The sequence below is a fragment of the Epinephelus lanceolatus genome, chromosome 15, assembly GCF_041903045.1.
Source record: "Epinephelus lanceolatus isolate andai-2023 chromosome 15, ASM4190304v1, whole genome shotgun sequence".
Taxonomy (NCBI): Eukaryota; Metazoa; Chordata; class Actinopteri; order Perciformes; family Serranidae; genus Epinephelus; species Epinephelus lanceolatus.
This window is the reverse complement of record NC_135748.1, coordinates 5,363,464-5,435,552: the sequence shown is the minus strand read 5'-3', so window position 1 is coordinate 5,435,552 and position 72,089 is coordinate 5,363,464. Positions and strand designations below refer to the sequence as shown.

The 72,089-nt window shown below is 41.0% G+C and overlaps 1 protein-coding gene, 1 long non-coding RNA gene and 1 pseudogene across 3 annotated transcripts; 2 read left to right on the top strand and 1 right to left on the bottom strand.

Moving 5' to 3' along the window:
• Positions 1-32,090: 32,090 nt before the first annotated feature.
• LOC144467092 (uncharacterized) lies at positions 32,091-34,423 on the top strand. Its single transcript, XR_013493455.1, has 3 exons — positions 32,091-32,201; positions 32,296-32,337; positions 33,957-34,423. It is a non-coding gene; the product is annotated as an uncharacterized LOC144467092 (long non-coding RNA).
• A 360-nt stretch (positions 34,424-34,783) lies between these two features.
• LOC117266929 (uncharacterized) lies at positions 34,784-38,406 on the top strand (annotated as a pseudogene). Its single transcript, XR_013493321.1, has 9 exons — positions 34,784-35,089; positions 35,195-35,276; positions 35,383-35,477; positions 35,609-35,981; positions 36,191-36,444; positions 36,565-36,693; positions 37,061-37,201; positions 37,339-37,450; positions 37,567-38,406. The product of XR_013493321.1 is annotated as an uncharacterized LOC117266929 (transcript).
• A 2-nt stretch (positions 38,407-38,408) lies between these two features.
• LOC144467062 (uncharacterized) lies at positions 38,409-43,756 on the bottom strand. Its single transcript, XM_078175404.1, is given in 6 exon segments — positions 38,409-38,878; positions 38,982-39,258; positions 40,149-40,339; positions 40,432-40,477; positions 41,110-41,783; positions 43,548-43,756. Coding segments are annotated over 6 exon segments (1,431 nt in total). The 5' UTR covers positions 43,578-43,756; the 3' UTR covers positions 38,409-38,665.
• Between the last annotated feature and the right edge of the window lie 28,333 nt (positions 43,757-72,089).

The following is a 72,089-nucleotide window of genomic DNA, read 5'->3' as shown; positions in this document are numbered from 1 at the left end:
AGATGAAGTCGAAACCTGGCTTGAGTCGAAACACCTGACCCTGATTCACGACGCCAAACTGCCAAAATCTTTCAACAGCGCCAGATGGAAACGAGGATATAACCCAGACCTTGTATCATCCAGAGCTGTGAAAGAGGTCCTAGACCCTATCCCCCACACTCAACACCGGCCAATCACCATAACCATCAGATCCATTCTCCAAGCAACGACTGTCCCTTTCTGTAGAAGGTTCAACCTGCGGAGACAAATGCAGCTGTGGAGCAGTACAGACCATGTCCCACCTACTGGAATGTGTTGATGCCCCCCAGTGCAGCCCCCAAGACCTGGCTGAACCAGCCCCATTAGCTGTGACCTGCGCTACATACTGGCAAAACGACATTTGAGATTGCAAAGGACTCGAAGAAGACTGGTGGAAGTGTAGCAATCTGGATCAGCATGGATGAATGAAAAATGAAAACAGACAGTTTTCCAGTGGTAATGCGTAACATAACATTGTAAATGTAATATCACCCGAAATCCTGTTGGTAATGCATAGTACAAACGTATAGTACTGTCACCATCAACACTGTACATACTTTGTCAGTTTTTATACCATATTACCCATATTAATCTGTAGCCCTTTTTAGATAGGATTTGTGCAAATTTGCAGGAGAGCCCAATCAGTCTTTTTTCAGCATTGGCAGTATAAAAACAAAATCGGGGAGTACGGCAAAATGCCGCCTACCTACTTTTGTTCATACAGAATGCGCCTTTGTCGGGGCAACGGGGGGGGGCGTGAGCAAGTAACAAAACGTGTAGCTCAGCATGTGACGTAAACAGTGACATGGGAGGCGAGTCTCTCGTAAGTCGGTCCGTTCTTCACCATTCCTGTCACTTGATGGTTAATGGCCTCTTTGTTTGCGAGGACAAGGGGGAACCTGACAGTGTCTGTCAGGTTTGCGTTTCCCTCTTGCTACTAGCTGCTCGCCTATTCCTGCTATCAGCTGTTTCCTGTTTATCCACTGGCAGTGGGTCGCACGTGCGGCGTCATCAACAGCTCCTCCCACAAGTCTTCAACAGCCCCTCCCGTTGCAGAAGGCCGCCTCGGTCTGATTCAACTAACAAGGTTCCGCTAATATGACTACCCTACGAGGCAGAAAATTGGGCACCTCGGATCAACTCACCAATCTGGCTCTGTGCGTCTAAATGCTCGCAGCTTGCTGGCAAAACGGCCCAACATTTGCGGAAAATCTGGCAGTGTAGAAGGGGCGTGTGACTTATGTTCTCCTTAAGTTACTAATTTAATCTTGTAATATTTTGACTTTATTTTTGTAGAGTTCCCACTTTATTCTTGTAGTGTCATGACTTTATTTCTTGTAGACTTTATTCTCAAAGGCTAAGAATTTTTGCTAAGATTCTTTCTTTAACATAATCCCAAATTCCCATTCGCAAACACATTTTAAGAGAAAATGGGCCATTGAAACAAAATACTATTTACTGATAGACCGTTTCAGTGTACAATTTATGTCACACAATACATACTTTATCTCCTGTAAGTCAATGGCCACCTTGTCAATTAACTGGATTGCTTCCCTCTGGATCTGCAAGAGTGAATCAGTGAGGACATGTACTGGATGGCTGAGGCACACAAGTTGCGGGGTAGACGTTGGGTGAACTCTGCTGAGCTGCATCACCACCAACCTCACTGAACACCAAGGGACTACAAGAAGGAAATATATATTTTTTTCATTTTGAGTAAAGTCAGTTGTTCTGAATAACGTCTTTGTTGTGTTTGTACATAAGTGTTTCAACCCAACTTCAATGCACGTGGTTTACTCGTTTCAAACAAGAGAATACAAATAACCTACCAGAATCATTCGATCACATCTGTGTCCCCCTCCGCCTCTGTGACCACTCCTCTCGGGAAGGATTCACTGATGATCCCTGCCAGTTTCTCACCCAGACGGGTGCGCTCAGGTGTTCCTTTCACCTTCTGGTGGCGCACACACTCTCTCTTGTGTAAGGCTATGTGCTTTTTGCCCTCCACCTTAATATTGGACCACTTCTTGACTTCTAACATAGTTCGAGGCAGTAGCATGGGCTGCCAGCTGCCGCTCAGCTTCCCTTTTAGCATTAGTACTGCCAATATTGAGTTTAACGAACAACGTTTTCTGTTTTCAGCTTTACATTGTGCATTTACCATGCTCTTCTTCATGTGGTTTGTGTTCATGAATATTTATTCAGGGTATTTCACTGGCCATTTATAGGCACCTATGTATGGGGCAAGATGCTTGCTCACCTGTGCCAAATTTCAAGTAGATTGTGATTCATAAAGGGGAGCAGGTATGGGATATGTGTATGCTCTGCTTAATAAATCAGGATATTTTTATGCGTAAGCATTTTCTGTGCTTTGTTTGTACACCACCTGTCCTGTGCACACTTTTATAAATGATAAGGATGAGCGAATACACCACTATCTGTATCTGTTCAACCAACTAAATTATCTGTATCTATATCCATACTCAAAGGGGGCGGGGTTTGAACCGGACGTGGGTGGGGTTTAAATCGGAAGTTTGTGTTTTAAGCCTGAAATTGATATGGGTTGAAGTTGCTTTAGTTATTATTAATTGGAAACATATCTACATAGCAGCCTCAGAATTGAGCTTCCGGACATTTTATTCAGAAGAACACAAGCTTTTTTTAACAACTGTTTTTCAATTAAAGTTGCTGTGGTATAAAAGCTTCAGATCAATGTTTTTGAGTAAGATAACTAAGTAAAATTTGACCATAAATTTCAAATTTATGGTCATGTTTTTTTCTTTAGTTATGTGATGCTGTTCTACACAATGAAACACAATGTTTAATAGTTATTAGGTGTGAGTGTGTGTGTGTGTGTGTGTGTGTGTGTGTGTGAGACAGAGAGATGGATGGAAAGAGCGAAGGATCGAAGGATGGAAGGAGAGGTGCAGTCAAACGTGGGCTATGTAACAGCTCAATAAATCCTAATATTTAAAGTTTACATAAAATAAAGCCCCAATGTGTAATATTTATGACACTATTATTATCATAATTATAATAATAATTGTTATTATTAATGAGCTAAAGAAAAAAGAAAAATAATAGACCTAATATCGTATGTGTATGTTAAGCATCCTGTATGAGCCAAGTTCTCCAACTAACTCAGCTGACTTTGGATATTTTCTACTAACAAAGGTAGGAATAAGCTGAAAGAGGAAAACTGAACCAGAACCAGAGTAGAAGAAAACAGTAAGAGTCGCGCTGTTACTAAATGGCTGTCTGTGATGATGGCGAGATAGTGTGTTTGTGTATGACAGCCAAATGACAACAGAGCTGCAGCAGTTGTGTGTGTAATGGAAGGAGCCACTCTGTCTGTGTGTGTGGCCAGCTGCCTGGCCTATATGAGGCGTGACACAGCAGCTACCAGATACCCAGTTTGATGTTTTATTTTAGTTCATCAGGAGCATGGATATCGGCACCTTTTACTCAGGTGATATTCATGCTCATTAAAAGCTCATTATCTGTACTGGATACTAGTTTCATACAAGTGTCCAGCTCATCCCTAATAAATAAGGCCCTTGGTCAGTACACAAGGAAATACAAGATAAGCACTCTAACCATGGTACAGCCTGTGATACGATGTACAAAAAGAAAATATAAATGAGAGAGCGCTATCAGAATATTTTGGCACAGATTTCCCCTGAACATCACCAAGAAAGAAAATACAGCTGTGAAAAGAAAGAATTGGACACCGGGATCAGACGATTATATTTAACAGCTTGCTTTAATCATGTTTAATGTAAGCATGCCAAACACTAGCCAGCTAAGTATCTGGATGTCACTAATGTTCAGGAGTGCATACTTATCAGGGTTGAATTGCATGACAAGGATGGCGCACACGTGCGGGGGGTGGGTTGAAGGCATAATATACAGAACACACATGAACGAGCAGGTATATTGAGTACATTTGCTTAAGTACTGTACATCAGTACAAAGGTATTTTACTTGTGTATTTCATTCTATGCTTCTTTTTCCTTCTCCTGTACTATATCTCAGAGGTAAAATATTGTACTTTTTACTGCGCTAAATTTGTCTGACAGCTTTATCTGACATATCCTTTACGTACAGTGAAAAACGTACTTCCAGATGTGTTGATGTTGAATGTTTGTGGTAAACTAAAGGCTCAATCGACTCTTCAAAAACCCCCTGGAATCAGCTGAGTCATCCTCATGAAGCTGAAAACAGAGCTGTTTTTCTGACTTTACAGAGATGTATGGTTCTGACAGGACAGCCACACAACAAACATATGGTGATCTCATAGAATATGATGCATTGATGTAGATTAAACTAAACTGCTTTGTAGATTACATTAAACTGCTCCAGCTTGTCCTTCACTACCTGTCAGGTGAGAGATCAGCTGAGGAAGATAAAGACGAGGAAGGCTGTGGGTCCAGACGGCATCAGCTCCAGGCTCCTGAAGTCCTGCGCAGACTAACTGTGCAGGATAGTTGAAACGATCTTCAACCTGAGCCTGAGGCTGGGAAGAGTACCGCAGCTGTGGAAGACATCCTGCGTGGTACCTGTGCCCAAGACTCCGCACCCCAAGGCCTTCAGCAGCTTCAGACCAGTGGCATTAACATCACACCTCATGAAGATTCTGGAGCGCCTGGTCCTGTCTCGTCTCCGCCCCGCAGTAGGCCCTTCAATGGACCCGCTGCAGTTTGCCTACCATCCTGGCATTGGGGTGGACGATGCCGTCATCTTCCTCCTGCATAGAGCTCTTTCCCACCTGGAGAAGCCCGGAAGCTCTGTGAGAATCATGTTCTTTGATTTCTCCAGCGCTTTCAACACCATACAGCCTGCACTTCTGAGGGACAAACTGGAGCACATAGGTGTGGCTAATCAGCTCACATCCTGGATCCTGGACTACTTCACAGACCGGCCGCAGTATGTCAGGACCCAGGATTGTGTATTGGACTTGGTTGTCTGCAGTACAGGGGCCCCGCAGGGGACAGTGCTGGCACTGTTCCTCTTCACCCTCTACACTGCAGACTTTTCATACCACACCCCCACCTGTCATCTGCAGAAGTTCTCTGACGACTCTGCCATAGTCGGCCTCATCACAGATGGGGACGACAGGGAGTACAGAGAACTGAACCAGGACTTTGTGGACTGGTGCCTGAGGAACCACCTTCAGATCAACGCGGGTAAAACCAAAGAGCTGATGGTGGATTTCTGCAGGCGCAGACTCCTCCCCCCAACACCGGTGAACATCCAGGGAAAGGACATTGAGATGGTGACATCTTATAAGTACCTGGGTGTTCATCTTAACAATAAACTGGACTGTACTAATCACATAACAGCACTGTACAGGAAAGGCCAAAGCAGACTCTACCTGCTGAGGCGGCTCAGGTCTTTTGGAGTGCAGGGGGCGCTCCTGAAGACCTTCTTTGACACTGTGGTGGCATCAGCCATCTTTTACGGAGTGGTCTGCTGGGGCAGCAGCGTCTCGGCTGCAGATAGGAAGAGACTGGACAAGCTGATCAAGAAGGCCAGCTCTGTCCTGGGATGCTCTCTGGACTCTGTGCAGGTGGTGGGAGAAAGGAGGATGACAACCAAGCTGTCATCTCTGAGGACTAATGACTCCCATCCTCTGCAGGAGGAGATAAAAGCTCTGGAGAGCTCCTTCAGCGATAGACTGATTCACCCAAAGTGTGTGAAGGAACGCTATCGCAGGTCCTTCCTGCCTGCTGCTGTCAGGCTACATAACAGCACTGCTCACAGTAAACTGCACCATGGACACTTTATAGACACTATGGACACTTTATGGACACCACAGCTGTCTGCTGTTTTGCACATACAATCACTTGCACCTTATCCACTGGTCATTTTCATTCACTGCTGCTCATTATTATCCACTTCCTATTATTTTTATTATTATTATTATTATTATTATTATTATTATTATTATTATTGTTATTGTTATTTATCGCTGTCTCTTGTATTTTTTGTACTATTTGCATGCCTAGTTATTTAAGTTTTTTTAAGTTTAAATTTGAAATCTTTAATCTGACTTTCTCCTTGACTGCTGTAACACTGGAATTTCTCAATTATGGGATCAATAAAGGTGTATCTTATCTTATCTTATCTTATCTAACCAACAGTATATAAAAGAGTTAATATTAGCACAACCTTCAGCAGGAAAATGAAACACATGAATGCAGCAGGAATGTTAAGCCAAGACCATCAGATACAAAAAGATAACACTGACAGGAGCCATTTTGATGCACAATGACTAGTTTTGCAGTAAATACTCCAAGTAGTCTGCGTTTTGCTGATAATACTTAGATAATTAGGCCTACTTTTACTTAACTATGATATAACATTCAGGACTTTTACATATAGTGGAGTGTTTTCATGGTGTGGATTAGCAGCCTGCCTCTACTGTAGTAAAGGATTTGAAGACTTCCTCTAGCACTGCCTATTTGTTGAGTATCTGTGGTAAATGCTGCAGCTCATTGTACTGACATTGCTGTCAATCTCTTCTCATCCCTTATCTGAAAAGCGGCACTTCTCTGTAAATTTACTTTTAACTGAACTTCCACCGTGCTGAAATTCCTGCCTTTGAACTTGTTATGATCATTTCTCTATTCAAATTTTCATTATGTTTCCATCATCAATGCCACTTTGAACTAACTAACTAACTAGCTAACTAACTAGCAGCATGATGCTCCACCAATTTAAAGGGCCAGTGTGTAATATTTGGCATGGTTTATTGTCAAATCTGAATCTGAATATTCGACCCATTTATATGTTTATATAAGTGTATAATCGCTATAAAATAAAATTTGTTTGGTTTTTCTAGTCTTATAATTATGCTTACATATATATATATATATATATATATGTATATATATATATATATATATATATATATACTATATACTATATACTATATACAAGGGTCTTGCTTTAGAGAGGTTGCCATCTTGCACCGCCATGTATGTACAGCAGCCCGAGCGGATAATCCAGCCAGCCAGAGAATGCGTTTCGCGTGTATAAATAAACCAACGAAGACAGCAGAAGGAAGGACGAAGGAGGAGGAAACAGCAGAGAGTGTTAGTAGTTCATCGATGGAGAGTAGTGAAAAGTTTTTTTAGTTATAAAGTTTGGGAATGGACCACACTTACCACGCAACAGGAGAGAATGAACCCGAACCGTCATCTGTGAGGAAAAGAAGACGCAACTTCACTCCTTGTGATGCACTCTCTGCGGCACTTTTCCTCCTGATGATATCTCCCCAACGATGGTAGCACCAAATCCCATTCTGTGCAGCAAAATGGGAGCGGAGGATTCAGCCTCTCTTCTCACCCGCTCAGCATCAAACACATGGAGTTCCTCATCTGTATGCTCCGGCTCAAACAGGTATGGCTCTGGGTCTGTGTCCGCTACAAGAAACTCTTCAAAATCGCGTTCAAAGTCGTCCATTGCAGCTACTATAGTCCGGAGATATTGCTAGGCTAAATAAATAGCTGAGTTTTGTTTACAGGCTACGCTGTCAGTCAGTGTGCGGGCTGGAGATTGGTGGAGCAGAGAGGGGAGGGCTGCCCTGCTGGGTACTGTAAGTGAGTATGTGTGTATGAAGTGTGTGTGTTACGCTAGAAGAGTCAGAGTTTGGGACGGAGTCTTTTACCCCCTGGAGTGTTACCAGAGTTTTTGGAGTACTCAAATAAACTGGCCTTTTTCCCGAACGCTCCTCTGGTCTCCTGCTCGTGAGTGATTCATTACAATATCATAACGTGGTTTTAGATTTCTAAATAAATATTCACCTCGTCGCTAGATAGACCTACTCTTGAAAAACTTGTGTCTGCGCAAGGCTTTTGGTCCTACGAGGCCACCGTCATTTACCCGACGGGAGGGGTGAGCGAGTGAGCCCTGCAATCTAGAATTTGACCACTGATGTCACTGTTTTAAACGGTTTTCAACCCATTTTACACACTGGCCCTTTAAAAGTATTCTTTCATTCATTTTCTGTAACCGCTTATCCTGTTAAAGGTTTTGGGCGGGCTGGAGCCTATCCCAGCTGACATTGGGCGAGAGGTGGGGTACACCCTGGACAGATCAACTATCGTGGGGCTGACATATAGAGACAGGCAACCTTTCATGCTCACATTCACACCTAAGGCCAATTTAGAGTCACCAATTAACCTGTCTTTGGATTGTGGGAGGAAGCCGGAGTACCTGGAGAAAACCCATGGGAGAACATGCAAACTCTGCACAGAGGGGCTTCCCCACCCTGGGTTCAAACCTCCTACCCTGGGTTTGAACCAGAAAACCTCTTGCTGTGAGGTGACAGTGCTAACCACTATTTCACCGTGCCACCCTAGTTTAAAAAAAAAAAAAAGACAAAAAAATAAATAAATAAAGCAATCATATTAAAATATAAAATTTCTACCACCAGTTCAAGGTTTATTCATGTGGAAATGTTATTTTCCTGTGATATTATCTGTATTTCTTTGTATGACAACATGTGGGTATGTGTGTACCTTTATCTGGATTATAACAAATGTTGTCAAATCTGGTTCATTTAATGCAATAAATAATTTATCCACGTCATACTCAGCTATAAATTTAGTTGCCACAAAATAATATATTTTAACATGTACCTGAATTAATAATAAAATAAAATATGATTCATATTTGGACTCTGTTTTCTCTCCAAAATAAGTTTTGCTTACCTGAAGGTTTGTTTCCAGTGACCTCACTGGTTGTGTTTCATGATTTTGTTTCAGACTTTTTATTTTTATTTATTTATTGTTTTTTTTTTGGCAACATTACAATTTCCAGGTTCAGCAAGAGCCAGCAGAGGTCTGGTTGTGTAACTTTAGGTGACTCTTTTTACTTCGTCCAGCCATGATGGTTATTAAGACTTATGTCATCTATTCAGTTTTATTTCTGAGGTATAGTCTCTCTCAAACAACACAGACAACAATGTATGCACTAACTGCACATTCTCAACTAATGTCTGTGAGGTGCAGTAAAAATCTACAGCAGCAAAAGCCTAGCACATAGAGAATTAAAATACTGATGAGAGCAGCCAAGAAGGTAAACACCTTCAGTTCTCACAATTTCAATGAACTGTTGTTCAATGAACTATGAGGTCTTTATAGTTTAATTCAGATTCAACTAGCCTTGCAATCTCTCAATGTTCCATCAGAGTGGTGAGTTAGATAAAGAGCGGTCACAGTAGATGTACAGCCTGCATACTGAAACAGACCAACGGCAGTGCAGACCATAGTGTGTTTAAGGACATGCAGGGGAACAATGAAGTGATTGAGTTGCAAGGCTCCCTGAGCTCTCAGCCTGATTTGCAGCAATAAAAGCCAAGTGATTATTTTGAGAGAATAAAGCTACTATTAAACACAACTGACTCCGGGCAAGGCTTAATGAGCATGGCACAGAGGTATAATGTTCTCTAACAAATATTTAACTCTGCTACTCTCCTGATAAATACGGCCAACTAATACACATCCTGAAAACCAATCCCTTTTCTCCTGCGCTCTGCACGAGGCACATGTGAATACAGTAAGTACTATTTTATTGAAATATACTGCATAGTATATATACTGTAAAGATATGAAATAAGTTCTGCAGAAAGGAGTTTATTGAAACTTGTGGGTTCCTGAAGGACACTCTTATTCATGACAATCACAGTTTGAGTATGACAATAATTTGGAAACTGAAACACAGAGGCTTAAAGGTATGCCATGCAGGATTTTCCTCAAAACCATGTATAGACTTATAGAAAAGTAATCCCTCTCAGTCATCACTTATGATCCACTAGAAATGGGTCATGTATTTATCTTGCAAGACAGTGCCCTCTGCCTGGATTTTCTTATTTTCTTATTATTTTGCTGTATCCACAACATTCCTGGGCACAGGGCATAGGTGAGATTGGAACTTTATACAAAGGTAACAACCAGGTGCCAGAACATAAGCAGCTGGCATCCAAGAGCAAGCTCCAAAAATTATGGATACAGTGCCAAAAAAACACAAATATAGTGAGGTAAAATGCCAATCTGACTGGCTTTAACTTTCACTTTTGTTGGGGATACTGTTTACAAACTGCAACCAACAATTCCTGCATAGTATCAAGAAAAAGAGCAGGATGTCAGGCTGGGGCAAAACAGTAGGCTGGCAGTTACAGATAAAGAATTGGTAATGGTAATGGAGCTTCTCAATACTACAGTTGTTAATATATTAGCGATCTAATTAATGAAATCTGACATCGATCTTTTTATATACAGTACAGGCCAAAAGTTTGGACACACCTTCTCATTCAATGCGTTTTCTTTATTTTCATGACTATTTACATTGTAGATTCTCACTGAAGGCATCAAAACTATGAATGAACACATGTGGAGTTATGTACTTAACAAAAAAAGGTGAAATAACTGAAAACATGTTTTATATTCTAGTTTCTTCAAAATAGCCACCCTTTGCTCTGATTACTGCTTTGCACACTCTTGGCATTCTCTCCATGAGCTTCAAGAGGTAGTCACCTGAAATGGTTTTCCAACAGTCTTGAAGGAGTTCCCAGAGGTGTTTAGCACTTGTTGGCCCCTTTGCCTTCACTCTGCGGTCCAGCTCACCCCAAACTATCTCGATTGGGTTCAGGTCCGGTGACTGTGGAGGCCAGGTCATCTGCCGCAGCACTCCATCACTCTCCTTCTTGGTCAAATAGCCCTTACACAGCCTGGAGGTGTGTTTGGGGTCATTGTCCTGTTGAAAAATAAATGATCGTCCAACTAAACGCAAACCGGATGGGATGGCATGTCGCTGCAGGATGCTGTGGTAGCCATGCTGGTTCAGTGTGCCTTCAATTTTGAATAAATCCCCAACCAGCAAAACACCCCCACACCATCACACCTCCTCCTCCATGCTTCACAGTGGGAACCAGGCATGTGGAATCCATCCGTTCACCTTTTCTGCGTCTCACAAAGACACGGCGGTTGGAACCAAAGATCTCAAATTTGGACTCCTCAGACCAAAGCACAGATTTCCACTGGTCTAATGTCCATTCCTTGTGTTTCTTGGCCCAAACAAATCTCTTCTGCTTGTTGCCTCTCCTTAGCAGTGGTTTCCTAGCAGCTATTTGACCATGAAGGCCTGATTGGCGCAGTCTCCTCTTAACAGTTGTTCTAGAGATGGGTCTGCTGCTAGAACTCTGTGTGGCATTCATCTGGTCTCTGATCTGAGCTGCTGTTAACTTGCCATTTCTGAGGCTGGTGACTCGGATGAACTTATCCTCAGAAGCAGAGGTGACTCTTGGTCTTCCTTTCCTGGGTCGGTCCTCATGTGTGCCAGTTTCGTTGTAGCGCTTGATGGTTTTTGCGACTCCACTTGGGGACACATTTAAAGTTTTTGCAATTTTCCGGACTGACTGACCTTTATTTCTTAAAGTAATGATGGCCACTCGTTTTTCTTTAGTTAGCTGATTGGTTCTTGCCATAATATGAATTTTAACAGTTGTCCAATAAGGCTGTCGGCTGTGTATTAACCTGACTTCTGCACAACACAACTGATGGTCCCAACCCCATTGATAAAGCAAGAAATTCCACTAATTAACCCTGATAAGGCACACCTGTGAAGTGGAAACCATTTCAGGTGACTACCTCTTGAAGCTCATGGAGAGAATGCCAAGAGTGTGCAAAGCAGTAATCAGAGCAAAGGGTGGCTATTTTGAAGAAACTAGAATATAAAACATGTTTTCAGTTATTTCACCTTTTTTTGTTAAGTACATAACTCCACATGTGTTCATTCATAGTTTTGATGCCTTCAGTGAGAATCTACAATGTAAATAGTCATGAAAATAAAGAAAACGCATTGAATGAGAAGGTGTGTCCAAACTTTTGGCCTGTACTGTATATCTGCTTTTTCCCCACAGATGTGTAGGCTTAAACCCTATTAATCTCGCCGGTAGTAAACGGGCCATGGCGCTAATATATTAACAACTGTAGTATTGAGAAGCTCTGACATTACCAGTTCTTTTATCTGTAACTGCCAGCCTACTGTTTTTATGTTTTGGTGTCACTTATTATCATGCTGCTGTCTGTGCTACTTATGCACACACACAGACACACAAACACAGACAGAGAAGAACTGATGAAAGCTACACTTGTCACTGTAAGTAAAATAAAACAAGCTCTGCAAAGAAAAAGTCAGTACTTTATCATTACACCTGATCAGCAACATTTAAACATGTTGAAAAACGGTATTTCAGTCTACTCCGTCCGCAGTCTCTCATCCAACGCCACTAATATTATGTTATAAACAAGCACAGAGGCTTTACAGCTAATTGCAAATTGTTACTAACAAGCTGAAACAACAACTTATTAACATTAATGTGAACTGCAGGCAGTGACTCTTCTCAGCAACAGAGGGAAGGGCAGAGGACAGGAGGACTGACACTGACTGATGTCTGTGTTCTTTATTCTTTCTAAACTTCACTCAGCATTGTGATGTCAGGAATATGATTTATTTCATTGACATCATAGATTTGTTTCCAGTGAGATATTACGTTTATATTGTGTTTTTGCTGTTTTAATTTTACTGTTGCTGCTCTAGAAACAATATTTAGTCATCAAATATTCAGTTTTATTCCTGTTCTGAATTTATTATTTTTAAAAAAAATTCCTCATAAAATGTACACTATTACTTCTCTGAGAATCTCTTTCATATTCTAGTAAAACTTGGTACTGTAACTGAAATATCCCCATTCAAATCGGTCTAGAATCAAATTGATAATCAGCAGACTTGGCGTGCTCACTCAAAAAGTCTCAAAAAAGCAATCGGGTGCCGGTCCAAAAAATCACAGAAAAGTACAAAACCCGACAGCACTCACTTATAAGTGTAACACTTTTAATATAATAAACTGCACAGCAGCAGATAAACAGACGCGTTTCAGCTCATAGCCGTCCTCAGCGTTCAATGGTTTGTGGGTGTGTCACCTTTTTAACCCATTTAAAAGGGTGACACACCCACAAACCAATCAAATTGAATCATATTGAATTGCAAATCGAATTGAGTCAGAACCTTGTGAATCAAAATTGAATCAATTCAGGAACCAGCCACTGAACCAGCCTTTCAGCTGCACAAGTCAGTGATGATGACAAACTACTGTCAGGTCAAGACCATGGTGAGGACAATGAGCATGCAGATGAGCTTCCCTGAGACGGTTTCTGACAGTTTGTGCAGAAATTCTTTGGATGTGCTTTTTCCATAGAACAGCAGGGTGGGTAAAAGAAGTTTACCTGTTGGAGGTGAGCTGTTTGCAGAGGTGCAGTAAGAGCCTGTTGTCTGCAGCTCTTCATCTAACATCTTACCGTGGCTGTCTCTGCTTTCACTCTTCCTCCCTGCTGTATTATTAGACTTGCCTTTATTGAAGAAAAACCGCTAACTAATTCAGTGATTAACACGTTTCATTTCCTATAGATTCTTCACAACAAAAGTTATTTTGCTGTGTAAAAACTTTTATTGTGAAGCACCAAAATAAGGAAATATTGAGTTTTCAAGCAGGAACTTCACAAGACTTATAATACTACTGGTAGCGCACATGAAGCAGTAAAATAAAGCAGATATGTAAGGAATAAACAGGATGCAGGAGAGAAATTAAACTTTAAACCATAGAGATTCGGTTAGGAGGTACAAAACTACTGAGAGCTGAATACGCAGAGGCTTTTAAAAACGCTTTTCTCTCAAGGCTCCTGCAGACAGAGGTGAGTAGAGTCTTACAACACACAGGCTTGTTTGAGGGGGAGAATGGGGTCGTTGGGTGACACACACTACAGTGCCATTAAGGTAAATGAGAAAACTTAGCTACTGTAAGTATTGGCATTTTTACACCTATAATTCATTTGCTGTGGTCCAAAGTTTGTAGACTTGGAGCATTTTCCACTGTGTTCAGTGTCTTTTCACACAGAGACAAAACCAAGCAAACCAAAATGCATCACTACAAACCACATGAGAACGTTCACTCCACTTATTGGTCAGATGAGTCTGAGCAGGAGCAGAAAAGTAATTACAGAAAGATGGTCCTCTGTTCTGCACTGGTGCATATTACTGTGAGAGAAACATTGCAGAGCAATTTAACATGAAGCACAACAGAGGTGGCATTTGCTCATAACCCTGGTAATTACCTGGGCAAACTATACCAACAGAATGCCGAATGCACTTCCAGGAAAGTCTTGAAAATGCTATAGCCTACTGCTTCACACTTTGCATAGACAATATGCTTGCTTTATTCTCTGCTTGCTGCCCCAGTTTGCATGCTCTAATGCATCCCAGAATGCAAAGCACACCTGGGTACACAAGTGGTTTAGCACAACCTTGCAGAATACCGTACACCTGGCAGTTCTGCTGGATAAAGGTTTGATCATTTCCCGAACACAAATGAACCGCTTCAAAGTTTGTTTTGAACTGAGTTCTCAAAGGTCTCTGACTCGTCAGCACCCGAGTGTGATCACACCTGCTCAAACAAATCTTGCCAAGGAGGAAAATGAGTACAATTTAGCTGCACTATGAAGCACAGTTGTGAAAACATATGTTGCAGCGGAGGCAGTATGGTCAGCGGTATCATGAGCTTCAGCATGTGCTTTTATTCGGTTCTTTCTACTCGATAAATGTGAGTTAAGTTTTCAATAACTCATTCAGTATTGAATGTGCTTTGCAACCAGCGACACACTGTCAGCGCCGGGCCGTTAGGCACACACACTGTCAGCACTCTGAGAGCCGATACGTGCACTGCTGGCTTTCTAAGCTCAGGCTCTCCTCTTATTTGTACGAGGTTTGATACTGGCACAGTGCATAACGACTGTTCCTGCCTGCTGTCCCAACACAAGTTCACTATCTGTGCGTGTGTGTGTATGTGTGCTTATCATGCCTTTACACAGTGACTTTTTTTTTTGGCCTCCCGTTCTAGCTTGGCTCGCATTTTGGATTCAAACAGCACATTATTATCTCACCTGCTCTCTCACAGCGGCAGGTGTGTTATGTGAGTGGAGACTATCACTCTGACCAGAGGGCTTGGAGAAGGAGAGGAAGTATTTAAATCCTTTACTCTTGTAAAAGTAACTAATACCAACCTGTAAAAATACTCTGTTACTCTGTTGCACTGTACTGCAGTGATACATTTATGTACAGCTTATTACTGTTTACTGTGAAGATGTGTGTGCGTGTGTGTGTGTGTGTGTGTGTGTGTGTAGATATTTATTTATTTTATATTGACATGGGTACATTTTATTTACATTTACATTTTATATTTTTTATAATGTAAATTTTTAGGGATGCTTTGTATGTACTTAATATATTTATACTTTTTTTAGATAAGCCACATTACACATTATGAACATAGGATTTGGGTTCTTTTAGGAAAATATTTTAGCTTTTGTGCGTAGTTGTTTATTTAACTGTGTCCTGTTTTTGTTTTTGTTTGTGTTGGTTTTTGTTTGATTGTGAATGTAGCTGCCCTATGAAGTAATTTCCTGTAAGGATCAATTAAATTTTTATCTGTCCACAGAAAAATACATTTGCTTTATGTGTTACATTACATGGACATTATCCATGGAACGGTTTCATCACACACAACAAAATTCCATGACTTTCCCAAAAACTTCCATTGGTTTTTTACTAGTTCCATAACTTTTCCAGGCCTGGAAAATGTGATTGTGTAATTCCATGAATTTTCTAGGTTTTTCATGACAGAAGGCACCCTGTGATATTTCTCCATTCACTGATAATCATTTGTTTGTTAATCCATCCAAGATATCTTGCTCTGGACCAAAGAGGTGGACTGACCGACCAACACTGCCACATTTAGTGTGTGGAAAGATGACATTTACTCCCAAGGGCAGTGCTAGAGGAAAGCTCATGAAGTGACCGAAATGGAAAGGTTGATCCACAAGGGACAAACTGATGAACAGACTGACAAAGCGATTCACCAGCAGTGACATCATTAGGCCCAAACTCTTAACAAGCAAAAGCACATTCTGAGATGTCTGGTAACAGTGCAGTTATTAAAGTGTGCACTGTGTCACCCTAATGATAATTTTATTCATTGTTAGGAAATAAATGTGACTTGGGTGTGAGTGGACAGAGAAGTCATCCCACCACAGATGAAAGGAAGGAGACATGAAGATTGCAGGCACCATCTATTTCCCATCGGCTCTGCAGACCTTGGCAGTGGCAGCACTATGGCAATATCTCTATTAGGAGTGATGGAAAGTGTGTCGCTTCCACATTATTAACTGTGCTGCAGGTCTGAGATCAGCATACAGTGGCTGAGAGTAATGCCTGCTGCCATCCCCTTAATGTACACTCCAGTGCTGCCACTGGCCTCTCCTTCTCCACATTGCCAAGGTCGTTTGACCTGATTGGTATCAAAACGTATTAATAAACCATTCGTTCCAATTACACAGAGGGCGAGTTGGCAGAGACATACTGCAGGAGGCAGGCTCAGGAGAAGCTTCAACAAACATAATGCACACAGTGGTGACTGCATTGTGTTACAGTCAGTGTTAGAATGTACTGCATCACTGCAGGTCTGCTCTGCAGCACTTAACTGATGACAACTCACCTTTGATATGGAACTGCTACATTTGAAAAGATTTCTTTTAAAAATTGCGGTCAGATTCATAAAGTCAATTGTAGAAGTAATCCACCTTGCTTTTATGATAATGGTCTCATCCAATTTTCATAAATTGATCACTGTTTTTAAATTTAAATAATACTCGTAGTGCCACAAGAAAATGAACATTTTCACTTATTCTGTAAAATCTCTACATCTACAAATTTGATAGCCATGAAAAAAAAAGAATAAATACATGTTTGGTACAGTGTTACATCACAAAATATAGCCTAACACATATTGTAAGTGTTTTTCTACTATGTATGGCTTTAAAGGCCGAGACACACAAAATCGATTTTAGAGAACTAGTGGTGACGAAAGCCCCCTCCTGCGTCGCCTGACATTGCTGTGTCTTTGCCAAAAAAGTTGCACATGAACACACAGCAAACACTACAGCAGACAGCCAACCAGCAAGTACATTCTGCGCCTGGGGGAGAGGAAATAACTCTCCAAACCAGCAGCCAACAGTAGTCTGTATTTGTCATTGAAAAAGGGAAACCGAAAGACCGCCTTGACACTAGTTAGCAAGTTAGCACATCAACAACACTGTCCAGTGTTGAAAGAGCAGAGAATATTTACCGTACGCCAGTGAACAATAACACAAACCATCAGGAAATGTTTCTGCTAAAGAGCTCAATGGATAAAGAAAAATAATCTCACTTTATGTAACAAATTTGTTTTGGTCTCACTCCCTCTGGACTTTACAGTAGCTACTTTTTTTTCCTTTCATCACTTGTGTTTCTCTTCTTGTGTGCTGAGCTGAACTGCCAATCAGTGATTTCATTCAGCGACAGGCTCCGGCGCTTCCAATGCCGATTCAACATGCTGACTCAGCCGGAAGAAAAGGCAATGGGGGGCAGCAAGTGGCAACCTGCACCGACTAGGGTGACAGACATTCACCAATGACCCAACACTGACCAACGGCCGACCGTTGGCTTAGTGTGTCAGGGCCTTAATAGTGTGTGTTCATGCTAATGAAGGAAAGTGTCACCCAGTGCGACAGTGTGTCTCACTGATGTACAGTACAGGCCAAAAGTTTGGACACACCTTCTCATTCAATGCGTTTTCTTTATTTTCATGACTATTTACATTGTAGATTCTCACTGAAGGCATCAAAACTATGATGAACACATGCGGAGTTATGTACTTAACAAAAAAAGGTGAAATAACTGAAAACATGTTTTATATTCTAGTTTCTTCAAAATAGCCACCCTTTGCTCTGATTACTGCTTTGCACACTCTTGGTATTCTCTCGATGAGCTTCAAGAGGTAGTCACCTGAAATGGTTTTCCAACAGTCTTGAAGGAGTTCCCAGAGGTGTTTAGCACTTGTTGGCCCCTTTGCCTTCACTCTGCGGTCCAGCTCACCCCAAACCATCTCGATTGGGTTCAGGTCCGGTGACTGTGGAGGCCAGGTCATCTGCCGCAGCACTCCATCACTCTCCTTCTTGGTCAAATAGCCCTTACACAGCCTGGAGGTGTGTTTGGGGTCATTGTCCTGTTGAAAAATAAATGATAGTCCAACTAAACGCAAACCGGATGGGATGGCATGTCGCTGCAGGATGCTGTGGTAGCCATGCTGGTTCAGTGTGCCTTCAGTTTTGAATAAATCCCCAACAGTGTCACCAGCAAAACACCCCCACACCATCACACCTCCTCCTCCATGCTTCACAGTGGGAACCAGGCATGTGGAATCCATCCGTTCACCTTTTCTGCGTCTCACAAAGACACGGCGGTTGGAACCAAAGATCTCAAATTTGGACTCATCAGACCAAAGCACAGATTTCCACTTGTCTAATGTCCATTCCTTGTGTTTCTTGGCCCAAACAAATCTCTTCTGCTTGTTGCCTCTCCTTAGCAGTGGTTTCCTAGCAGCTATTTGACCATGAAGGCCTGATTGGCGCAGTCTCCTCTTAACAGTTGTTCTAGAGATGGGTCTGCTGCTAGAACTCTGTGTGGCATTCATCTGGTCTCTGATCTGAGCTGCTGTTAACTTGCCATTTCTGAGGCTGGTGACTCGGATGAACTTATCCTCAGAAGCAGAGGTGACTCTTGGTCTTCCTTTCCTGGGTCGGTCCTCATGTGTGCCAGTTTCGTTGTAGCGCTTGATGGTTTTTGCGACTCCACTTGGGGACACATTTAAAGTTTTAGCAATTTTCCAGACTGACTGACCTTCATTTCTTAAAGTAATGATGGCCACTCGTTTTTCTTTAGTTAGCTGATTGGTTCTTGCCATAATATGAATTTTAACAATTGTCCAATAGGGCTGTCGGCTGTGTATTAACCTGACTTCTGCACAACACAACTGATGGTCCCAACCCCATTGATAAAGCAAGAAATTCCACTAATTAACTCTGATAAGGCACACCTGTGAAGTGGAAACCATTTCAGGTGACTACCTCTTGAAGCTCATGGAGAGAATGCCAAGAGTGTGCAAAGCAGTAATCAGAGCAAAGGGTGGCTATTTTGAAGAAACTAGAATATAAAACATGTTTTCAGTTATTTCACCTTTTTTTGTTAAGTACATAACTCCACATGTGTTCATTCATAGTTTTGATGCCTTCAGTGAGAATCTACAATGTAAATAGTCATGAAAATAAAGAAAACGCATTGAATGAGAAGGTGTGTCCAAACTTTTGGCCTGTACTGTATTTTTAATAATTTTTGGACAACAATGGAGCTCTGCGACAGATAGGGCTGGCCAATAAATCGATTTTATTGATTAATTTGAATTTGTAGTTTAAGTCGATTTGTTTTGATGAAAATCGAGTTTCTCTTTAACATTCGCCACCAGCGCTCCCCACTGGGCTCCCGTAGTTCAGAGTGGGCTCACCCCTCCCCCCTCCCCGGGCTTGATACACAAACAACATGGCAGCGAGCGGGGAAGAACTTGTTCCCAAGAAAGGGACATGACAGGCTGCTGTGTTGTGCTACGGCCTATTTAAGTGTTGGAATTTACATGACAACGCCTGAACGCAACGCAGGCTCCGCTACATAGACTCTGTGTTCAGTGCCGTGCTGCGGGTTCTGAAGGTGTGTGTGTGTGCCGAGGTGCCCCTGAGCAAGGCACCGAACCCCCCAACCGCTCGGGGCGCCTGACCAAGGGCAGCCCCCTCACTCTGACATCTCTCCACTTTGTGCATATATAGGTCCTGTCTGTGCATGTGTGTGTCTTTCAGACCTGTGTGTAATTGAAGAGCAAGAGTGAAAACATTGAATTTCCCCTCAGGGGGATTAATAAAGTAAATAAACTTAAATTTAAACTTAATCTCAATCACGATGTCAGGCTGTGCGATTACATAACTGCATAAAAGGCTGCGATTTGCGATTTAATGTAGGCTAAATAAATGTTAACGTGTGTGCCTGTGAACGTGACTGCCTCTCCTGTAGTGTGTGGAGTTTGTTGACATCACGCCCACAAGCTATCCTGGTGCGTGCAGCCGGCGTGCAGCAGTGACCAGCACAGACACTGAAGAAGAGCATGAGCTCGACCATGAACAGGCTGAGTTGGTGGCAAAAAAAACGTCTGTTACATGGCGATACTTTGGATTTAGGTACGGCAACATTGAACAGAAAGACGTGCTGTGTAAGTGTAAAAGTTAAAGTCGCCACGTCCCGCGGCAACACGACCAATCTATATCAGCACTTGAGACAGGATGTGGCAACTTTAACTTTTAAACTTTTACACAGCACGTCTTTCTGTCCAACGTCGCCGTACCTGAAAGACGTGCTGTGTAAAAGTTTAAAAGTTAAAGTCGCCACGCCCCGCGGCAACACGACCAATCTATATCAACACTTGAGACAGCACAGCACAGGGAAAAATAGGAAGAGTGCATGTGAGAGAAAGCCGAGCCGTGTAATGTTAAAGACAAAGAGACAGCTGAAAGCCGCCAGAGCCTCATAAAACAACATCCAAGTTAAGCAAACATTTGTAAGTGTCACAGGGAAATCATGGACTCCATAACAAATGAAAAATTGAGCAATTTTGCTCGGGTTTGGCCCACTTGACATGCTGCTGTGTTGTGCTATGGCGCTGGAATTTGTCATTTACGTGACAACGCCTGAACGCAACATATGCTCACTCCGCTGTGTGTACAGTTCCGTGCTGTGCTGCTGTGTGAGCAGCATGTTTGACTGTGCTCAGTCTGTTGATGGTCATTGACACACTGTCTGTCCATAACAATAACTGTCAGGTCAGTGCCCCGCTAATATAATGTAGGGGAAACACTGAATCAAGCAAAAAGACTCATGATACCATTTATTTATTATATTTTATTGTAATTATATTGTAATCGCAATTGCAATCGCAAATCGCGATACTGTCCACCATAATCGCAATCGCACATTTTTACCAAATCGTGCAGCACTACTGTTGTGTAGCCTAAACAAGATAAATGTCGATTTAAATTGTGAATCGGATTTGTTGTGAAAAAGTCTGAAATTTTTTTTTTTAGGACATATCGCCCAGCTCTAGTGACAGAGAACAAAAAGATCCACTATGTCTTGAGACACATACAATACCTGTTAGTGGATACATTCATTGTTGGTTTAGCTCTGTACAAGGGATTTTGTTTACCACTGTAATTGCTAAGACCGGACATGGACAGTTCCAGTCACTTATCTGTCAGCTCTGCTAAATATGTGATAAATTTAGACTCTTAATGTTTATTTTGCAAGTGTTGGTGATAATTTTCGTGGTTGGCTTTCGACAGTGGTAGTGTGTGTGTTAGGGGTAACATGTTACTTTTGTAAGCTAAAACGTGATATATTCTTGTAACACGTTACTTTTGAAACGTTTTAGCAGTAACAAAGTAATATACGCATTATCAACAGGATTTTGGGTAATATTATTACATTTACAATGTCATGTAATGCATTAGGCCTACCACCCAAAATAAACTGTTGTTTTCATTTTTCATTCATCCGCAGTGATCCACATTACTCCACTTCCACCAGTGTGCCACCAGAAAAAACATCTCCCAAAGGTTACTGTTTCCCGTCATGTCATTATACGTTACATTATAGGCCTAGAGGGGTGCCTGTTAATTGGTACACCTGGAACTGTGTGTTATCATGTTCAGTGTGTTTCCATTAATATACCTACAGCGTCTATAACATATCCCGTTCTGCTTTTGCGTCCTAAGGCTGCCTGAAAGCAGCAGGGATAAGGAGCTGGCCTCTGATTTATTTTTTCCTTGTCCTGATGATCAGCACATCTGGGTGATGTTAGTATATGTTGGATGTGTTTCCATTCACATCCCCTACAACTGCAGAACAACACCGTCACAGAGTCCTGTTCTTATACATACCGTAAAACTTGGTGTATAAGTCGCACTTTTTTTCCCTTATACCTATATACCTATAGACCAAGGTAAATGCTGACATAGGTAATTTGACCCACAAGATGGCGCTACGTCGTAGGCTGACCAAACGTCCTCTTTTGCCCGGACATGTCTACTTTTCACGTCCCGTCCGGGGCGGTTTTTATAAAGTGATGATAATGTCCGGTTTTCCGTGTGTTTGTGTGTGTGTGTGTGTGTGTGTGTGTGTGTGTGTTAGAGTGCGGCACGGGCAGCATATTTCTGTCCGAACCCGAACCGAGCCCGACATTATTTAATGACCAAAGCACTGAGTTTGTGTCACACAGTTGTTACGGTTACAGGCTATTTAACAGGCCGGGTGTGCGCCGCGGGTGCTCAGCTGCGGAGAGGGAGACCTCCGTGTTTGAGACGGGAGCGGGAGGCAGGAGGTCCGACGCTTCCAGCGAGAGGAGAGGGAGAAATATAACAAAATAAGATAAAATAGGAAAAACCTGTCTCCCTCTTTTATTTTATTTTCAGTGTTTAATCAAGGCGGAGGCGGGCGGCTGGAGGTCCGAGACTTCCAGCGAGGAGAGAGGTAGAAACAAACAGCCAATGTGTGTCTGTGTGTGCTATGTTCAGGTGTTGTCACGTAAATAACAGTGCCCAAGCAATAAACAGGACAGACAATAGGATTTTATTTATTTTTACACTACATTTTCACTGAAAGTTGACCGAATCCGACCCAAGCCCAAATACAATTTATAGCTACATTTTTGACCAAACCCGGCCCGACCCATCGAGTACCATCGGGCTCGGATCGCCACACTCTAGTGTGTGTATGTGGGCCTATCTGAATTTCTGTCTTTGAGAGATATTATTTTGTAATATCACTGAATTTTCTATCCATACATATAAATTTTAAATATATTAAAATTATAAGGCATCTTTGAGTAAACTGCGAGTATCATTTAAGTAGGCTATGTCGTGGCCGGCAGAGTGTCCTCTTTTTTGGAAATCAAAATATGGTCACCCTGCGCTACGTAGTAATTTAAACTCATTCGTTTTGGGGATTTGAGTAAACATGTATAGTTACAGCCCACACTGTAATAAGGTACTGTAATGCTGTCTTCTTAAAAAAGAAAAAAGAAGTTTAACATTAATTTAAACTCATTTTTATGGCTCAGATGTTGTTATACCGTAATTTTATTTCCTGAAGAGGTTGTTTGGAAAATTGCAATCTGAAAAGTAACCAAAGCTGCTTAATAGGTTATTGTGTTTTGAATGTGTTTCAAATTAAAAATAAAGGGAAACAGTGTAGGAATAACTTGTATAACGTTTTTATTAACAAATAGTAATATAAAACCTTGTTTTCCCTGTTTGAGACCTTAAAAAATAGACTGCAACTTATATGCCAGTGCGACTTATATTCCGAGTTTTACGGTAACTCTCTTCGATGCTATTGTAGCTGACTGGCACAGCGGGAACCAGCAGGTGGGTGCTCCAGCTATGGTGTTTTAATTTGTGCTCGTCATAGTGACTTATTTGCAAGCCATACTGTTTGTTGCGCTAACCTCAATATTTGTATATTGTGTTTCATATCATAGGCCCACACATATTTATCCATATTTCATAATTATCAGACTTTGATCCTCTGCCTGACCCTCCCTTTGTCCAAGGCTATTCATTTATTTAAAAAGGTTTAGGCTATTTACTTGCTCTATATCATCACGCTATTATTAATATAAGCAGTGGATTTTAATACAAAGTGGTAAGCACTGTATGTGAATGCATGAATGGGTCAGACCTGTAGCACTGTGCAGCACTGGATCTGAAATGAACTGTAAAACTGGAGCAGCTGTGCTTTGGTTACCTGCTATGAAACAACATGACCCTCAACCCCTTAAAATGAACATTAGTTCTTCTGAGTGCATTTGGTCAAAGTAATGCAAAAGTAGTGTAAAAAGTAACTTATAACTCTACACAGAGAGTAATATTGTAAAGTAACGTATTACTTTCAAATGAATGACTAGTAATATGTTATATTTTATATTTTGAAAGTTACTTGCCCAACAGTGCATATGGCTGCAAATCACTCATCGGGATTAGGAAATCAACTCACCAGTCTGTAAACTCTCCTGCCAACTTCTGCTAACTAGCCAGATCTAAGTTTTCAATTGAAAATGTCAGTAAATATCATGGAACAATGGAGAAGATTGGCACCAGCTGAACCAGCATCCTGCTAGCCATTGTACAGGTGTTGGAAAATCTGGACTTCCATGCCGATCATTTACCTGCAGGATATCAGGAACTGTAATATCCTTTGATTCACTGAAACTCATCCAAATCCTGGACAGCTCCATTCATCCAGATGACTCTTTGTCTATATGCTGATCTGAGAGAGCAGATGACTCTGTGCTTTATGGTGAATCAGGACCAGTTTGACTATCTTGATGAGGTTGGGATGTGTGGACTGGTAAATCATTCCACAACCAGAAACCATTGATAACCAGAACCATCTGGAAACATGGATAAACATGGGTATAAAGCAGCAGCCAACAATGTAAGAAGATGCACAAAGGATTCAATTACATTGCCCAAGTTAAAGGAGCTGATGGGATTACAGTTCATTGGAGTTGTACCTTGTATAATTCCATGTGACAAATAAATTAATAATTGATTAATATTTGCAACAACTCATAATGCAGCCAATCAGATGAGTTTTAAACAGTTTTAAATGCTTTGGCTCATTACATACTTGTGGCTCATTTGCTTCATTGATAATTTCAGTCATATTTCAAAGGCTTGGCCACGAGTCTGGGGACTTGCCAATCATGTAAGCTCCAGAAGTCTCTGCTGACATTCAGTGGCCTTTTCACATTTTCTCTGGGGAGCTGAAATTATAAATCCCATGACCTCACTGACCGACAATGCATCACATGAGAAGCAAAGGCAAGGGGAAGGTACATCAGGACATCCTGCCTGATATTTATGCAGATCGATTATCAACAGCAAATACAGTATGCAAATGTTTTCACACACACACACACACACGGTCACAGATTTTTTGAATGTGACCCTGAATTAGAGGGAGTGCATGAAAGAGAAGAACACATACAGGTGAATAAATAAACAAAGGTCACATACAGCAGCCCCCTGCAAGGCCTCATGGATCTGTGAGTAAGATGACTGGTTTTTCCAATATGTCACTGTGTATTCACCATCCATTATCAGCTTGTTCTGCTATATGATTATTGTCACTAATTCAATTCAACAACTGTGCACATTTTAAAAACATCACAACTGACCAACAAAGCACATTTGCTAACCAATAAAACACAAATAATTTGGTGTGTCTAAATCAGTGATATCTACAGATGATTTGCACATTAACAAATAAATAAATATGTAATGCCAATTCCCTAATATTTAAACTGTTAAAATGTGTGTGTCTTTTTTCTTTTTGGTGGCCAAATATACTGCACAAAATGAAGACCTTATTGAAGACAAGAACTTTGTGCTACATTGCCTGCTTGGTATTAATAAATAATGATAATACTTTTTTAAAGGCCAAAATGTTTGTAAATGTGCAAATGTAATAACAGTGAAAATAAGTGGCTCTGAAGAGCCAACAGCACCATCTGTCTCTGGACACACAACATCCACACTACTAAGTTACTACAGACAGAGCTGCAGCTGACCTATGAGCAATGTATGTGTTACGGGTCTCAGGAATGAGTGCCACGGTAAGAAATATGTAAACCTGTATGAAGCAGGTACAGAAGAGGCAATGAGGACAAGGTGCGCTGCGTTTCCTTCCAGATTGCTCCTCCTGCTTTTTTCATTAACAAGCCACATGTAAACAACAGATTTCAGTTCTATGCATTTCAGTTTCTTTTGTTCTTTTCAGTCTCTTCCCTATGTTCAGTCCATCACTTTCAGTATCTCACAATCCTCACAGCTTCACTAAAGCATCCATTTACCATTTCTGTGATAAACACAAAATGTTGACTTTTATAATTATTTCTCACAGTATACCACTGCTTAAATTATTCTTCACCTTAAGTGTAACTCAATGACATAAAATGTCCCCTTTAATACAGTATGCTAACTTCTGTAATAATTACAGGCCATTGAAACCAATCAATCAATCAATCAATCAATCAAACTTTATTCCAATAATTTAATTTAGGTCCCAGATTATTAATCTGGATGACATCCAAGCCACTATGGATTTAGTCATATTACTCTCACTCATATTCCTCATAAACCTGTGGTTTCCAATCCTTTTTGTCTGCAACCCCCTTAATTAAAAAAAATGTATTTTATAAAAATGTATCTTTATATCGTTTAAAGCAAAATCAAAAGCACAACTACAGCTGTTAAATAAACGTAGTGAAGTAAAAAGTACCCAATCACTTATCCAAGGCATAAACAAGGTAAACTGAAAGCTGTTCTTCCATCTTTAGTACATATATGCATGGTCTCATTTGAATGGTAACTGAAGTTTTTTCTCCAACAGCCAGAAGGCTATATGTTTTAACACACTAAGATAAGAGTTTTTTTGTTTGTTTGTTTGTTTTTTTATGTTCACCTGAATATTTTCTTGAAAAAAGATGCTGCACTACAACCGAAAAGTATTAGCTGGAAAACACAATGGTGTCATATCATGGAGCCTCACATAGTCCAAATTCAAAGTGCATGACATTTTACACATTCTTAAGGTTTGTCCAGGTGCTTTTCAAAAAAAAAAGAAAAAAAAAGAGGGTAAAACATTGTATTGAATGTATAATTATGAGTGAAAAACTAAACAACAAAGACAGAAATATCTATTTTTGACCTCACTGTATAAAAAAAAAACCTTCTAGAATATCTACATTAATGGGAAAGACTGTGTTTTACCTTAAAGCCACAGTGTGTAAGAATTTCTCCCTTCTAATGTTGAACTCATATATTTTATTCAAACGGATAGCGTATTCTAGCGCCTCACTGTTTCAAACGCAACAACGGTAGCCGCTGTGTACCATAAAGCTATGATAAAATTGATGAAACCATGTCATCTGATACTTCATGGAGTATTTATTCAGGCTCCTACACAGACACACGCGACGCGAGTTGACACACCCCGTCCTCACCATGCTGGCTGTGTTTACAATGTAGGACTGTTGGGGCGGATGTAAATTGAAACAAACCAATCATGTCTTTTGACAACTGACAAGTGGCTCAACCTCACACACCTCATCCCTCTCCTCGCATCACTGCGCCGCTAACAGCACTAACAGCGCTAACAGCTAACAGCGCGGCTAGCTGTTATCAGCCAGCGCCACTGTTAGCCGCTGTTAGCTATTAGCGCTGTTAGTGGCAGCTGTTAGCTGTGATTGCATTACCTTACTCCTTCAGCAGCTCTTTCCACCCAGGGAAAGGCTACCCTGATGTTGACCCTCATTTTCAGAATTCCCCAGTCACGTTGCCTTTTTGATTCCCTTGTGAACTTTCTTGGCGACGAAGATTCTGTCTCCCGTAATGCTGCATATGCATGATCCTGCATTATGCTCAAACGGTGGGACTTTGTTTAAAATTTGCCAGGGTAGTAGCAAAGCGCCCCTTGCTCCTCAATCACGCAGCGCTGGCCTGGCTCTCAATGAAAACGCCGAAGGTGGGGCTGTATGTCCCTTGCTGGCAGGTGTATTCTCAAGATGGAGAAATGTTATGGAACCCCCCCCAGACGACTTACCCGCACAATGTACAAACAAATCCGAAATTCTCCTTTTACGAGAATATGTCAGATTATTGGTGGAGATAATAGTACACCAATGATGACATATTTATGAATGCAGACATCAATTTTTGCCAATAAACAACTGAAAATGTCACACAATGTCCCTTTAACTAGTTTTATGTGATTTTAAGCTTCTAAGGCTTTACCATAAATACATTGGGGAAGTCACTGCAACTGAGTGGTGGTGAAAAAGTCACATCACGTGTGTTGATGATTTTTGGAATTGTAAAGTTTTCAGGCAGAGAACTCAGCTGGAATTCATTGCTCCTGTTCATTGCACCTCCTCTGAGCTCATCTCAGTTCTTACGCTGTGACTGTTACAAGATTCCTGTCACACAGCCACCAGGATGAGGAGAGTCTCCAGGGTGGAGGATGAAGCCGTGATGTTATCAGAGAGACAGGTTGACAGTGCCAGAGACTGGTATATTGACCGCGTAATCCCTGACAATAGACTTTGCCTTGATCTGGCATTGACACAGATTTACAGGTAATTACTGCTCCTCACCCAGACACAGAGAGACCAAAGGAAGAGAGACAGACATAACCCAGCCAGGCTACAGTTCCACTGTCTCTCATCAGAGTGGCAGCTGTGTGCACTTCCTCTCAGACACATGGCACAAGGGTCAAACTACCTGTTCCCACTGTAAGTTACCGGTTTCATGTGTCACTCTCTTCCGAATGACTGTGGAGATTTCAAAAAGGTCCAGTTGCATCTCTGTATGCAGTGGTCTACAGCCACAAAATACAGTGCTACCCGTGCTAAAATTCTACCCAAAGTTGTATTTTCTGTCCTTACAATTCTGACTGTGCCCTTGCAGGGGAAGGAAACTGTGTTGACCTAATGTTTCTCTGCTCTTGCTTAGAAGCTGTCCTGCAGCGTAATAAAGTGCACGGCACAGTTTTACATTTTTGTGTAAGAAAATGGAAGTTATATGGTTGAAAAAATGCAGTGGGAAAGGAAAGAGCTGTCTGACGGCAAGATTAAGCAGTGAAAATATTTTCATTATAATGTCCATATGTCTGATATTGATTTTTGTAGGTAGGCTTTTTTAAAGTATCTAAAACATGTTTTGCTGTTGACCCTAATCCACAGCAATGCAAAGCTGAGCTTCTGGGGTGTTAGTCTCCTCTGCTTCTGCAAACTGGGAGCATGCTGACATTTACTGTATGTAATACATATCAACTATAGAAGTATCTCATACAGCCCCATTTCAAAGAACCTGAACTATCCCTTTACCATGTATGGTCATTCAACAGAAAGCAGCATTTTGAAAGGTTAAAGGTGCCACAATTTTATTTAATTTTTCTAATTGTCAGCAATTCCTATGAAGAGACCAAAACCTACTATCACAACACTTACTAGCTTCCTGTCTGTGGCTATCAGCCCCAAGCCCATTGGTTCCTATCAGTGTTGGGGGTAATGTGTTACAAAAGTAATGTGTTATGGTGATATATTACGTTTTAGCAGTAACAAAGAAATATAACTCCTTATCAACAGGATTTGGGTAATATTATTACAATTACATTGTCATGTAACATGTTACCACCCAAAACAAAGTGTTTATTGTTTTCAGTTTTCATTTATCCACACTGATCCACACCGCTCCACTTCCGCCAGCCACCAGAAAAAAAATATCCCCAAAGGTTGTTTGTGTATTATAATTTCATAAAAGGATAAATAAATAAAAGGGTGATCTACACATCTGGGTGATGTTGTACTGTGCATTATCATGTTTAATGTGTTTCCATTCATATACCTACAATATCTACAACATAGGCCTATGCCATTTTGTTTTTGTCCCAAGGCCCCTTGAGAATTAGGGGATAAGTAGTCTGGCTGCAGTGTGTCTTTTCCTTGTCCTGGTGATCGACACATCTAGGCACAGGCTGTTTTCACTCATTTTTCCTATGTTTTCCTATGAAGAGTAATGCACCCAAAGTCATACATTTCCCACATATTTTGAAAGGCTGCAATCACATGACCAATGCACTGATGGCAGTAAACAAGGAGTCAGTCCCAAGCGCTTGTAAGGAGTCAGATCGGGGTGGTGGAAGGGTCACAAAACAACAGACTTGCTCGGTTTTTCTCCTGGAGTTGCATGTCCGGATCTGTCTGAACTCTGACGCAACGTAAAAGTCGTAGGATATCATACGAACTGTTGGGCATGCATTTTTCATGGGATATCATATAAAATGTTCTACGAAAATACGTTGCTGGGTGATACCTTCAAACGTCTGTTAGCATATTGAATGTTTTCCATTCATATCCCCTATATCAGCAACACCAGCACACCGTTCTGTTCATAACTCTGTCTTTGGTGCTGCTGCTGACTGGCACACTGGGAATCAACAGTTACTTTTGGACAAAGGTAACTAGTAATATGTAACATATTACATTTAGAGAGTAGTTTGCCCAACATTGTTCTCTGCAGAGTTTTATGAATGAGCCCCCTGGTCACTGCAGTTTTTTGCAAATGTTACTATTTTATTTTATCTAGCCTATTCTTATTGAGTACACTGTAGCACTGAAGGAGTATTGTATATGAGGATGGTGATAATGTACTCTACCTTAAATCTTGCACCTGTACTATTTTCAGCAGTGGATTAATCCACATCCAGTGCTCTTGTGTTAAGCTTAATACAAAACGACTGGAATCACAATGCAGATCCAGACAAAAAAGGTTTAATATAAAGGCACAAAAAACAGTTCAGGGGCAGAATTGTATGGAAGTATTTCTGTGCCATCTGAGTTTGAATATGAATTTCTAAGATTGAAATTTTTCAGCATCAAAATCAGACTTTGAATTTTAAAAACCATCAAATTTCTAGCACTGAATTTTTTTTTGCCTCTGAATTTTTTGTTTTTTGTTTGAATTTTATTTTGTTGAAATAAATTCAGTGTAAAAAAAAATCGTTGTCTCAAAATATTCAGTTTTTCAAAATTCAACATGTAAAGAAATTCAACACCCCAAAAAAATTCAGTGTAAAAAAATTCAACGTCAAAAAATTCAGTGTAAAAAAAGTCAACATCAAAAAATTCAGTCTAAAAAAATTCAACGTCAAAAAATTCAGTGTAAAAAGAACCAGACTCAACATCCGGGTCACCAGGGAGAAGCAATCGATCCCTGTCTCAATTCAGCCAACGTCCAGCCAATCATGTTACCCTCCATTGGTCATGTGACACCCACTGGTCATGGCCACAAATGCAGGTGATGGTGCTTCAGTGAGTCTATTTACTTTATTTGCCATTTATGTTAAAAATTTAAAATAAATTTAGTAATAGATATTACTCGACATGTTGCACATTAACCGGATTTATTGAACAATATCTACAATGAACTTTTAATGAGGTGGCGTTTGTGAAAACTGCGTAAGTAACTAGCTAATGGTATGTGAGCTAGGCTACTTTCGGTTCTGAGGCAGCGAGTATGATGACTGACAGTACATTAAACCGTGATAGTGTTAACTGGTGACACAGTGTTTCCCACAGGATTTTAGGAGATGGGGGGTAATTTTAACACTGTACAATTACCGCGATATAGCGCATTTACCATTTATTAGCGGCCTGTCTGTGCGTGTGTGTGTACGTGCGGTGCGACCGCACGCGAGAGAGACGGCAGGTGGAGGGGCTGACTGGCAGAGATGATAGATGGTGAAACGCAGTTTATTTTTTTTTTCTGTTGGGAAACACTGGGTGACAGCATATCGTGGTTGCTCTAAGTTAGTGATGGCAGCTGTTGACAAACGGCTACAAGCAACAAACCAGTCTATACCCACCAGTCCTCCCATTAGCTGGCCTACTCTCCTTGCTTTACCTGTATTTGGCCCAGCCTGCTTACCAGAAGCTGCATTCATCAGCTCCTCTTTGACTCAACCAGCCCGAACCGTGGGTGTTGATACTCGGACCCGACGTCTTGGACCTCCCCGCTCCGGTAGCTCACCTGATAGAGCCGGTATCACCAGGGCTTCATGCTTAGGCTATAGGTTGATTTTCTACTGCATTATTATTTAATTCCATAGGTTTTTGTTTTTATTTTATGTTTGTACTGTTGAAAGTTGAACATAGATTATTTTAGGCATAATCAAGCATGTTGAAAAAGCCTATCTGAATTTGTGTCTTTACCTATTGAGGGATATTATTTTATTGTGTAACTTGTATAAAATCGTTGTGTAATCCATAAAGAGGAGGCATTCCTTAAGTGTCCTCTTTTTTGGAAATCAAAATATGGTCACCTTAATTAAAGTCCATTAACATTTAGCTGTTTAACATGATCTTTGTGCTGCTGGTTTGTAATACCCTTCTTACTATTTCTTTGTTGTTTGTGATGTCAGGGCGGTCATGGTGATGATATTTTGCAATCAGCCCGTCGCTTACTACAGTTACTGAGTTTGTCTGGTCAACAAGGTGCAGCCAGTGGTGGCGTCACAAATCAGCATATAAGGTTTAGTATTTAACTTTAATTCATGTACATAATTTTACTTATACATTGTAGATGTATTGATGATAAATAAATGTTTTTGGATACAATCCTGCAGAGAACAGAGACAGACAGCATCACTTCAAACGGAAATGACCAGGTAAAAAGAAGTTTATTTTAAATGAAGCCCTATGTATACACATTTTGACACTCTGTTGATTTGTACAGGCAAAATCAAAGTAATGATAGTATTATGTTGAATGCTCTGTATTGCAGATCTTTAAGTCTAAGTCAGTAAACACTGGAAGAAAGCATGATGTTTTGTGTCGATTCTGAAAATGTGTATGGTCCATTTCTCTTAAAGCTCCAGTTGGCAAGTTGATGAAAGTGAAAGTAAACTCTGCGACTTGGTCGGAAATTTCAGTACAATACTCTGTCAGGTCCCTTTATGAGCCTCTGCCAAGCGCCCCCCCCACACACAGACATACACAGACCATAGACTGTAAACAGACACACACAGACACACACACGTGCAGGCGCACACACACAAAGTAGCCATAAACGCACCCACAGAAGACGTACCGTATCCATAGCAACCGGAGACTCCACAACGATCTAACGTCTCTCTCACAATGAAACACACTCTTCTTGTGTGTCTACATGTGTGGAGGGAGGGGGTTTGACAGAGGTGAAAAGAGCGACCTGTGCTCCACTGTCTCTCAGATTAACTCGTATTGCAGCGGTGCCTGGACAGCGTGACGTGTGTGGTTGTGCTGCTGCCGTGGTCCTGCCAGATGCCTCCTGCTGCTGCTGCCATCATTAGTCATTAGTCATACTTCTACTGTTATTATACACATATGACTATTGTTACACATGTATACTGCCAGATATTAATACATACTTTCAACATATTGTACTGCAATTGCCAGAACTATAACTATAATATTATTACTTTCAATAATGTTGTTGTAAGCTACTGTCATTACCTGCATCTCTCTCTCTCTCTCTCTCTCTCTCTCTCTCTCTCTCTCTCTCTCTCTCTCTCTCTCTCTCTCTCTCTCTTTCTGTCTCATTGTGTCATACGGATTACTGTTAATTTATTATGCTGATCTGTCCTGTACGACATCTATTGCACGTCTGTCCGTCCTGGAAGAGGGATCCCTCCTCAGTTGCTCTTCCTGAGGTTTCTACCATTTTTTTTTTTTCCCCGTTAAAGGGTTTTTTTTTTGGGGGGGAGTTTTTCCTTATCCGCTGTGAGGGTCATAAGAACAGAGGGATGTCGTATGCTGTAAAGCCCTGTGAGGCAAATTGTGATATTGGGCTTTATAAATAAAATTGATTGATTGATTGATTGACCTGATAGTGTGTTGTCTTGAAATGTCCGACCAAGTCGCGGAGTTTACTTTCACTTTCGTCAGCTCACTACGATGTGTACGAGCTGCGATTGGCTGCTCCTCCTACTCCCTCTACCTGACTGGTGGAGAAGCTTCAGTCGCGGTAGATTTCAGCAAATATGATTACAGGCTGTAGGTGGAGCCAGAGGAGTTGGATTTTGTCTTAAATTACTCATTCAATGTACGACTATCAGAATATAGTGACAGTTCCAGCAAATATGACTGAATAATTGTTACCAACTGAAGCTTTAAGGCTAATGTTAAATTTGTTTATTAAATGAAAACAATCTCAATGATTTGATAATAATAAAGGTGCTTTTCTAATGTAATTACAAAAAACAGATGAGGTTGTTCATGTTTTATTTATTTTTTAAATTTTCTATAGGTCCTTTCCAGGTATTTTCAGCAGGGGCAGAGGGAAGAGGCACTTTCCCGCAGCAAGTCCTGTTCCTGCCAAGAGGCCTAAACCATTGGATGTGGCTTTCTATTTGTTGCCAAAGCAATGTGAAAAAACCCCAAAAGAGCAGGAGCAATTAGTCCATATGCGTGCAGGACTGGGCCGTAGGACTGCTCATCTAGATGAAAGCACAACACATGAAGAGGTGATAACATGCAATTAGTTATTTGGGCCACTTGTATTGTATATTGTATTCAGGCTATGAAGTTACAATGATTTGCTAGTTTGTAACGCTGTGTCATTAATGCCATTTCTGATTTGAATGATGAGTAGTTTTTGACGCTCTATTTGGAGAAGATTACAGTTGTTTCCATTTTTTTGTCACAGTTATGTGATGCCCTCAAAGTTTTATTCCCAAAATTAGGAACAATTACCGGTGGATGGCTACTATACAAATCTTCAGGTGGGCCAACATAAGTTTGTGTGTTAGTGTTGCTCTGTCATTAAAAAAAAAAAGTACATATGCAGCAGTTAACTTCACATTATGCAGTGCACAACACTGTTACTTTATGGTACTTAAATAAGACTTTTAAATATTTTACATGCCTACCTGCAAACCAGCCACTGCAAAGTAGAAATTGTATTTGTAAAAGTAAAAAACAAACAAACATGACTTATTTTGCTTTAAGTGACTTCTTTAGCTTGGTCTGTTGTCAGACAAGAAGTCTAGTTGCTTTGACTTAACTTCTACATGTAATCTATCTAATAAACTGTTGAAAGTTCTCATTTTCCTCTCCTCTTTTCTATAGGTGGATGGGGTAGCCGACAGCTGTCTCTTGTGACTCCCGATGATACCGGCTATACAGGCATGATGTTGAAGTCTGTAACTCGTGGGGCTAAAAATCTATTCATTGCCCCAATTCAAGAGGAACTAAGTACAAATCCCCTACCATTGACTGATGAAGCATTCAGTAACATGCCAAAAGCTGCATGTCAGAAGTGTGAAGTTGCAGTTCCCCTTCCGCTCCTGACAGAACACATCAAATCTTGTAACGTCATAGATGTTGACAGTGACGACAACCTGGCTAATGTGGATATCAGTGAGCCTGAAGAGAGAGACTGTAAGAAGTATAATATAATATAATCTGCTTTTGCAAGTATATTGTGTAGTATTTAATAACAGTTTTTTGAAAATAACACTATTTTTACCGGTAACCTCTCAACAGCAGACATGCAGGAATGTCCTGTCTGCAAAAATATGTTTCCTGCTGACTCCATCGAGGTACATGCTTCGTAATGTGTGGAAAGGTATCCATTAACTTTTTATTGTTAATGTTTTTTTTTTTCTCTAATCAGCAATGGTCTTTGTTTTACATACTGTGCAGTTGTAACACAAATACTTTTATGAGGGTAGGGCAGGAAATGAGGTGATGCATGAAAGCATTGTAATTGAGGAAGAGCAAGCAGCAAGGCCTGGGCCATCCACAAGTTCTGCAGCTGTTCAAGATGGTAGGTGCTGTTCATGCTTAGCAGTGGCATAGGGAAAGATACACAGTTTGAATGAATGGTTATTTTTTGCTATCTTTACAGTTAGCCATAGATAATTAAACAAACACATTTCTATTTTTTATTCATATTAGGCTGGTTAACTGTCAGTGACCCCACCAAGGCCACATCTCAGTGTGCTGACAGTTTTCGACGTATTCATGAAACAAAGAGTCCCTTACTTCTCAGCATGGACATCAGAAAAAGCCCTGCTGAGCAGGACATGGCACTTGTCTCCTTCTATAAACAACCTAATGTGGAATGGGGACGACCCCTGAATTGCAGACTTGAAGGTAGCTCCAATTACAAGTCACAGTTGTCCAAAACTAACTTAAGTATTTACTCTGTCTTTATTCTGTCAAACTTCACACTGTGTTACAGGAGATACTGCTATTGGACATGGTGTAACTCGTTTTTTTTTCTCCACATGCATGGAGAAGCTGAGGTCAGGCTTTTGCATCAATTTTGGTATGTATGTAATAGAATCCTTCCAAATGCAAGCTGTATTACCTTTTTTTTTAATTATTCTGTCCATAAAGGTTTATGGTATTTTGCTTTATCCTGAAAGTTCAAAGGGTTCTTCTAAATGTATAATGCCTGTATTGATAATATCTCTGACTCTGGAATGAGGCCTATTTCTTTGTTGTTCTTAATTCAAATTTTTGATATCTTGACAGCAAATTCAAGTCTTACTGGGCTTTTTGAAGGACAGCCGGGCCATTTAGTTCCCTCAGCCTCTCACTTTCTTGTGGAAAGTGACATGTTCATGGTGGCGGGTTGAATGATAGGCCTCTCCTTTCTTCATGGAGGACCATGCCTACAGGGACTCAGCCCTGCTGTTATTCATGTCTTGCTTGGTGGAAGTCCTGACACTGCAACAGTGACACTGGAGGACTGTCCAGATCTGGACATTAGAGAAACCATCAGGCTTGTATGTTTGATTAAAAAAAAGTTTTTTCTTTCAGTAATATGTTAAGTACAATGGGCCGCCCTTTTATTGTGTATCCATTGTCCCTTATGAATGAAATTTATATGACTTATTGTCTTGAAGCTTGAAGGGGGATCCATACTGTCCGATAAGGATAAACAAAGTGTCCAGGACTTGGCCTATGCGTGGGACCTCCCTTCCCTAACTGACAACAACAGGAGGTGGCTGTTTGAAAAGCTATTGATACATGCAGTGAGTAAAAGTTTGAGAAATGTCTGTTTAAAAACACAAGTCACAATTAATGTATTTTGGTTTTTTTTATCCTGTGGGTGATGTATTGGTTATAAATGCACATTGCTACGGTTAAAAAAAAAATTGTCTGAAGAAATTAAAATGTGGCACTTTCTCCTGATAAATTTGATTCCCAGGTTTAGTGGGTGGTCTATAATACTGCAAGTGTGCAGGACAACAGTATGATTATTTCCTCATTCACCAGTGGAATGCAGCATAATAAGTGTATTTAAATGAAAGTATTCTTTTCATAATTTACTCTTCAAGCTTACTTTTACATAAATGAATTTTATGGGTTATATTCTCTCTGTCTTATTACTATTAACAGGTACTAGGTCGTGTTATGAGGCAAATTAAGCAGCTGAGACGAGGCATTAAAGAAACCCCAATGTGGACACTGGTGACCCAAAGACCTGACACAGTGGCCTTGCTTTTTCCTAAAGACACGGCAGGGAATGTCAGCGCTGAGGTTAATTTGAATAACTCTGATCTTGTAACATTGCATTTGTAGTAAATATTATGGTTCATACCTGGTCAGCATCTATTACTGTCTGCAATACAATAAAAAATTATCCAAGTCTTTCTCATGCTATTTTTTCAATGCAGGTCCTTCTTCAGCGTATCACATGGCCTCCTGAGGGTGGCAGCGATGATGACGATTGTTCAGTTGAAACAACATGCCGCATGTCAGGGTATCTACGACAGTTCATAGGTGAAGGTAGGTTTACTTGTCTCAAGGGCTTGACTAATCTTCTATTCCGTGTGAACTGTTAGTGCCATAGTTGGCTATTTATCCTGATGACTAATCATCATCCATTTGAATCTACTCCATAGCAACACCAACTGAACTGACCAACCTGGTCAAATTCTGGACCGGATGGGAGGTTCTACCACCAAGTCTCTCTGTCGAAGTCGTCGAGAGCAGATACCTCACAGCCTCCACCTGCTTTGAGACCTTGCGCATCCCAGGGCATTACAAGGACTACACATCTTTTAAACATGACATCCTGGCATGCATTAGCACTTGCCATACAGGATTTGGTCTTGTCTGAGTGGCATCTGGACCTGTACACATGTCAGATAAGATTGTTAAAGTAATATGTTGATGTTTTATGCTTGTTAGCTGTCAAGTGTTCAGGTTCATCTGACAGTATGGAGTTGTTGTATTTGTAGAACTGTAACTTCAACTGTAACCCACATATTTCAGACCATGTACTGGAGATTCCTTGCTGTCCTTACTCTGGTTTGACACACCTGATGTTGAAAATATTCAAGTTGTTAAAAGGTGGACTTATACTTATTTTATTTTCAGTGTTACACAGTTGCAATTTCTTCGCATCGTTACAAAACATCTCAAGCTCAGTTTTCATAGAAAAATGTAAAGTATTTAGTCTTGTCTGAGTGACATCTCAACCTGTATTTACACTTGTCAGTTAAGATTGTTTAGGTAAAATGTTGATGTTTTTATGCTTGTTAGCTGTCAAGTGTTGAGATTCATCTGACAGTATGGAGTTGTTGTATTTGTAGAACTGTAACCCGCAGATTTCAGACCATGTGGGAGATTCCTTGCCATCCTTACTCTGGTTCGACACATCTGATGTTGTAAAAAATATTCAAGTTGTCAAGGTGGACTTACACTGATTTTATTTTCAGAATTTTGTGCTTTGCTACATTACATTGTTATTATTACATTACATTACATCTCAACCTCAGTTTTCATAAGAAAATGCGGTATGTTAAGTTACATGCATTTTATGATTGGCAGCTTAATGTATTCCTTGTAACAGTTTCTGCGCTTTAATAAACCATTAATGCAAGAGTTTAAAGTGCACTTGTACTTTTCACTGATAGAACTGAAGGGAACGAAAGTTTGCGAAAACATTAAAATATCAACACATAACTCAAAACTGAAGTCTTATCTGATCAGTTCTATTCAGAGATCAAGAAACTGCTCACAAAACTGAACAGCAGCAATGTAAATATCGCTGCCGTAGGACTGGGATGCGGCTCTTGGCTGAACTGCAGCTCTAAAAGCTGTCAGTTGTCCATCGGTCAGTGGGCATGCTGTGTGTGGAACGACGACGCTGAAGTGGTCTTCACAAGGAAATCCACTGTTTTCCCACTCAATGTCAGGAATATCCATGCCCTACAAATAGAGAGCATTTTAAATTGTATGCAGTGACAGTAGGCACACTTTAAAATACTTCAAATTCAACAGCTTACACATGAAAACCAAATGATTCATGTACCTCTGCGTTATCTGGTCTTTGAACTGGGTAGTGTCTATGACCCAGCTCCCACAGCTGGTTGGGGGTCATGTTGCTTTCCGTTCTGAGCGGATGGTTGTCCCAACCATTCCGAAATGTATCCAAGTCATCCTGCAGGCGTGGTAAGAAAACAAAGTGGCAGCAGAAGAGGTGTGTTGGATTGGCGATGCTCAGGAAGCCCTCTTCTTCAAGGTAGTGCAGGACATCGTAGTAGATGCAATTAACAGCTACCCACAGGTCTCTCCACAGCCGCTCAATCCTTAATTTTAATACAAAAAAATATTAATATTTACAATTTGTTAAATAATCCACAATGAGTGACCAACAATTAAAATGTAAAATATCCAACCTATTTAATAGCTGAAACTTAGTCTTTGAATTTCTTCTTTATTTTGTATTTATGCATAGCCCACTACCCACTTCTGCTGACTTATAAGGCTCTTAATGACAAAGCTCCATCCTATCTGAAAGACCTCATTATTCCTTACTGTCCCACCAGAGCACTCCGCTCCCAGAATGCAGGTCTGTTAGTGACTCCCAGTATCTCTAAAAACAGACTGGGAGGTAGAGCCTTCAGTTACCGGGCTCCTTTACTGTGGAACCAGCTCTCTCCATGGGTCAGAGAGGCAGACACTCTAACTACATCTAAGTCCAGACTCCTCTCCTCTCCTCCCACCAGAAGCTGCCTTCATCAGCTCTTGTTAACATTTCCATGTTTCCCACATTCTGTGTTATAAACTGTTTTCTTGTCTGTATACATCTGTTGCACGTCTGCCCGTCCTGGGTGAGGGATCCCTCCTCTGTTGCTCACCCTGAGGTTTCTCCAATTTTTCCCTGTTAAAAGGATTTTCCTGGAGTTTTTCCTCAGTGGATGTGAGGGTCTAAGGGAAGAGGATGTTGTTATGATGCCATGTAAAGCCCTTTGAGACAAACTGTTTGTAAAAACGGGCTATACAAATAAAATTGCCTTGCCTATATTTAGAATTAGATCTTGTTTCATGCATACTGCATGTTATTGCACCATATGCAAATGTGACAAATAATAGTACATCATGGTAAAGTCTCTCTAACTAAAAGGTAGGAAACAGGGATAATACATATAGGTTTTATATAGCCACATAAGTGTTATGAACAGTGTTTATCTTTGACCTGGTATTTTTCCCACCATACAACTCATTTTCCATACACATAGTTATACAGTTAGTACTGTTATAGTGTAAAATATCCTAGTTTATAATATTCATTCACCTGAGAGGAACACCAAACTTGTCGACAGATTCCTGGAAGAATGCCAGGGTGGTTGAGGCCATGTTGTTTGAGGCTGCACCAAGATACATTATCTGCAGCACAAATAAAATTACATGTCTATGGGGCACTCAAGTATTTATTAATTATAGAAATATGGGCACTTTGTCCAAACAATTGTGCTAACCTTACGAGAAAAACCATCAATGCCTCCGAAGACAACAATGTTGTAGCTGAAAGAGTGAAAAATGAATTTGTCAACTGCACACAACATACTGCAAGTTAAATAAAAGAAAGAAAAAAAAGGTTCAACACACAGTTGCTGAATGTAATAGTCAAAGTGTATGCCATTATGAGAGGTTAGCTGTTATGGCGCATATATAGTAACAGAAGCAGTATAAAAATGTGTGGATACTGCTAACAAGAGCTGCAACAATTAATTGATTAATCAAACAATAATAAATTATTAAATTACTCGTCAACTATTTTGATTTGATTCAAATAATCGGTTTGAGTAGTTTTTTTAAGAAAAAAAGTCAAAATTCTCTGATTTAAGCTTGTTAAATCTGAATATTTCTGGTTTCTTTGTTCCTTTATGACAATAAACTGAATATTTCTTTGGTTTGTGGACAAAACAAGACTTTGACAACATCATCTTGTGGTTTGGGAAACACTGATTGACATTTTTCAACATTTTTTCAATTTTATTGACCAAACAACTAATTGATTAATCGTTACAATAATCACCAAATTAACCGATAATGAAAATAATTGTTAGTTGCAGCCCTAATAACAACTATGTACTTTAAAAAACACCCTTGAAACTCAGACATTTAGTGAAAAAGATTGCTAAATATGAATTTACCGAATCAATTTATGGTTCGTATCAATGTGCCACAAAGCCTGGGGTCCGGGTACTGAATAGGTCCGTCTAGCTAGACACCCAACATGGACCATTCGGTTTATGACACCAATGGTGTCAACACGGTGCATGGAGGCTCTGACACGGTTATACTGCACCCTCAGTCCTCTGGCTTGCAGGAGGCCCTTCATCATCCGATATCCAGAGTTAGGCTGCCTAGATTTAATCTCTCTCACACACTGATCTAACTCATCATCTGTCATTGGGCTGTAGAGTGCCTTTACTGAGAGATCAGACTCAGCCATGCGTCGGTATACTGTACGTCTGGACACCCCCAAGAGTTTAGCAATACATGGAACAGACAAATTAAGTTCCAGAAGTTTGCTAAGGTAGTCTGGGGATATGGTCATCCGCTGTCGCCCTGCTGGTCCTTGCTCAAACTGCACAACTGCAATGTGTTGCTCCCTTTTGTCTTTTTCCAAATTGATGAGACTGTGTAGCTGTGCCAGTGCATCTAAAATAGCTTGACAAACAGTCACTTGACTGGATACAGCATTTAAGAACACAAGTTCTTGTGTGCAAGTGAACTCTAAGAAGTCCAGGTCCAGAGGCATGCGTTCCACAATATGTTCCAATCGAGAGCGAAGTCTTTCTAAAAGATGATTAAGCAGTTGTTCCTAGGAGAGAAAAACAAAATAGAAAATTAACAATAGAAAAGCAAATCCATGACTGTAACAGCTGATGTTTGAAAAGTGCAATTTGTAATAACAACAGCTTCATCAGATACTTGAATAGTTCAAAATCCAATGCCTGCATTAAAATGATTGCACAATAAACTCAGGTTAAACTCCGTGTTCACATAAACGGACTGCAAGCTCGACTGTAGCTGCACCGACTCGCGCGCGTGTACTGCCCGTGTAAGTCCCGACAGGACTCGACGAGGCGCGCAGAGGGTAAAGTTGTATATCCGGTAATCACGGTACCGAAAATGCAGGTTCCGACGAATTTTTTGCGTCTCGACATCTACTTGGTACCAAAGTATCGGTTCTTGTGACAACCCCAGCCTGTATGAAAACAATCACTAATGAGAAAAAATAGACGAGCGAATGGAAACATAGTAATTCTGGGATGCAGCTGGCCACAGTGGTCTATAACAGTTGTTTAAGGAGCGCAGTCCAAAGAATAAATACTCAGAAATTAACTATGTTTCATTTTAGTAAGAAGTATGGAAAAATATGGGAAATGGGAACGTTCAGTCAAAGAGGAGCTGATGAATGCGGCTTCTGGTAAGCAGGCTGGGCCAAATACAGGTAAAGCAAGGAGAGTAGGCCAGCTAATGGGAGGACTGGTGGGTATAGACTGGTTTGGTATTACAAACCAGCAGCACAAAGATCATGTTAAACAGCTAAATGTTAATGGACTTTAATTAAGGTGACCATATTTTGATTTCCAAAAAAGAGGACACTTAAGGAATGCCTCCTCTTTATGGATTACACAACGATTTTATACAAGTTACACAATAAAATAATATCCCTCAATAGGTAAAGACACAAATTCAGATAGGCTTTTTCAACATGCTTGATTATGCCTAAAATAATCTATGTTCAACTTTCAACAGTACAAACATAAAATAAAAACAAAAACCTATGGAATTAAATAATAATGCAGTAGAAAATCAACCTATAGCCTAAGCATGAAGTCCTGGTGATACCGGCTCTATCAGGTGAGCTACCGGAGCGGGGAGGTCCAAGACGTCGGGTCCGAGTATCAACACCCACGGTTCGGGCTGGTTGAGTCAAAGAGGAGCTGATGAATGCAGCTTCTGGTAAGCAGGCTGGGCCAAATACAGGTAAAGCAAGGAGAGTAGGCCAGCTAATGGGAGGACTGGTGGGTATAGACTGGTTTGTTGCTTGTAGCCGTTTGTCAACAGCTGCCATCACTAACTTAGAGCAACCACGATATGCTGTCACCCAGTGTTTCCCAACAGAAAAAAAAAAAAAACTGCGTTTCACCATCTATCATCTCTGCCAGTCAGCCCCTCCACCTGCCGTCTCTCTCGCGTGCGGTCACACCGCACGTACACACACACGCACAGACAGGCCGCTAATAAACGGTAAATGCGCTATATCGCGGTAATTGTACAGTGTTAAAATTACCCCCCATCTCCTAAAATCCTGTGGGAAACACTGTGTCACCAGTTAACACTATCACGGTTTAATGTACTGTCAGTCGTCATACTCGCTGCCTCAGAACCGAAAGTAGCCTAGCTCACATACCATTAGCTAGTTACTTACGCAGTTTTCACAAACGCCACCTCATTAAAAGTTCATTGTAGATATTGTTCAATAAATCCAGTTAATGTGCAACATGTCGAGTAATATCTATTACTAAATTTATTTTAAATTTTTAACACAAATGGCAAATAAAGTAAACAGACATACCGAAGCACCATCACCTGCGTTTGTGGCCATGACCGGTGGGTGTCACATGACCAGTGGAGCGTAACATGATTGGCTGGACGTTGGCTGAATTGAGACAGGGATCGATTGCTTCTCCCTGGTGACCCGGATGTTGAGTCTGGTTCTTTTTACACTGAATTTTTTGACGTTGAATTTTTTTAGACTGAATTTTTTGATGTTGACTTTTTTTACACTGAATTTTTTGACGTTAAATTTTTTTACACAGAATTTTTTTTTAGAAATTGAATTTTTTTTTACACTGAATTTTTTTGAGATGTTGATTTTTTTACACTGAATTTTTTTGGGGTGTTGAATTTCTTTACATGTTGAATTTTGAAAAACTGAATATTTTGAGACAACGATTTTTTTTTACACTGAATTTATTTCAACAAAATAAAATTCAAACAAAAAACAAAAAAATTTCAGTGCTAGAAATTTGATGGTTTTTAAAATTCAAAGTCTGATTTTGATGCTGAAAAATTTCAATCTTAGAAATTCATATTCAAACTCAGATGGCACAGAAATACTTCCATAGAATTGGGCCCATGGAGGGGAACATGGGCAAGGCAGTCCGAGGGAGGAGGGGAACAAAAACTGGGGCTGAGGCATGAGGCTGAGTGTTGCTGGCTGGCTGGAGGAGTGAAAATGGCAGGGCACTGAAAAAAGACAAAAAACAAAAACAGGTTAGCAAGGCAGCAGTACAAGATCCGTGAACCAAGAGCAAAATCCAAAGGTCAAAAACAGGGTCAAAAACCAGTGAGCAAAAAACACAAGTTGATAGCAAGGAATGGAGCCTAGTAGTTACCACAAGGGTTTCAACAACAAACTGGCAAAGAATGGAGAGGAGAACCAGGCTTTTATGCTGCAGTGATTGGAGTTGATGTGGAACAGGTGTGCTGATGACAGAGGCAGAGCAGGGGCCTGTATCACGAAGCAGGATTAATGTCTTAGCGAGGTAACTTAAGGGTTAACCCTGGGTTTTCGGTCTCACGAAGCCGGTTCAGTTCTTATCGGGGTAGATCACCATGGTAACTTACTCTGAACGGCTATCCTGCTCCGGAGCAGGGTAAGTTCAGGGTTGAATCTGATCCTATAAAAAGCACCACCCACTGGCCAATCAGCTGTTTGGAAAAAAAGACTCCGCTGACAGAAATGCAGCCCAGTCATGATGGGAAGTTTAATTCATTTGATTGATTTTGACTTGAAAGTTTATTTTGAACATTAAAAAAGAAAAGAAAGCAACAACAACAGACAATGAAAAGATTGTTCAAAAAGGAGTGGAAAGAAGTCGAAATTTCATCCCACCCCTTCATAAGAAAGAAACTGATCATTTGCGGACACTTAAAAGCACCATTAATTAGTGCCAACATTTTGTTTTGTTGGAGGAAATGATCCCTGTTAAAGATAATGGGCCTAATTGACAGCTTTGCTGCTGGAAATGTGGAAAGTAGCCTATCATGTCTACACTTCATGGTGTTTGAGGGATTTTCCTTTTTGTTTTTTAAAGAGGGAGACTAGGTGTATTTTTGCACAGCTGTTAATTTCTAACACAGCTCAATATCAGGATGATTTTATTCAGACTATCAATTTGGTGTTGATATGATTTAATTGTGGCGTCAGCTTTAAGCTTTATTGTAGCATATATAACGTTATGACAAAGAAGACCAATTTATCAGACGCAATGATGTTAGACGATAATTGTAATACACGCAATTCATCTGCGCAGCATTGATTTCATGGGATTCAAGGATGTGATCAGTGTCAGATGTACAGGTACAGGTACTGTAGCTACTTGAACCAGTGATGAGTCATTTAACCTACACATTTTATTTGCTACCTTGTTTTATCTTGATTTTTCCCTCTCTCCTCCTGTTTCTTCTTTCCTGACTCGTTTTTTTTCCTTCTCTATTATGTGATTTCATTGATGTTTTGACAGGGGAATTTCTTTGATAAGCTTTTAGTGGCTTCTAACCTCTCCGGCACTTTTCTTTTTTTAATCTTGTAAAATTTATACTGTCTGTTTTTAACATTATGTGCAAATAAACTAATCTAAACTAAAACTAAACATTATTCATCCCGTTATGCGTTGCCACGCATGTTTCCTCCTCCTGCAGCTGCCACGGTGTTGGCCTTTTCTGTAATGTTGCTTTTCTCCTCCTCATATTTTAGTAGAATTAATCTCTGATCCTCACATGAGAAATACTTTTTTTTCCTCACATATGGCGCTCTGTGAGGACACTCAGTGACGCTCAGTGACGCTGCGCTTCTCTCATGATTGTGATTGGTCCGCTGCGTGCGCGTTCACGGCTCTTGATAAAGCAACCCTGGGTTGAGTTACCGAGTTGATATCCAGCGTCGTGATACCGATTATCCTGATTGCCATTGTTAGGGTTAGTCAACCCAGGATAATAGGTCTGGGTAACCCAGGAAAGGTTGATCTCGCTTCGTGATACAGGCCCCAGGAGTGCAGAGATCAGGAGACTGCAGGGAGCCATGCCCAGCCAGGGAAAACCAAGTGAAGGCAGAACTGAAGGAGGGAGCAAAAAGAAAACAAAACACAAAAGGACAACAGATTCCTAACATCTTGTGAGTATTTGTGGCAGTAGGACGGTGTATGTGGGACTGAGTTGAAATAAACTACAATGTGTGTTTATGGTAATGCAGGAACCTGTCACTTAGTGCAATGGTAAGGCTCACTGTTGAGTATTTAGTAGTTTCTAGACAACAATGAGCTCTATGGCACTGAGGAAGAACATATGCCACACAATACCTGTTAATACAGTACAGGCCAAAAGTTTGGACACACCTTCTCATTCAATGCATTTTCTTTATTTTCATGACTATTTACATTGTAGATTCTCACTGAAGGCATCAAAACTATGAATGAACACATGTGGAGTTATGTACTTAACAAAAAAAGGTGAAATAACTGAAAACATGTTTTATATTCTAGTTTCTTCAAAATAGCCACCCTTTGCTCTGATTACTGCTTTGCACACTCTTGGCATTCTCTCCATGAGCTTCAAGAGGTAGTCACCTGAAATGGTTTCCACTTCACAGGTGTGCCTTATCAGGGTTAATTAGTGGAATTTCTTGCTTTATCAATGGGGTTGGGACCATCAGTTGTGTTGTGCAGAAGTCAGGTTAATACACAGCCGACAGCCCTATTGGACAACTGTTAAAATTCATATTATGGCAAGAACCAATCAGCTAACTAAAGAAAAACGAGTGGCCATCATTACTTTAAGAAATGAAGGTCAGTCAGTCCGGAAAATTGCAAAAACTTTAAATGTGTCCCCAAGTGGAGTCGCAAAAACCATCAAGCGCTACAACGAAACTGGCATGTGAGCATCACATCATACTGAAGGCGATCACCTTCAATATGATGTGATGGTCCTCTAAAAGGCAGTGTAAAATTTGCCCGACCCATCCGGAGCTCAGGTAATTTTGACCCTGAATCAGAGACCTGTAATTGCCATTTTTCTGGTCATCAGAGGCCAGGCGATCAATAAAATATTCTAGAATACCTAAAACAAAACACAAACACGTGCTGTTGTTGTTTTTAGTCACATAGCCTGTCCATAATGATTAAATGTCACGCTGCTAGCTTGCTAACGTCAGCACACGTAACGTATGCTAATGTTATATTACACAGTGTTTAATGATACAGTCTATCTCCCTATTACTCTAATCTTTCCTGCTTATCGCTCAAACAAATGATTAATTTCTATATTAATATCGGTACTCATTTAAGATACCTTCATCAGTTACCGGAGGCCACTGTCTAACATCATCAATCCAGCTATTCATGATGCTGTCATTGTAAAGAGTCAGTTCACAATGACAGCATAATGAACTGATGACTGACATGTCACCGCAGCAATGGTGCCGCCACAAGACGGCGGCATACACAAATCACTCGCTGAATTCGTCTATAGGAGCAGGGGATACTGCCATTTGTGCAGAGTGTGACCAAGTCTTTTTTTTTTTTTTTTTTTTTTAAATTTAGTGCACTGATCCCTGGTCGAGATTTGTTCAACTTTTTAGCCCAATTGCATGTGAACTTCTTGTCTCCTGTGTCCCAATTTCAAGAATGCGGAATTCATCACTAGAAAGTTCATACTTGAATTGGACACATCTCTCCTGTCTCGGCTCCACGTCTCTCTCTCTCTCTCCTGTACTGCTGTAATACATAAAAACACATATAAACTATTTCTATAATTATCTGCAGATCCCCCCCCACACACACACACACACACACCCCAATAATAGTTAACCCCCCTTACCTTCATCTGTCATATAACAAAACAGTGATCAAATACCAACATGCTGAAACATAGGCCAGTAGTTTAGTAGCTAGCAACTAGCCTCCACTCCCTAAAAACTAAACTAGCCAGCTAAAGGCTAACCTTACTGACACATGTAACTGTTAAAACTTATCCTCATCAGTCTGACTCACAGCATTTTCTATAATACATAAACACACTATGTAAACTGTTTCTGTAATGATCTGCAGAATTTCCCCCCACAATAGTTACTCCCCTTCACCTGTCTTATAACTAAACATGCTGAAATAGGCTACTAGTTTAGTAGGCTAGTTAGGCAACTAGCTTCTGCTTGCTAAAGGCTAAACTAGCCAGCTAAAGGCTAAAGGATAACTTTACTGAAACAATGTGGAGTTAAAACTTACCTTCATCACTTAGCCTATTTCTGGTGTTTGAAATAACTGTGACAATACCTCTTCAGTGTTAAACACCACTTTTCTGTGGCAGCCTTTTCTAGTCTTACATATACTATCAGCCATTTTGACTTAAGTGCTGTCTTCAGACTTTGCCCATAATACATCAGTATTTATGCCCTTTTGGCTCTAACTGCTTCTGTATGTTCACAGTTAAGACCTTTGTTTTTGTTTTTGTTTAATAACTCTAAATTTATTAATATTTTACTTCCATAATTTTGTCAGTAGAAAGAGCTCATCAAGAGCTTTCAGGTGATATATATAACTCAATTTTGACCAAAATGTCACTTGGTTCTCAGCCCTCGATATGTAAGATGTGGGGAGTAAAGGCAGCAGAGGTGCCACTGGTAATCGGAGCACTCGGGGCTGTGACCCACAAACTGGGAGAGTGGCTCCAGCTGATTCCAGGTACATCTGAGGTCTCTGTCCAGAACAGTGCAGTCCTATGAACAGTTAAGATACTGCACAGAAACCTCGAACTCCTAGAAACAGTGAAAGCACAGATTTACCATATTTGCGTTTTTTTCCACAATTTTCGTAGCTTCCTCTTTGATGTGTGCTGCTCACAGTCTGGCACCTGGTCACTACCTTTTTATTAAGTCCTGACCTCACCTGCGTGCTGTGTCCAGGAATGTCAATACAGCAAAACAAAAATAGACGGCCAAAATCCAGGCAGAGGGCAGAGTCTCTGCAAATAAAAACAAAGCCACATACTGAGAGTTGGTTGTAAGTGATGATTTAGAGGCACTGCTTTGTATGTGTCAATACTTTATTAGAAAAATCCTGCGTAGTAGCCTATACCTTTAAAGGGACATTGTGTAGTGTTTTCAGTTGTTTATTGGCAAAAATAGATGTCTGCATTCATAAATATGTCATCATTGGTGTATTATTACCTCCACCAATAATCTGACTTATTCTCATAAAAGGAGAATTTCAGATTTGTTTGTACATTGGGCAGGTAAATCGTATGTGGGGTTCCATAACGCCATCTTAAAAATACATCCGCCAGCAAGGGACATATAACACTACCAGGGAATAGCCCCGCCTTCAGGGTTTTCTTTGAGAGCCAGGCCAGTGCTGCATGACTGAGAAGCTGAAGCAGAGGAGCAAGAGCCTGCACTACTGCAGCAAAACAAAGTCCCACTCTTTGATATGATATGCAGCATCACGGGAGACGGAATCCTCGTTGCCAAGAAAATGGAAAATGAAATCAAAAAGGCAACGAGACCGGCGAATTCAAAAAACGAGGGTCAGCATCAGGGTAGCCTTTCCCAGCTGGAAAGAGCTGCTGACAGGGAAAGGTTTTAAAAGGGACGCTAAAGTTGCCTGCTTTCTTCTTGACAGGTAAGTAACGTCGTGGTCTTGACTGTCGCCCTCCTCCTCGTCGTCGTCCTCCTCCTCCTCCTCCTCTTCCTCCACGCCTAGCTCGTACCGATCCTCTGTCTCTCTGTCTTCTCTCTCTCTCCCTCTCCATCTCCCTACCGTTGCAGGCATTGAATCACCAGATGAATATCTCTAACAATACACTCACATCAAAATATAAATGAATAATGTAACCCGACTAATTCGTACATAGTTCATGGTTGTTACACTCCAAGGATCATACAGTGTCGTAGAGCAATATTAGCCCTTTGGGAACATTTGTTTGTGTTTGTTAGCAAGTTGCTAGATGCTATGTGGTACCAAATCTCCCCACACACACATACACACAAAACAGCGCAATATAATTCACTATCTTGCTTTTTGGTACACAGCAGCTACCGCAGTTGTAATGAGCATTTGAAAAAGTGAGGCGCTAGAGTGCGCTATCCGTTTGAATGCAATATACAATTTCAACATTAGATGGGAGAAATTCTTACACACTGTGGCTTTAAACATTTTCCATGTTTTATCCCATTAACTGTAAATTGCATGTACTTAGACTTGCAGTGTTGTTGGCTGTTTGCTAAAGCATACCTCAGGTTTGAGATTAGTTTCCTACCTTGCAGGCATCCATGGGTTTCCTTCCATTCTTAAAGACACAGGAAGCTTGAATTAATTTTCTATTAAAAGTGAAACCCGTTGGAGGGACCCCTAAGCTAGCTGGGATGAGACTGTTGATTGCACTGGAAAGAGTGAGCCAGGAGGGATATTTGCCAGGGAAACAGACTAGAGATGGGACTCTAGCTCTGAGCATGTGACACTAGTAGCAGGGGAGGAGACATCCTGCACCCAAAATAGCAGGACACAATTATAGCCGGAATGAGTCTTGCATACTGTGGAGATAATGACAGGAAGCTGGGTGTGATTGATGGGTCTAGACTTTTCAACATGGTATGGAAAACAAAGAATTAGGTATTCATTCAAGCATCCTCACAAAGGACATTTCATTATCTTGAGTGCAATGTAAAGCAAGCAGACATCATTCTTGCCTTGGTGGTGTATTTTAAGATTAGAACTGCAAAACAGGAAAACCAACTTTTTGCAAACTGTATTAGTTTTCTGTTGTTGCATAAAAGCCCATATGTAGGATTTTAAAGTTCTGATTTACCTGTAGATATCACACTTGATCTTTACCAGTTATGTAGTTGTGTGGGGGGGTTTGAAAGAATAGATATACTGGAAAAACTACATCTCAAATTTCTAAAATATATCCTAAAAGTTAAGATGACTACCTGCAATGACATGGTCTATGGGGAGTGAGGAAGATATCCACTCTGTATTGCAGTTAAAAAGAGAATTATTGGCTACTGGGGGAGGCTGATAGAGGGCAAAGAAACTAAACTTACTCAAATAATGTACAACCATTTGCTCAGCCTTCATAATACAGGTGTATATGTGTTGCCATGGGTCTTGTATGTTAAGCAGATGCTGGATGAATGTGGCTTGTCTTACCTCTGGCTCACACAAAAGTGTAACAACATCATCTGGTTAAAACTAACTGTAGAACAGAGGCTAAAAGATCAGTTTATACAGAAGTGGTACAGTGAGCTCAGAATGTGATATATATGTCGAAATTAAAATAAGTTTAAACTGAAGAAGTATCTGTTGCATGGAAACCAAAAGTATAGACAGCCAGGTGACTAGAATTCAATGTCAGCCCAACATCGAGTGGCAACTTCAATTTGACGCAGAATAGAAGTTAGGTTTAGGAACATAAACATGGTAACGACTTACCGTAAAATGACTTGAAGCTCACACGGTTCTGCACACTGGTCTCCTGGGGGAAAGTAATGTGTATTGTGACCCATCCACCACCCCAACCTCCTTCCTAATAGACCCTTTTATTATTAACTATCAGTATGACATTTTTGGTGGGCGGGACTTAGCTGGAGGCAAAACAGTTCTCCACAGACATTAGCTAGCAAGAAAAGTGCTAGAAAGTTTTGTTGGCTTGTTTTTGACAATGGAGAAAGATTATATGAGTCCCTCTGAATAGGGTGCGTTCAGAAATATTAATTCCGAGTGCCACAGCACACTCTGGCACAAACTGGACTGTTCAGAAATTTGAAGCGCTGTTGGAATGTACGGTTAGGTTATCCAGGGCACCACACTCTCGGAGTGCCAGAGTGCACTCTGGGCGCCAAGTGGAGTGAATGTGTGATTAACTTAACTGTTTGTTAATTCATGTAGAAATAGAATGCTCCGTTTTTTCGGTCAACAGGGCTCTCATTTTAGTGTAGAGCATCAGACTGAATTTATGAACACACCATGTCAGGTCACTCACTCTCTGGGACCATGAGTGTTACCTGAAAAAGTGAACACTGAACAATGGGACCAGACTGGCCAACCTGTATGCTCTCACTCAGTGGATGGATGATTTGTTGGGATTGCTCAAGGTGGGATGGGATTACTATGCCAATCTTACAAAGGAGGACAAAATGGTTTCCTTCATTTTGTTTTGCTTGTGAAGCTAACATAAGCTTATGTACTAAAAAGTTAGCATTACGGAAAAATCCAATATTCCTCTTAATACCTCCCCAGTTTCTGATAAGGTGGGCATTACAACCCTTAATACACATACCATTATTCATCCCTACAACAGTAAAAATCTTTTTCCCTGATCTGATATGAAGTGTGTGCTGAAAATGCAAGCATTTTTGATGATGGCCTCCATCCATTCCTTTCGTCTTATTGCATTTAAACATAGTTGTCTTTGTTTTTTGCTAACGGGCAGTGGCAGCTGGTATGTGATAAAATTTAAGTTTTGAGCCATGACTCCTTCTACTCTGGCTCCCAATAACACAACAAGATGACGTTTTAAGACTCCTTTGTAGCCTCCAGCCCTGTGGTGGCAAGTCGTGATTTGCCCCCAGCTGATAAAATGATGTAATTGAGATGTCAGTCATAAAAGGGTCCTCTTTCTTTAGTCCCATCAGCACACTGGTTACATGATCACAGCCTTCCCAAATATGTAGGTTATACACAAATTACTAGCTTATGATTATGTGGGATGTGTACAAATGTTGGTGCATTACTTTCCACAAAAAACAGTGGATGACAACAGCCTCCACGCCAACATCCCCACTTAATATTTATTCCAACCAAAATTTAATGTCTGTCTGATGTTAGAGTCCAATAGTACTGACAGTACAACAATAAAACCCTATAAGCAAAAGAACAACCAGTCGGGAGTTTGCAGTGTGGGTTCATTTCAAGTGAAGTCAGCATAGTTCCACCAAGCTGCTTTAAACAATGTAATGTCAGGGAAACTGCAGTGGGGGCAGTGCAGATGAAAAAGAACTGATACACAAAAAAAATGCCATGTCGATTGTGTGGGCTCACTTTGGCTTCAGTCAAACAAAGCTCAATGGAAATACTATTGGAAAATAACACAGTAATGGTCAGACAAGCAGAGCAGTGCAGTGCAGACAGAAGCAAGTTGTGTCAGACCCAGCAGTCTGTTACGCAAGCATTCCCTAAAACATATATTTAATTGAATAATTATTAATAAGGGGTCCACTGCGACAACAATCTCATGAACAGGTTTATATCTGTCTTTATGTCCAATAGTTCTAACCAAGTTAAATGTGAGCGTTAATCATGATATTGTTACAAAGTATTATCAGCAAGTTTTTGGACTTAGAAGTAGTTAGAATTCAGTGCATTGTGCTACATGTGATATAATACAGTTAATGCGACAATTTAAACAGCAACTTTTCCAGATTTTCATGAAAGTAATTTGTATGGAAGCCCTGTGAGGCAAGGTGAAAAAAATGTGGGTAATTTTAGCCAAAGTGTTTCTTCTTTGCATGAAATATTATCTCCTGCATAGGAGATATTATCTAATGATATTAAATAATCTCCTATGACAGATACATTATCTCAGGAAACAAACTTTTAGGCTTACTGAGGTTTTAAGAATGACAAAGCATGCAGAATGTAGTGCTTAGTGCACTATACAAAGGGCATAACTTAATATCTCCTACATATGAGATAATGGGTACGTTACCAATCGCATAGTTTTTATTTTTACTTTTAGTAGGTACTGCAGCTGCAGTACTGTTGCATATAGTATGCACACAATTGGCACATACTTATTTCTCATAACATTACACCCTGAACTTTGACCCTCTTGCTTTTATATCTGTTACCTTGGAGATAAAACAAACGCCACCTACGTTCACCAGAGATGGAGATAAACCCAGAGAGCTCTGCTCGCTACTTTGCAATGTATGTAGTTTAATTTTAAAGTTATAACTTGTAAATCTGAACATATTACATTTGTGACAATGAAATTACATCCACAGTTCTCTTTCATTGTTATTTTTATAGTTATGTCCTTTTGTTGTTTGTAATATTTATGATTATTTTGTTCACAAAATTTAATTTTCTATTATTAGTGTCCAACTGATCATCAGTTATTTGAATGCGCTGTCATCCGTCACTGTGGCTCCTGACAGCTGTCAATCAGCTGTAAAACAGCTGCCAATGAGCTGTCAAGCTGTCCTATGTTTGCAGGTTAGTTGATGACTTTCGTCCGCTGCGCAGAGGATTGTGGGTCAGAATAGACAGAAAAGCATGCTAGCTTGCATACTGCAAAATCAGACCTGATTTGGTAGAGCACCCTGGTATTTTTGGCATATTGCATCTTGGGACATATTAAAGCAACACAATGGAGTTTTTGAGCCCTCAAAATATACATCCAAGATCCTTGTCATGGTACATCAACTCACAATAGGTTGGATGACACCTCCGTCATTGCTTGAGAGTGCCTGTTTCACTTGAACTGGCACTATACAGTTTCGGGGTTCGGGTCGGAAAACATGCTCAAAAAAGACTACAAAATTTGTCTGCTTTATGGCATACGTCATATCCCCCTCCTCGTCATACCCCCCCCCCCCCCCCCCCCCCCCCCCTTTAGAGTAGCCTAGCCGAACCGAGGTGAACAAAGTTAGACGTGGTTGACATGGCTGAAGTGACAAAGAAAAGGAAGAAGGTGTGTGTATGTACAAAATGCCATAAGGCTACTTTACCTGTTCAGAAGACATGATGATTGCGCATTACACGGCCAGCTTCAGGAAGTTCACCGGTATCATTGGCTTGTCAACAAATGCACGCGCAGAAAGATTTCAGCGACAGTTGTAACAGACAATACCGTTTTTGTCTATAGGGGGACCTCGTGAGGTAAGAAGAGCAATCCTCCATTGTGCTGCTTTAAATCATTTTATGGTAGCAGGGTATTGGAAGTATCTTCTACATACGAGATAATTTCTCCTATATATGAGATAATATCTCCTACATATGACATCATTTCTCCTATGCGGGTGGTAGATATTGAGGTACAAATTGTAATGAGCTACAATTATTCCTCAGAAAGCTATGGTCCTTTTTTAAGGTGCATTACCTCCTGCATAAATACCTTTATGTGCAACTTATTTAGTAATCCTGTCTTGACAGAATACTTTTACACCTTGTTAGATATTAAATTCAGTTTGACCCATCCGTGTCAGTCCTGCCAGGCAATCAGGTTGCTGTTTCCAGCCTCCAAGCCCCTGCAAAGCCTCCACCATTGAAGAGAGCTTGATTAGACTGAGGCAGATAAGGGCCCAGGCTGCCCGGGGAGTGGACCTGTGTGGGAATGCATCTGAAGGCAGCACAGCACAAGATGAACTAGATGTAATAAACCTCTGCAGCATCTCCCACTGCCCCAATCCTGGGCCTGTCCAATAGCTCATCACAGGCTGATCACTCCACTCCAGCAGCTAATAGCTCCATCGGGCCTCTTCTAGCCCTGCTCCCCCTGTCTGAACTGAGGCGTCATCTCTTCCCCAACCTCCCATGATGGACATGTAATAAATTTGCTGTGATGGTGGTGCAAGCAGAATGAGCCAAGCTTGATTTGATTCATTGATTACCTCACTCCAAAGCTGACCAAAAGCTTATTGTTCAGTTGTTGTTGGTGATGGTGGTGTAGGGGAGGCTAAAAGGCTGGTGCAAAGATCACTTTCATCATCAGCATGTTTTCTGGGTTTAGAAAAGGACATAAGGGCACTTAGTACCTACATGGATTTCTACACACTTGAAGTAGTATGTATGTCCTTAGGATACAACTGAAGTTTCAAACTAGTTGCACACTTTATTTGCTTGAATGGGTACTATGCAGGTTATCAACCAGCTTTAAATGAACTATGAGAAACTTCCCTCTATTAAACCAGTGCCTGTGCTCCCCTCTCAGCGAGTTTTGCTGGCTCTCGGACTGTTGCTCAAAGTATAGGTTGTACTTCTGCATTTTCATATTGTCTGCCACTCATGCCGCCAACATGTTTCTCAAATGTTTTCAGAAACGTGTTTAAACACAGCGTTTCTCTGTTTTCTCTGGTCATGTAGCACCAATTTTAAAAGTATCTGCATCTTTCTACTGCATAGACAGACTAGTGTCATAGTTTCACCAGTGGTGAAATACTTCTTTAATATTTGCTTTATACTCATTTAGTTATCTATACCATAGCAAAAAACTTTGATGTTTTGACTGCGCAGATACGACCTATTTGTTATCTTAAGATACTGAGATGTCCTTGTTGTGTTAGCTGTACTACAACTAGAACAGCCCTTTACACTCCTTTGAAATTAAAGGAAGCTCTTATTGTGATCACGGAATATATTGTAGTTTACACCAAGTCATCTTAAGCTACAGACAATGGTGTTTATTGACCACAATCTCTTTTTTTCTCCCTTTGTGATTCTTTCTTCATACTTATTTACTGGACATCTTAAAAAAAAAAAGAGTTGTGGAAGATGCTTTGTCCTGCATTTTATTCCTTGTTGCTATGCATGTTATCATAAAGCCCATACGGAATCTGCCTCTGCAGAACTCTGCAGGAATATAGATGCTGCTTTTAAAACACAGAATGTTGTCACTGTCTCCTCCACCTCCTTGTGCATGTGTGTGACAATCATGTATTGTATTCAGTTAGCATGCATCGCGAGAGATAATGTCAAAAATAAGATCAAATTAGCAAATCAATTTTTGTTCTCTCTGCTCTATATTGAATCTTCTGTTTTAATGGCCATGTGTCCCACATTTTGTTGAATAACTTTTCCAACAAATGTTTTTATTTTTTTCTTTTAGTATTCATGATTAAATAAATTTTTTGACTCAAGGTTTTACTAAAATCTACTAAGTAGTTCTTTGAGCCATCTTGGGGTAATTTCAGGTTACAAAAATCACAGAATTACACAGATTTTGGAGCACCACTGAAAACAAATAAAGAATCTGCAGATTCTGTTTGGGCCTGGTTAACATTCTTGTCTTTGTATATATATATATTCATTACAAAGCAATGAGACCTGTCACTCTACAGACATTTCCCTTCACTCTAGCCCCTTTGACCGAGTAGGTATAACTACCGCTGGAACAGCTACGTGACCCGCCCTCTGGCAACATGACTTGTCCACCTTAATCTACACATCAGCCCATGATCAGCCCCTTAGCTCCTTGGGCAGAGGCGATTAGCTATAGCTATTAAGTATTATGTTAAAGGACAGGTGGTAAACCTATTATGGCAGCTGCAGCTAAACAGTGCAAGGTGTGATGGGAAAAGACTGCAGAGCGTATGAATAGGTAATGTGAAGTGTAGGCTAATGTGATGTGTTAATGTGTCTAATATACAGAAAATATAGAAACATTTTTATATCTTAACAGGAAAAAGTCTTTTCAGAGCCAGAGTCACTTTTCTTATGGCCCGACAAACCGCTGTCTTGCTGATGTGTTCAGTGACTCTGATGTTATAAACAAAACTGCCGCTGCGGAAGAATCAAAGGGCCATGCATAAAATTTGCTCCGATGATAATGCAAATCCACGAAGTGTAATATTTGATATAACAGTAGAACAGATTGTTAGATAGAGTGTGAGATGAAATTGTATCTTTCATATAGACACCGGGAACAACAAGACGTCCAAACAGGGTCTAATCACCATCACCTTCTTACGCAACAGCCTCTGAATAAACTATGCCTCAACGTCCACCACTTTATTCACAAAAGGAAACACCATGTCTCTCCTCCCTGCTACACACTCAGCGGGTGATCAGCCTCAGGTTTAGATGAAGCTCACCTGCGAGCCAGCAGGTTAGCTTCACAGGGTATGTTGCAATAGTAACTGACTCAGGGTTACCCTGAACTGGACTTTGTGAAACGGAAAACTCAGTTTCCCTAATCTCAGGCTTAACATACTCAAAGTTTTCATTAATCCTGCTTTCTGAAATAAGGCCCAGGTGTAATGTTTTGACGATGTGTTGTGTGTGCAGTCCACCACTGGGAGATCTAAAAAGTAGCTGACAGCAGTTAGCAGCTAACTCAAAGATGAAGAACAGTGACTGAATATGTTCACATATGGAGACAATAACATACGGAGCTCCTTACCCTATGACCAGAAAACAAGATCAGCTGCTATATAATGGGGACAGTAAATGATTGTTGTTGCCATATTAATGCCATTCTTATTGTTTATAAAGCAGGTGTTACGCACCCGTCTAGGGGTCGGGAAGTGTAACATAAAACTGAGCCGACACAAGGTAATGCACGACAAAAAAAAAAGGTGAGTTTATTCACCATCACACAAATAGAAACACAGTTTTATAAATAAGGAAGCTTTTCTTCAGGGTGAGCCCAGGCCAAAACAACAAATAAAACAAACTATCTTTCCCAAAGTACTAACTAAACCCTACGTGAAAGAAAAGAAACAAAAATACAATTACTAAACCTAACTTCCTAAACTAAACAAAAACAGGAGAAAACAGTTCAACATAAATGGCAGCTCACCCCTACTGCTTAGTGCTATATACAAATATTTACAAGTGACATGCAGTTGACAAAGAAAAATGCTGTTTAGCACTGCAACGGGTCAGCTGCAGACAAACGGCTCACCGCTCGTAGCGGCAGGACACAAACAAGAATCTAACCATTCAGCTCAAGTTCACCGCTCTCCAGTCAGAAAACACAATAATCAGTTTACTAAGGCACAGGCAGGTTTGGCGTCGGGACGAGGAGGAATGCTGCTGTCAAAACGACCCTCGAATTTTGACAGATGGCCGGGGTTTAAAAAGGCCAAGCCCCCACGACAGCCAATCAGCAGCAGCCACGACCAGAGCCAAGCCCTCGCGACAGCCAATCGGCAGCAGCCACGACCAGAGCCAAGCCCTCGCGACAGCCAATCGGCAGCAGCCACGACCAGCCAGAACCCACCACTCAGGGAAGGAGACGGGAGTGGCACCTGGCACAGATCCTCAGAAAAAGAAGAGGTCTTACTCTCACATAAAAAACAATATACATGCAATAAATGTTACAATATATGGCCGCAGCCGTAACACAGGCCACACGTTATATGTCACACTAGAGACTGATGCGTTTGCGTCGCATGTAATGCCTCTTTTACTTCTGTGATGCCAGTATGCTGTCACGCTCGAGAGGCATGATGCCACTGTTTGGTTCTGTATAAAAATCCAACGTACCCTCACACAATAGTTTGTATAACAACCTATAAAAATACAGACACAACCGTTCATATGACATCCTATGAATTAGCACCCCGCAAATGAAATTATGTCTGTATTGTACAGTTAGGTAATCAACATTAAGTTACAGAGGTTAAGTTTGGGCAAGTATAGTTACTGTGGTCAGGCTTAGGAAAAGAAGCATGGTGAAGATGAACCTTAAAGTGACTAAAGTTCACTCAGTGTTCACACGGTTCCCAACAGGCCTGTCCAGGTAAAGTCCTGGGTGAAAGTCCCTGTTTTTGAGACCTGTTTACCCCAACCTGCCTTCTTAGAAGACCGCTCAGAACTGCTTGCTTGTTTCTTCCGTCACCACATTGATTACTTGATTGCAGCCTTTGTTATGCATGAATTCTGTTGAATTACTTTTTGTAGGAAAATGTACAAACAGTTAATTAGAACAGCCTGAAAATGCAAAGGCAACATAATAGCGGGGTAGCATAGCTATAAAATTGTTTATTTTTGTGATAAAAGCACCAAATTTGGCAGATGTGTTGACAAATATATTTAGAACAAATCTGGATAATGGGGCATCAGAAACTCACCCCCTGGTGGCCAGAGCAGGCAATTGAATCCTACCGGCCCATTGACCCGTCCCGTTAATTGGATCCACACCAAAATGTAATGGCTTCTAAGTTGGACCATGCTACATGCCTCCACCAAGTTTTGTGAAAATCTGTTAATCCTCATCCAAAAAATCAATGGAAGTGAATGGGCGGCCACATGTGGGCGGCCCGTGGACACGCCCCCTGAGTTGGATCAACACCAAAATTTAATGTATTCTAAGTTGGCATGTGTTACATCCCTCCACCGAATTTTGTGAAAATCAGCCAGGCAGTTTTTGTGTAATTCTGTTAACAAACTAATAAATTGGGCAGCATAGCTAAAACATTGCTCATTTTTGCGATAAAAGCACCACATTTGGTACATTTATACCCCCCCCCCCCCCCCCCCCCCAAGCTGCTGTTACCATGTTTTCAGCACCACAAATATAATTTTGAGACCAGTTAAAGTGAAAAATATGTTTCATTCGGAACAGGCAAGAGCTTTCACTATCTTGCAGCCCACCTAATGGCTGCATGTCTCGGACCTGAGATGTCATGTGCCCTTCCAATGTTCCATGCTTTGACAGGCTGTGACACTGTATCCAGCTTTGCTGGACATGGAAAGAAGGCAGCATGGTCACCATGGAAGTCGCTGCCAGAACTGAAAGATGCACTACTGACACTGGCAAGTGGACCAAAGGACATCCCAGATGATGCAGTGAGCATTATTGAGAGGTTTGTCTTACTTCTCTTTGACAGAACCAGCATTGCTGTACTGAGTTTCTCCATGGAAAGAGCTTCCTTCTTGCGTAATCTACCTTGGTGCAGGTGCTGGTTCTGCCAAATTTGGTGCTTTTATCACAAAATTGAACAATTCTAGAAAAATATTGAGCTATGCCATCCCACTATAAAGAAAGGGCTTTGTAGTGGACCTATAGGGCTATCTCTGAGTAGAAAGGGCTACTGGTCATGCTCATGGACCAGACTCACCCTACATGTCTCTACTGAAGCCGATGAACTGTATTGTTATTGGTGTACTTGGTCTATTTCATAGCCTGGCTTGCAATTAGCATTCTTTCATTAGTCTTTAATAACAAAACATAGAACATGGCTGTTCACATCAAAGACATTTACTTGTAAAATGAGCCCTTAAATTCTCATTATTTGTGATGAAAGCTGGGGTCAAATGTTGGTATTTGAGAAGAAAGGTAGAGGAAATAAGATTCATGATTTTAGAGAGACATATTATGATGCAAAACAGCGTGTGCAACATTAAGATCTAAAATGTCAAGGCTGTCATAATGTCATGCTGCACAATCATATCTCTCCGACAAATGCCACACTGAGACCTTGCATACAGATACAAGAAATCAGCGGCCAAATATGCTATTAGCTTGCTCATGAGCTAACAATGAGCAGGGACTGACTCAGAAAGAGACAACAAATGTGGAGAAATGACAAAGGTGTATGTGGCTAACATCAGTGTGTTTGTCTGTGCATATGTGTAGGGTTGGGGGGGGTGGGGGTGGGGGGTGGGGGGGGGGGGGGTGGGGGGGTGCTACTCCATCTGAATGCGCAATGAGACAGTAAAAGATAATAGAGGACTTCCAGTCTTGAGCTGTAGGTGCAGCAGCAGTGGCCTGCTGTTATCAATGATTCTTCCCCGGGGCCCTTGGGTTTACATTCTGTAGAATCTGTGTCTGCAGCACTTGAGATTAGAGCCAGTGGTGATCACCTCAGCCTCCTGTCACATCACCCTCACATTACTGTGTTTGCTTTGGAATGAATATAAAAAATCTCTGGGAAAAAGAAAGAAATGTAAAACAGTGTAGTCAAAGTGCTGCATGTGGTATTGTTTCATCTACAAATCATTATTTCCAGGAAATTCAAAACAAAAACAAGAGATTTATTGATATTGCTTAGCAATCTCTAATAGCATTATACATTCAAGGAACAATAAGTGCCAACAATATTACACACATCTTTCACTTATCATTAACCCTTTGAACACTGCCATAGAAACAATCTGGGAGTGCGTATGTTGGTATTTTTGCTGCTTGGGATGATGATATGATGATGATAAAATATTTGAGATATGCTCATTTTTATTAGCAGAGTGCAGAGCTGTTTTGACAGTTTTATCAGCAGTAGAAATATTTCCCCAATGCCTGCATTGGTATTTTTGGCATTTCATATTCCTAAAATCTGTACACACTAAAAGTTAAAAGGTTATGTTAGTCAATAAAGCATAGTAATTGATAAAACTATTGATATTGTGTCAGAAAAAAATGAAAATACCACCAGTGCCTCTAAGCACCAGTCAAGTTTCTCTTATAGTTTACATCCATGTCTGTAAAAACATGGATGCTTCACACACAGAAGATCTATGCATCATCACAATTTCAAGGTGTGCATCCAACAGTAGAGTCACCAATGCAGTATCTTACCAAATGTCTCCCCTTCTGTGCCGAGATGAGATGAGTTACTGGATCAACAACAGGCATTCATCTCCACTGGAAGTGAGTTAGGTCTTTAACATGAACATATCAAGCTAATCATGCCAGAGGTCTTGAAATTCACAAGTCTGATGCAGATTTGTATTCAGTCAGTATGACGGTGGTCGACAAAGGACATAGCTGCTTGTGTCCAGTTTTTAAAAGGACAGTCAGTGCTGGTTTTCTTTTAACCATGATAATGACTGTCATGATAATCTGTATCAGCCTTGGATGGCACTAACAAATGATGTCATCCTGCCAAAAGTGGCATATTTATTTTAGTATGGAGGACATGTTGGGCACTGAAAGTGCCTTCATCATGTAGAAAATGTGAGCAGCTGTCACACAGCTAGTTGTGGATTACTTAACTCCATTAGGAACTTTCCAAACTCAAATAGGCCTATATTTATTTTTCTGTCAAAAAAAGAAGGTAAGAGAGAAAAATCAACTGTCAAATCACTTCATACTGTTAAATCCAGTACTAATTCCTGGTGTGGTTATGGGCTACGGATGAGACTGAGACATAGACAGTATCACAGTTTCTGTCCCTGCTCTTCGTATCAGCCTTGATGGCAGATGAGCTTTTATCTTGCTTTTATTCAGATAAACCAAAACCTGTAACTCTCATCAATTATCAGCTTGTCTATACCGGAAAACACCTGTCTCTAAATTGCACAGTGGTATAATATTACAGCCAATCACAGCCTTGCCTCATCCAGGGGAGTGACCCTGAGCTCTCTGCAATCAACTCAGGAAATAACTGTTTGATGGCAGTTGGAGCAATCTGATGATGAAGCCAGAGCTTTCCCATTTTAGAATTAAAGGTCACATACAATTCTTGGTGAGAATCCCCTGACACTTTGAAGTTGCCTTTTTCAAACAGAACATCAAAAGCCAATCGTTTAGCATAATCTGATTCCTTTAGTGAGGAGCAACAGAATAAAAGCTGTTAGTCTCTCAAAAGAAGAGCTAGAGCTGTGTGTCCACCTAATACTAATTTACCTCTGATGACTGAGCTGCAAATGAATGTGATAATGCTGGGACAGAGATGGATCTTCATTTAGAGACTTCCTCCAGCTGGCCACCAATGTCTTGAGACTTTGATATTTGGTTGAATTTAGGCTGTGACGTCCAGTGACCAAAATTCAGTATAGGGACAATGTCCAATGCCAACGTCAATTTAGCATAGTGTACTGACAATAGATGACGTTGCAGGCTGGTCTCATGCGCTATTTGTACGTTTCCCTATAAAAACTAATGCACCAAAATTTGTGATGAGACAGTTATCATAAAAATAATAATAATAATAACTTTATTTATACAGCACCTTTAAAAACAGAGTTTGTAAGGTGCTTTGACAAACAAAGCAAAAGCGGAATACTCAGGGGCAGAAAACAAGGAAAACAGAGGGCAAAGCCATGAAAATTACACACACAAATGTTAGGTAAAGCCAAATGAGAGTAAGACCAAAAGGATAAAAATAAATAAATAAAAAAAAAGGAATAAATACAAATAAAATAATAAAAGATAGACTCACTAAGATAAATAAATTAACAGATAAAAAATAAAGTTTAAAATCTAAAATAGACGACATCACATAAAGGCAAGTCTATAAAAGTGGGTTTTAAGAAGTGATTTAAAAGAAGTTACCGAATCTGCCAGCCTTATCTCCTCAGGCAGGTTGTTCCAAGGGCTGGGGGGCCCTGATGGCAAAATCATGGCCACCTTTAGATTTCAATCTCGACTTTGGAACAGCCAGAAGGCCCCTACCTGAGGATCTAAGGCTGCGAGCTGGCTCAACATTTCTGCTACAGTACGTAGCTTGGTGCCAGACCCAGGTGAGCTGAACAGAAACAGAAAGCCAATGGAGAGAAGCCAGGATTGAGGTGATGTGATATTGTCTATTAAAACCAGTGAGAAGCCTAGCTGCTGCATTCTGAACTAGTTGGAGGTGGGACAGTGACTTTTGGTAAATGCCGGAAAGAAGGGAGTTGATCCATGCATAGCCCACATATTTTGGAATGCCGAGAAGATCAAGCGCTGATGGGAGGAAGGAAGAAAGCAGTTCTGAGGCAGGTTGGGGTCGTTGATGGGTCACAAAACACAGGACTTTTCCTTGGAACTTTACCACTGGAGTCCAGTGTTCAGAACGGTGTGTACCTTGAGTTGTTTTTTTAAGTGCATTAAGATCCATATATCCATCTATCCATCCATCCATGCATTTTCAACTACTTATCCGAGGCCAGAACACAGGAGAAGCAAGCTGAGCAAAGTACTGCAGACGCCACGCTTTCCAGCTCCCCTTGGGGGATCCTAAGGTATTCCCCTGTCAAATGAGATATATAATCCCTCCAGCGTGTTCGGGGTCTGCCCTGAGCCCTCCTAACAGTTGTACATGCCCAGAACACCTCGAACAGGGGGCGTTCAGGAGGATCCTGATCAGATGTCTAAACCACTTACCTGGCCCGTTTCGATGCAAGCAGCAGCAGCCCTACTCTGAGTTCCCTCCGGGTCTCTCAGCTCCTCACCCTATCTCTAAGGCTGAGCCCAGCCACCATACAGAGGAAACTAATTTTCCCAGTTATCATTAAAGCCTACATCATCTAAGATAGACAATAAAAACAACTGCAAATCTAATTCATGCATTGAGTAACATGCAAGAAAATATTCAACCTTAAAAGTAGGATCTGGAGGATTTTCAAACAAAACAAAATATAGACATATACAAATGAAATCCTGCTTAATCATCACCTATGGGCTTCTACTCATGTGTGGTGGTGACTCTGTTTGCAGAGCTCCTGCCCTTTAATTGTATTTTGATGTTTTTGTGAGCTCGGACCGCTTCTGGGCGGAGATTTCCCCAGCCAATGAGAGAGCGCAGGTGCCGTGCCCAAGCGTGTCCGAGCGTGTCCGAGCGTGTCCGAGCGTGCACCAGCGCGAACCTTGCCTGAAACTCTTCTGTGAAGCCTTCTTCCGTACCTCCGGGCTCCGTACACCCGGGAGGGTTGAGCCTGATAGGAGGGGCCAAATTTGAATGTGTGTTTACAAACAGCAACTGGAAAATCCTCCAGACCCTACCTTTAAAAGTAGCTGGTAGCCTGCTGTAGCAGCACAGTGAGATAGATTATTTTTCCTCTGTCTAGGGAGCTAACTCTACATGGAATATGCATTGCTCTTCTGTCAGTTTCCTTGTGATGAATTTGGAAAGAAATGTTACAAAGCCTGTTAAACTTGGCCAGCTTGTGCTGTATCCACAATGCCTGCAGGAAATGAAAGCTTGCTTAGTTATCCCTTCATAGTCTAGTCTATTAGATGAGCTTGATCTCTGCCTGCACTGCAACTTTTCCTCAGAATGGATCTCTTGAATGTAGCTTTATTTGCTTGGCACAAGTAAATTAAATCAATAATACTTTGCAAGATGTTTGGCTGACTGCTGTGCAACATTCTCAACATGATGACATTTTTCATGAAGTCTGTCTAACATTTGGTTAGGGGGACTATGCATGTGAACTTGACATGGTAGGAACAGCAGCTTCATAACCTTGACAACGAGCTCTAATTTCGTTGCAACATTGTTGCACTCTGGCACGTAAACGAATAGCACTGCACCCTTGGGTAAATGATTTTGAGAAGTGACACTGCTGATCATCTATTAATGAATCTAAAGTGTTTCTAAAATTGCAAGAATGTTTGAATTCTCATTATTAGGGTTGGGTCGGTTCTCGGTAATACCAATTCGGTTCGGTACTCCTTGGACTGTTTTTTTTTTTTTTTTTTTGAGACCGACCGGACCGCATACGTCATTGTAAGCCCCAAACAGGCGGAACGTACGCGGAGCGGACTCCGCTGAGGTCCGCCCGGACTAAACCAGACGTCCGCAAGCCCTGTGCGCGCAAAGCTCAGATTTTACGACCGCGTGGACTCCACTCCACGCACCAGTGTCACACAAAAGACTGCTCGGCATGTATTTTTCACATCGCGCGGATTTTTCACAGACATTTTAAGGAAATTACAACGCGGAAGTGCGCTCGACTATGGAAGCCCGAATGACTGCGGATATTCCTCGTGGAGTCCGCTCCGCTTATAGTATGCCCGAATCTGTGAGCACCTGTGTCTACCTCTTCACCAAGTGCACAGCGAGCAGGAGAGAGAGGGGGGTGGGGGTGGGGCGGGGACTGAGCAAGGGGGTGCGAGTGCACATGCGTTGAGGCCTCTACTGTAGCCTGGAGTTTGTTTAACAGTGACGGGGAGTTGAGAATTGCGGACAATTTAGTCTCAAAGAAATCAAAGAATGCACCAATATGGCAACACTTTGGCTTTGAGCCAGACGAAGGAGGCAACCCTTGTTTGCACTGATTGAGTAAACTAAACCTGCAAATTTATTTGTAAGGAATAAAAGAAACAACTTGTTACTGTCACTCTGTTGTCCTATGGTCGTTTTTTTTATTTTAAATGAGTCAATTGCGCCCCCAGGTGGCGAAAATCTGGTATTACCGACTTGATGCGGTTTTTCACAAAAACCGGACCGTTTTTTTTTTTCTCATACCAACCCAACCCTACTCATTATTAAGCAACAAGTGACAGTCATGAACACTCATTTTTATCAGTATCAATATAAAAAGGTAACATCAGAACTACTGTACCTATTGTACAGATGATCATTCCTCAGGTTTCTCCTTGTTTCCACCATAAGACTCACATCTAATGACTACTCCCCTCTTGCTCCTGCTTCGTTCATGGCTGGTAAGAGAGCAGCATGCTTGCTACATAGTTGATCTGAGAACTGTTCATCGATAAAGACTGGAGTATTTTTCAGGTTTGCATTTGACCTGGTCATGATAAGATGCTTGTCTTAACAGTGCAGCAGCTGCAGAAATAAAGCCTTTGCACACTGATTAAATTTTTTTTTGGTCCAAAATTGTTGCATGTCTAAAAATAAATACGTCCTCATTTTATGTTAAGAACATTTGCACACAGAGTCCAGAACTTTTGTACGTCATAAAAGTTATCGGAACAGGTTTGATTTTCTGCATTTTTCGTATCCATCAAAAGCCTTCAGAGAGTCCTTTGACCAAGAATCAGTGAGGAAAATGTGACAGTGGGACACATCCATGACAAGACAGAGAAACGGGTCACACAGACTTCTTTCATAACTCTGATAGCTCACTTTCAACATGTCAGATAGTAATATTTAGGTGGATAATGATGACAAGGAGGAAGACTGCACACAGACAGAGAAAGAGCGGAACTGTGGAGACGGAGAGGGAGGACAGCTCCGCCCCTTCAACCACAGTGCCAAATGCAAGACACAGGGAAAGAGCAGCAACAGCCAGAAAGGTAACTCCAAAGGAGAAAAGCAGGTGGGGAGATGTGTCTCGTATTGCAAATTTTCACAACAAATACAACAATAAAACACACTGACTCAGCGTACAAGGCTTCTCTGCGTAATGTTTTTTTTGATGACAGATTAAAAAATGCAATAGATGAAACAGACTCAGTGTGCAAAGGCCTGTAACCCTCAGTCTCCCATTCCTGCGTGCACATTCAGTTTCTATGCTGCTTGTATCCAGATTGACCTATGGCTAAGCCACGCCCCCCTCCACTGACTTGGACAAACTATCAACATTCAATGACCGGCGCTATGGCAGGTGTCACAGTACACGGCATGTTGCAGGAGGCAATTGATGTTTTTTTGGGACATAACGATCAGACGTCATTGAGAAGTAACCAAAAGGGTCTGAGAGGCCGTTTACACGTACACGGTGATTTTGATAAACGGAGACATCTTCCTTCGTTTGTGCCCTTCGTTTACACGCAAACGGAGATTTCTCCTCTGAAAACGAGTCTTTCTAAAAACTCCGGCCAGAGTGGAGATTTTGGAAAACTCCGGTTGTGCGTTTGCATGTAAACTGAGATAAACGCAGATAAACGGAGTTATAGGCAGCCCACGTCACAGTATGCGCCGGAACTTGCGCCTGTGTAAAAAGTGCGACCTATGTTGCTATGGTGACAATGGATACATGGAAGGCTTGAGCTTCTCGTTACACTGCCACCTACAGGTTTGGCATGCTCTTGTGTATATATACACGGGTAAGTGTAAACGAAGATCTTTTTGAAAACGGAGACGGTGAAATGTCCGTTTATGAAAATAGCCGGCAACGTTTAAACGGCCTCTTAACTACGCATTGGAGGGATATATTAATCTTTTTATTGTTGAGAAGGTCGATGAAAAGCTTAAATTACAAGGCAAAATTTACAGGTCACAGTGTACACTTGTGAACCACCTCTTGTTGCCATTGCCATCAAAGACAACAAGTTAAAGTGCCACTGAAATTCAGGTTTTTGGCTCAGAATATGAGAAAAGGATAACGGCCTTTTTACCATCTTTACCAAGAGTGTCTCTCCGTTAGTTTGGTGCTACAGTATTTACACTGAATCATTCAGCATAACGTTTGCCAACCTTTGTTATCTCTGCGATTACAGATAAATTAATGAAGCTAAGCTCCAGAAGTTAACGTTAGCTTAACTAGAGCCCTTTGGACAACAGCTAACAATGTACGATCACCAAAGTACAAAACTAGAACAAAATAGGCTAATGAACTCCCAGCAAACAAGGTGACATGATGAACAACGCAGCTAGGAGCTAGCGTTAGGCTAACTTTAGCTAATGTTAGCTAGAGATGTTAAAGATAACTTTTGTTTCTTTCCAGCAAAGTGACAATATGTTGCCTCAAACACGATGTTGACTTACCTTAGAACAGATGTAGACATCATTGTTAATCTTATTCATGTTGAGTTGATGTTGTGGTCTAACGTTATCACACAACTTTATCCAAAGGAGACACTTTTCTCAGTTGAGATGTGGTTTAGGAAAGGGTAAAAAATACAAAAATGCACGCCCAGCCTCTCAGGATACCTTGTGTTGCAGTTGCATGTACCCCATGCACACCGTTTGACCATTTTTAAAGTTCAAATCTCCAAAAAGCTCATAAAACAGAACAAAACTGACTTTCTGTAATGCATTTCAATGAATGTCCAGGCAGAGAATGTCCGAGTGTATGGGAATGGCTATACGCACTGTGATTGGCTCATCGCGTTTGAGGGCGGGACTTAGCCATAGGTCAATTGAGCTTTGAAGGGAATATTTAATGTACTTTACTCTCAGTCTGATCTCATCTGCATTATCTGGTTGAAGGCCTTCAGTGACCAGGTTGTTCCTCAGAGGAGGGCTGTAGTACAAGTCTTGGTCTCAAGTTTTAGAGGTTTTAATAATTTCTGAAAGCCAAGACTTTGTTTATATGAAATACAAGGAAAAGCCATTGCACTCATCCCTGCATTGTTACTAAAAGCTTTTCATGTGTAATTTCAGGGAGACATAGAAAGACACAGGGAAAATGACACTGAGTAGGGCCAGAGTGTGGTCGACTAGTGTTGTACCAATTTCATAACATTCAAAAAATAATACTTAACACTGTGTGACCATACAATATTGTGATACTATGCTGTACTAATCTCTATACTGCTCGTACGTAGTGATCCAAGTGTCCTGAAGCCCTGACATAAAAAGTTGTTTGGAAAAACATCATTTGAACTCTGTTTTTAGCCTCATTGTAGCCTGTAGCTCTAACTGCTTCTGTGTACACCGAAATCACATGTGCGCGTGTGCGCGAGACCAGCAAAAGCACGTGAACACACATGAAAGCAGTGCCCATGTCTCACAGTCTCGCGCAAGCACACACACATCAGCGCAGTGTACAGAGAGGCAGTTAGAGCTACAGGCTACAATGAGGCTACAGAGTTCAAATGACGTTTTTCCAAACAACTTTTTATGTCGGGGCTTCAAGACACTTGGATCACTATGGACGAGCAGCATGGAGATATTTTATGGTTTCAATTATGTGTTCTTGGATGTTTTAATCTGGGGCACCGTCAGCCATTAGGTGTGCAGTTGTACTGCTACCCCCTCTCCCCTTGGATCTCCGTAAGTGTTGTGAGGACTCTAAAACTTCACCAGAGCCTCTCGGCATATGGGTGAGTAGATAGTGCACCCAAAAATGAAAATTCAGCCATTATCACTTTAACACCACGTTTACACATAGCTGGGTATTTAGAGAAACGAATATTTCCCCCCCTCCATTTTCAATAATAACATCGTGCACACAACATCGTTTTCAAAAATGTTGTCATTTACATGAACCCGGATAAATACGCCGTCGAGTGCCGTCATAACTATGCCAAACCTATGGGCGGCAGTGTAGGGAGAAGGATGAAGCCATGCAAGCCAATCAGAATCCTCAGAATCGACAACAACAACAACAACGAATAAGACGCGCGACTTCCTGTTCCTTTCAAAACAGTAAACATGGCGAGAGGTTCGTTTGTGTGGACTGACAGTGAAGTGGAGCTACTCCTAAATGTCGCTTTAAACGCTGGATTTCCACTGGATGCGTGTCCGTTGCGGAACGGCAGCGCTGGTTATCCGCTGCGTGCTCCGCCGTCCGTCAATACCCACCAGCTGCATTTGCTGTGTGGAGCGGTGCAGCTCCGCCAGAAGACATCTCGGTGCACTGCCATGATTAATATCTCCTCGTCCATGGTGTCAACGGGGTGAAATGACGTCTGAAAATCTCTGACCTGTTGACTTCAGGCCTGCCTCTGCCCATTATGTAGTTTTCAAGGTGTAGTGCAGGGAAATATGATCCGCCATGAACACTGTGTATTTTATTTTGAAAATTAACCAGATGTTTTATTTTGTTTGTGTGCACGACTTCCTGCCCCGCACGATCTGCTCTGTGTTGAATTACTGCGTTGTGCTCCAGCGTCAGGCAAAAATAGAAGTGCTGCGTGTCTGTTGCTCTGGAGTGCCGGAGCTGAGACGGAGCTGGAACGTAGCACAGCCGCAGCCGGTGGAAACACACACATTGACTAGAATTGAATCCTATCGGCTCCGCTGCCGTGCCGGAGCGGAGACGCAACAGATACGCATCTGGTGGAAAAAGGCCGTAACAAAGCGTTTGCACAAACGTAAAAATGAGTACCACCTTAACAGCATCCATGATCAGTAGCCAAACAAAGTGTAAACATAGGTCGCTCAAATGACGTCAAGCATTTGCTGGCGCATGCTGTGACGTTTCAGAACCTAAAACCCCGTTTCACCCAGTTTAGACGGCAACACATAAACGGCGTTTTCAGAAATCTCCACTTTGGCCGGAGTTTTTACAAATTATCTATTTCCGTGAAAAAAACTCTGTTTGCGTGTAAACAAGAGGCCAAACCGTATGAAAATATGTGCGTTTTTCCTACATGTAAACGGGGTATAAGAGCTGCATCATACTACTGTCCTATGACAGTACTCCTTGGTTTTTTCAGGCTTAACCTTCATCCCAGCCCGACTTTAAGTTACTGTTCAACTTATCAAGCAGCCTTTTAGGTGGGACTTTATTTGGGTGGCGAAAAAAAATTTTGTTGCTGACCCCTCTACAACAATAGATTGCTTTGCTTCCATGTCAGACTCCAGCCTGCCACTCCAAACTCGGGGCATGCCAACTGACATCTACTGTATATAATGTAATGTCTATGGATAATATGAATAACCCCATAGAACCCAACTTTAAGGAAAAAAGAACAACAACAAAACAACAACAACAACAACAACAACAAAAACTATCCCTTTAAAGGAGCATTACAGTTGATTAAAATTGGGTCATATTTCTGGTCTTGTCTTGTTCTATGAGTTATTATAGCATTACATTCCACAAAGTAGCTGCAGTTA